Genomic DNA, 60,948 nt, shown 5'->3' with positions numbered 1-60,948 from the left:
GTCTAATATTATTAGAAATGTGTCTATTTTTCATAAAGCCAGACTGCGACTCATCAATAATTGAATCAATGACTATTTTAAGTCGTTTGGCAAATATCAAAGCGATAATTTTATAATCATTATTGAGCAGACATATAGGTCTCTAATTTTCAGTGAGAAGCAATCTTTTTGACCTTGAGTGAGGGTAGGAGGGAGAGCATTATTACTTATACTTTCTGAGAAAACCTGTAACAAGAATGGGGCTAGCTGCTTTGAGAAGGATTTATGAAATTCTGCAGTTATGCCATCGGCATTTAAGTCGTCAGACGTTTGTACTTGTTCTACCAGGCGTTTATTTTGAAAGTGCAACCGGAACAGTGCAGCATTGGCACATCGACCGGTGGAGAGAGGAGAGCGAGTCTGGACGGAGACGATGAGAGCATATGAAAAACTGTCAGTAACATTACTTCGAAAAATATCAACCATGTCTACTGCTTTTTACATCTGCCTTCTCTTCTTGTGGCTCCAAACCAACGCAGGTAAGTTATTTTGCTGGCTAGCATGCTAACGTTCGTCCGGTTGTTTTCCAAATTGTTAAGGGTAACGTTAACGTTAGCTATTTTGTCCACTGACTGTGGTAGTGGTAACGTTAGCTAACGCTAAAGTGAAGTTCTCCCAAGATACAAACCATAACTACACCTAGCGAAGCTACAGGCCTAACGTTAACTGTCAGCCTCCCTAGCAGTGTACTGTCATTTGAATTAAAGAACCCCCCCGTGTCTTAAGTAAGTTGGTGGCGTATTAACCTGTTTTCTGTCTGTCGAAGTCAAGTATCGCACGCATTTATTACTGTTAGCTAATCGCGCAGTAATATGTGTGTAACTGCTGCACGTTAATACAACTGCAAGCTCTGTTCGGTTTGCTTACATTTAGCTGAAACGCAAACTCTGGTTAGCCTGACATGTACAGAACATAGACGTGCAATGTTGAGGTTCTTTATTGGCTAATATGGTCAGAAAAACCGAAAGTATCGTTATTGAACAATGACCTTCTCAGTGTGTGCTTCATGTCAGTAACGTTATAGAAGTAACATGCTTGAAAATAGAGATAAAGGTTTAGAATAGCTTCGACAATTTGAGGGATGAAAGAATGTTCACTCAAACAGTGCAGTTTGAAAACAGTCATTAATGTCATTATATAGGTCATGGACAGTGGAAAATGAATGTATTGTTGAAACTTCAAGAATGCAGATAAAGGTTATCTGTGGCTTCATATGTGCTCAAGTTAGAATTGACAACATTCATTCAAATCTTATTAGCATGATTGTATAAGAAAATGTTAAAGCTACATTGTATTTGACTTTGTAAACAGTGTAATAAGAATTGTTTAGGTCAGGTTGTCTTGGTTCAACATCACTTCCTGATCATTTTTAGCATTGTTTTCACTTGTGCCATTGCTCTCTCTCTCTCTCTCTCTCTCTCAAATTCAAATTCAAATTCACTTTATTGGCATGAATGTTAGAAGAACTATGTTGACAAAGCATCAAGAATCAATTAAACAAAACAAAAAATACAATTCGTAAATGAAATGAAACTTAAAATAAAATAAAATAAATAATAAAATACAATAAAAAGAATAATATGTATGTGTGTGTGTGTGTGTGTGTGTGTAAGGATTAATAAGATTGGGTATTATTGGGCAATTACAAGTTGTCATATACAATGAAAAACATATATACACATAAAGTTCATATTAAATGATATAATAATAATAATAATAATAATAATAATAAAATAAAAAACAACAATATTATATTATAGCAATAATGGTTCTGATCAGCATTTGCGTGTTTCTCTGGTATCATGGCAGAGTGTTACATATTGTGCAGCTAATTTTATAAATTGTGGATCTTCTCCCAGACATACTTTTAATAGTTCATCACATTTTTTTCCCTGATATGATGGATCTGCTGCAGTTATCTGCTGTAGGAAAGCCTCTCTCTCAGTTTGGTACAGGGGGCAGGAGAGGAGAAAATGGGCCTCAGTTTCTATTTCTCCTGAGGAACAGTGTTTAAATACTCTTAATTCTCTGGGCTTCCATTCTTTCTTATGCCGACCTTTTTCAACCTGTAGTTGATGGTCAGTGAGTCTGTACATTGTCAATGTGCGTCTCTGTTTGGGGTTTTTTATGCTGACCAGATACTGTGCTGGAGAATATTCTCTATCCAGTAAGCCATAGCATTCTAATTTATTGATGGATTTGATTTGATTCTTCCAATTGTCAATGTAAGTAATTTTATTCTCTTTGTCGATGCCAGGTGAGTTTTGGAGAGATTTTGGAGGTCTTGGATTTTGAGGTGGCAGGTTTCTCTGGTGTTTCTCAGAGGGTCTGTCTCTGGACAGATGCTGTTACTGAGAAAGGCTCTGTGATGATAAGAATCAGGATCAGCTTGTGCTAAGTGAACCTGGAACTTAATTGACCTTTTGATCATGTGTAGAGAGAGAGGGAAGTGTCCCAGCTCTGCTCTACATGCATGGTTTGGACAGTTTCTGTGGACCTTGAGGATTTCCTTGCAGAATTGAAGATTAAATTTCTCTGTGGGTGTTGTGTCCCATGAGGTGTGCCTCTGGGTAATTAGAGGGCCCCATACTTCACTTCCATACATAAGTATGGGTTTGATTACACTGTTAAATAGTTTCAGCCAAATTGAAATTGGAGGATTGAATTTATATAGTGAACTTTTGATGCTATAGTAGGCCCTGCGTGCCTTTTCTGTGAGGGAATTTATTGCTTTGTCAAAGCTGCCGGATGCACTGATGATGATGCCTAGATAATTATATTCCATTGTATGCTGAAGTGTGGTCCCTCTTACACTGAAAACATGCTTTGATTCCTGTAACCTGGCCTTTTTTTGGAATACCATGACTTTGGTTTTGTCAAGATTGATCTCTACCGCCCAGTTTTGACAGAAGGTCTCCAGCAGAGAGAGGTTCTGCTGTAGACCATGTTCTGTTGGGGACAGTAGAACCAGGTCATCTGCATACATGAGGAATTTAATTTCTTTGCTTTGTAGATCTAATCCTGGGCTTGGGGACTGTTCAAGAAGAGTGGCCAATTTATTGATATAAATGTTGAACAGAGTAGGAGACAGGTTGCACCCCTGATGCACCCCTTTTCCTTGTTTGAAGAACTCTATTCTTTTGTTTCCAATTTTAACACAGCACTGGTTGTCAGAATATTTGGATTTGATTAGATCATATATTTTACCCCCAATTCCATATTGTAGAAGTTGTAAAAATAACCCGTTGTGCCAAATTGTGTCAAAAGCCTTTTTTAGATCTATAAAACATGCAAATATCTTACCTTTGTGTTTTTTGTGAACATGTTTTTGGATGAGTGTATGGAGAGTGTAGATGTGGTCAGATGTTTGATGTTTGGGTAAAAAGCCAATTTGGCTTTTAGACAGAATATGATGATCAGTGAGATATGTGATTAATCTGGTGTTAAGGATGCTACAGAAGAGTTTACTCAGGTTGCTGTTAACACAGATGCCCCTGTAATTGTTGGGGTTGTACTTGTCTCCATTTTTAAATATAGGAGAAACGAGACCTTTATTCCAAACACTGGGGTAATATCCAGTTGCTAACACCAGGTTGAAGTGTTTTTGCACGGCAAGTTGGAGTTTTAAATTACTGTGTTTCAGCATCTCTGAGTTACGCCGGATTTCCACTGGATGCGTGTCCGTTGCGGAACGGCAGCGCTGGTTATCCGCTGCGTGCTCCGCCGTCCGTCAATACCCACCGGCTGCGTTTGCTGTGTGGTGCGGTGCAGCTCTGCCGAAAGACATCTCGGTGCACTGCCATGATTAATATCTCCTCGTCCATGGTGTTCACGGGGTGAAATGACGTCTGAAAACCTCTGACCTGTTGACTTCAGGCCTGCCTATGCCCATTATGTAGTTTTTAAGGTGTAGTGCAGGGAAATATGATCCGCCGTGAACACTATGTATTTTATTTTGAAAATTAACCGGATGTTTTATTGTGTTTCTGTGCACGAGTTCCTGCCCCGCACGATCTGCTCTGTGCTGAATTGCTGCGTTGTGCTCCGGCGTCCGGCAAAAATAGAAGTCCTGCGTATCTGTTGCGGAGGGCTCCGGAGTGTTTTTTCAGTTTGTCTATTGTTACAATTTGGTTGGGATTCAGACCGTGACACTCTGGATTTTTATAGAGGTCATCAAAGTGATCTTTCCAGATTTTGCCATTTTGAATTGGGTTGGTCTCTGTACGTGGGTTTCTCTCTCTCTCTCTCTCTCTCAAATTCAATTCAATTCAAACAGCTTTATTGGCATGAACAGAAATATGTTGTTGCCAAAGCATTTTACAGAATATTTACATACAAACTTACAATATTACAATTCAGTACAATACAATATAATTTATACTGTTATCTCAGGTTGTGGCAGGCAGATACATATTTAGCTGCCAGAGGAGTTGCTGTCCCTTCACCCAGCAGAACTGAAAGTTTCTCCTCTGGTGTTAACATATGAAAGTCTGTTATTTTCTTAACTATTTCCCCAAAGTGGAAGTTTCTCATTGAAGAAAACTTGTCGCAGTGGAGGAGGAAGTGCATCTCTGATCTCTCCTGTGGAGCAGTGACCACATACACGCTCCTCTCTGGGCAGCCACATCTGTCTGTGTCTTCCTGTCTCTACAGGTAGTTGGTGGTCACTGAGCCTGTATTTGGTCAGGATCCGTCTCTGCTTCGTATCTCTGACAGAGTGGAGATATTCTGCCAATTTATATTCTCTGTTCAGAGTCAAATAACAATTTGTCAAATAAACCAAAAACCACATTACCTACACTCACAAAATCAATCAACCACAATAATTCAATAATAGTTTTATTTTGTTGTGTCTTGTCTATTAACTAACTCACCCCACTATCTATCTTTTTCATAACCTTTAACTACAATTAAACTATCAATCCATTCCTATATACAAAATTCCAATATAACTCAATCATACCCCCCATAACAATTAAAATCCACAACTTCCTAACATTTCCTTACCCTAACACACTTCTTCAAACAATTTCTGAATATTAGCAGTAATGGGAAGCGTCCCAGTATGATTCTCTGCAGCTTTATTTCGCAGAATTCAGTCTGCACGCCTTAGAATTTTTCCCATGACCATCTCAATCCATGAGTGTACCACACCTAACTTCAACAATTCATACCCAATCCATTGAGTGTACCACAGACCATCCCATCCAAAGGCTATCAAAATCATAGTCAAATATTTTTGACCATATTCTAACTGGAATGTCCAATGTGAATAATTTGTTTTTGTGTAATGCATACATTGCCCTGCAAGCTTTTTCTTTGAGTGCATTTACTGCCATGTTGAAACTTCCTGATGCAGATATGGTCAGACCAAGGTAAGTATAATTTTTTGTGTGTTCAATTACTGTATTGTTTAAAGTAAAATGGTATTTGTTTCCAAGACATCTGGGCTTTTTTTTGAAATATCATAACTTGGGTTTTCTTAAAATTTACATCCAAGGCCCAGTTATGGCAGTATTGTTCCAGGATGGTCAGGTTATGTTGAAGACCATCACTGGTTGGGGACAAGATAATCAGGTCATCTTCATCCGGATTTTCTCAATTGTGGGATCAATAACGGTGTATCTTATCTTATCTTATCTTATCTTATCTTATCTTATCTTGTCTTATCTTATCTTAGAGCAAATATCTAATCTCTGTGTCAAAGAGTGTGAGGCCTGGAGCTGTTGAGCGGTTCAACTGGTCTGCAAGTTCATTTATATACAGGTTGAATAATGTGGGACTTGATTGTGAATTTTCACAGCACATTTGTTGTGTTTGTACATGCATTTAATGACATCATATGTTTTACCACCTAGTCCACTTTGAAGGATTTTGTAGAAAAGTCCTTCATGCCAAATGGAATCAAAAGCTTTTTTGAAATCAATGAAACAAGCAAATATTTTCCCTCCCTTTTTTTGGTGTACATGTTTATTAATTAAGGTGTGTAAGGTATATATATCTATGATCAGAGGTTCAGTAATTTGGAAGAAAGGCAATTTGACATTTACTAAGTATGTCTTTTTCTTGAATAAAGGCTAGTATCCTGGAATTCAGGATACTACAGAATATTTTCCCAAGGTTGCTGCTCACACAGATCCCTCTGTAGTAATTAGGGTCTAATTTATTTCCATTTTTATAGATTGGGGTGATCAGCCCCTGGTTCCAGACATCAGGAAAGCAGCCAGTGGTCAGAACCATGTTGAACAGTTTAACAACTGCAGTTTGCAATTCAGGGGTACTGTTCTTCAACATTTCATTTTGATGCAATCCGTGCCACAAGCTTTTTTTTTTGATTTAAGAGTTTTCAGTTTGTCTGTTAACTCTTTTTGTGTAATTGGGTAATCTAATGGATTTTGGTTATTCTTGATAGCTGATTCAAGGTTGCCTAACTTTGTTTTAATTTCCATTTGATTTAGACTTAGATCTTCAGGTGAGATATTTTTATAGAGGTCATTAGGGTCTGGGCAGCTAAGCTGCCAGGACACTATTCAGGGTCCGACATTAATGGTTGCCCGAATGCCCGGGGCAAGTAAAAATAGCCGGCGGGCCAGCAGACCCTGCGCAGACATGCTCGATCGGGCAAGCAACACCGACTCGGACACACACACACACACACATACCGGACAGCCTCTCAGTCCTTACCCGCTAATGTTAGCTCATGTACAACACAGGTACCACACAGAAACTTTTACAAAGGGTCATAATGTGCTTCTAGTGACTGTCAAATCGCCAGCGAAAGTTGTTTTAAATGCAGACACGGAGAGCATGCTGCCTGCTCTCATGGGACAAAGATCCTCTGAGAAGAAAGATGGTTCACTCTGCTCTGCCGCCAGGAACAAACTGGGAGGCAAAGATCCACTCTGAGGAAGAGGGTTCACTTAGCTGCAGGGTTCACCAAAACATTTTTTTGTTTTTTTTGTTTTTTTTCTTTTAATAAATTGAACACACATTAAAGAACATACAAGATCCTGTAGAGAATTAATATATATAATACAATACAATAAACATTGTCAAATTAAATGAAAGAAGAGGATTTTTTTAAAGGCAAATTAAATATTGGGGATTTATGTAAAAATATACATAGAGACATATAAATAATTATATAATTAAAGATATGTAGGCTATGTTAGGTGAATACTCCTGTCAGTGACCCTGGCCACTGGCACTGGCAAAAGAACTGGAGTTGGTCCCTGGACGCTGCACTGCGGCTGCCCACTGCTCCTAGTGTATACAGTAGGATGGGTCAAATGCAGAGGTCAAATTTCGTTTCAATGTATGTAATGTGCTGAGAAAGGACAATAAAGAATCTTCTTCTAATAATAATTTCTTAATAACTAGGAGATAACAAAAGAATAAAGAGATTTCAAAGACTTAAAAAATAAGGGACATGAATCAAAACAACAAGAAACGAGATATATCCCCAGTCATGCACACCCAGTTTTAATTAACTCAATACTGTTTTTCAACACATATATTGTTTTGTCTTCACTCAATGTATTTAACACATATTGTTATTGCGCCATTGGTTTTGGCCTTAGTGCCCCACATTTTGGCCGTGATACCCCAATAAATTTGTATTTATCAAAGGCCAAAGTGGCCTTGCCCTAAACATATCTTAACTCCAGGCCTGTAATCGTATTTACTCTCCTGTTTCTGTCCTCGGAGGGGCCAGTTGCAGTGTGCTGCTTTTTTATGTGCTGCTGCCTCCATTGCCTGAGCGTCTCTGCTGACGTAAGATATGTCATGAGCGAAAATATGCACCACACCGCCAGAAAAAGAAACTCTTAAGCAGGGCAAGTAAGAATTTAGATGGGGCAAATAGATTTGAGAAGGAAAAAACCTTAACGTCGGACCCTGCTATTGTAATCCTAGGTATTCTTCTTCTTTCTTCTTTCTTCTTGCGAGGAAATCATACTTCCCATGGGTGAAAACTCACCAAACTTTGCACAAAGGTCCAGTCTCATGCCAGATATCCTCAGCTGTAAACTCAAGCCAATAGTCCTGATGGTGGCGCTAGGCAAGCGTCTAAAGTTCAAAACTTTGAAAATTCATAACAAATCAACCATACGTGCTACAACTTCACAACTTTTATCAAACTGTAGCCCCAATACTGAAGAAACTTTTGTACATTTAAACCTATTAAAATTATGAATTTCATCACTCTTTTCTTTTCAAAAACTGTAAAACTTCTTAAACCTATCTCCTCCCACAATTTTTGCTCAATTGACACCAAACTTGCTACAGAGCATCTTCACTGTCTTACAAAAATTCCGTTTCTCAGATTTTTGATTTATCAAAAATTGAGCCTACAGTGCATCAAAATGTTTGACTGTAAACAGTACTGTAAACATATACATGCAAATTCTTGCTAAATAAATCTTCAATGTTCATGAAAAAAAGACAAAATTCTAGAGTCATGGTAGATGATGTGTGGCAAATTTCAGAATTTTATCTCAAAAACTGAATTTTTGACAGCATTTTGAATTTTGCTCTAATGTGAACAATTGGAGTCAATGTAAAAATGGCAATTTTAAACATCAGTTTTTCACTTATGGAGCAAATCAATCATTGTTACAAACAAATTACCAACATCTCCATGCTGTCTAGATGCAATATGTGTATTTTCAGATTTTTGTCTTAATAACTGAATTTTTTACAGTGGTTTCAAATCTGCCTTTCCATGCACGGATGGCTGCTTTCCTACACAACAGTGAATGGCTTACTCAATTTGTGAAGCCACTGTTGAGTTGCTACTTGCCAATTAGCTAAAAGAGTGGTAGATGACTGTCTTAGGTTCCAGAGGTTGCGGGTTCGAGCCTCAACTGGTGCAGAATCCACATTGTAATGTAATCATCTTCTTGTGCTCCAGCTTATTGCTTAAAATTGCCTGAGCGTGACTGATCACTGTGCAGCATCTTCAGGTTTTTTTTCTGCTAGAAAATCTGCCTTCTCAGGCTTGAAAATAAACCAAACTTTGCACAAAGATCCAGTGTCAATACTTCAGTGTGAAACCATCTGAGGCTTCTCACTTTGCACATAGCTCAACTAGTTAAACATCAGTTTTTCACTTATGAAGCAAATCAATCATTGTTAAAATAAATTACCAACATCTCCATGCTGTCTAGATGCAATATGTGTATTTTCAGATTTTTGTTTGTTTCGAAATCTGCTTTTCCATGCATGGATGGCTGCTAAACCTGCGCGTCTGGCTTAGTCAGTTTGTGAAGCTACACATGAATTGTCACAGACTAATTAGCTCAGTGAGATAGAAATTGATTCTTAGTCTCAGAGGTTGTGAGTTCAAGCCTCAGCTGATGCAAAAGGCAGATTGTGTTGCTAAATTCCTAAATGTCTTCCAGTTCTTCTGCTTGTTGCTCAGAATTGCCTAAAAATGCCCGGACCCGACCCATCGCTGCGCAGCAGCTATAATTAAAATAGTTTTTCCAGATGTCTCCATCTTGTATTGCTAATTGTTGTGGCTTTACAGTTTCCAAACTGTTCAACATGTCCCAGAACTGACCTTGATCTACTGCATTTTCAATCTCCTGAAGTGTTTCGTTGTTGTAGTGCAGTTTCTTTTTTCTAATGGTCTGTTTGTACTGTTTTAGAGTTTCAAAGTATTCATGTTGTAGTGTTGGGTAGGGTGTCTTTGTTTTCCCAAGCTTTGCATTTAATGCAGCTTTTTGGAAGATATGGTTAATGTCTTTTGTTGCTTTATTAACACCTTCCGAGTTATTTTGGTAATTGGAATTGTTGAATGTGTTGATTGCATCTTTTATTTCATTTGAATTGAATTTTTTTAGGAATTGTTCAGCACTGTTTGGAGCCCATCTGTATGGTTGATTGAAGGCGTACAGCTTACTGGGCTGTTTCCTAACAGTATCTCTACTGTGTTTTGTCAAGTAAATATTAATCTGGCTGTGATCTGAAAGGGGGGTTTGTGTTCTGACAGTGAAAGCACTAAATGAAGAGGGGTCCATGTCTGAGATGGCATAATCAACTACACTTCTCCCAAGAGCTGAGCAGTAGGTGAAGCGCCCCAAACTGTCCCCTCTGATCCTTCCATTTAAAATATACAGGCCTGAGGCTCTGCAGAGATGCACTAACTCTTTCCCATTTTTGTTTATTGTCTTGTCAGGGCTGTTTCTCATGACTGTGGGTAAGGGTGGAGTAGTCCTCAACCCTGGGCTTGAAGTTGGCCTGTAGCTGTTTGATGAAATCCACCATCAGCCCTGTCACTCCTCCCTGTGATTTTAGTGTACTGAAGTGCAGGACCCTGCCAGTTGATATGTCTGACTGGAACAACTCCAGTTTCCTGGTGAACGATTCCAGCTTTTCAACCATGTCCACTATGGTTTTGCCTCTCCCCTGTAGCTGCAGGTTAAGCTGGTTCAGATGGCCAAAAATATCAGTAAAAAATGCTACATTGGACATGGACATTTCATCTTGTAGAAAGGCAAGTTGGTCGTCTGCAGCTCGCATCTTGCTTAATCTCAGGAACGCCTTGACCTCATCTAGTAGTGCACAGAAGCGCTCCAGCGCTTTGCCCTTACTTAACCAGCGCACATCGTTGTGGAGCAGCAGGTCAGCATATGTGGCCTCCTCTGACTCAGCCACAAGTTGTTGGAAAAGACGGTGCTGAGTGCTTGATGTACCCCTGATGAAATTAATGACACGCATCACTTTATCCATAACCCCCTTTAGCTCACCACTGAGCCTGGCGCACAGGACACTCTAGTGAATGAGGCAATGCAATCCGTGCATTTGCGGCGCGATCACCTTCAATCTGCTCACCAAACCTCTGTGCTTTCTGACCATGGCAGGTGCCCCATCTGTCACAGTGAGGTTGATTTTTTTCAAATGACAATGAATGCAGCCTGAACAATTCCTCCAGTTTGGTAAATATGATGTCTCCCCTCTAATGGAATTAGAGACAGCAACTCCTCTTGAACTCCTTCCCATCAAAATATCTCACATAGACACACATCTGGCTTACATCTGTGTTGTCAGTGCTCTCATCAGTGGCCAGAGAAAAGTAATTGGCCTGACTCAGACCACTGATAATAACTCCGTGCACAGCATCCGATAGTGCGTCTATGCGCCGGGTAGCAGACCTCATAGAGAGAGGCACCTGTTTCACTGAAGCGATCACTCCATCCATTGACTTATCAGTAGCCAGCTCCTCCAGAACTGCCACCATTACCTCTTTAAACATCTCTGCATCAGTGAATGGTTTGTTGTGCCAGGCGAGCACCCATGCTGCTTTCAGGGACGCACTTGTCACTTTTTGTTGCGCTGTGAGGCCTCGTACCAGGATCCTACTGCTGTGCGCATAACCTGCTGCCAGTGCTTCAAGTTTCTGCTTTCGTGCGTCTGTCTGGAGGGATAGCCAACTTTGAAGTTGCCATGCTTTGTGTCGTGGTGCCGTCTTATATTGTATTCCTTGCAAACTGCAACAACTTCGTTGCAGATTAGACAGACTGGTTTGGCGTTAATAAAATCAGGTAGGATGAACGCATACTTTTCTTTCCATTCTTCTTTGTACGTCCTACCTTTGCTGTCAACTTTTCTTTTCATTGCTTTTGACAGTGACATTTTGTCTTGATAGCTAGCAATGTTTTGCTAATGTCTCACAACGCAACCTCCCGCACAGGTTAGGATGTAACGCGAGAATACGTCGGATATCCAATCCTGAGAGTAAATGTTCATAAAATAATTATTACAGTACGTTAGTTAGGCTCAAAGAAGTAGTCATTTTCAAAATGGAAATGATACACATTTATTGTTAACTGTCATCAGCAGGTTACTATTATAAGCTGCTTTATAACGCAGCCACAGAGTGGAACAGGAGACAAAGCAGTAATAACACACTAATAACAGTCTGTAGCAAATTCAAGTTACTTTATTTTAAACATAACTTTCTTAAATTACTTTTTTGTACAACATATAATAGTATAGATTAGGGGAAAAGAGTTTTGTTTGGTATAAAAAAAAGGTTTCGCCCAAGATGTGATGTTTTGGCCCGCCATTCAGTTGCTTGGAAAAAATTCGGTCCACGGCCAAACTTACTTGCCGACCCCTGCTGTAGAGGGATTCAAAAAACATTTTATTATTGCAGCCTATCAGGGCTAAAAAAATTGGTCCGAAAACAACAAAAGAAGGTTTCTAATGTCAATAATACCCAATTTATTGAGTTATAGTCCTGTCCTTATTTACAAACAAATCTGTTTTTGAACGTGTGTAGCCTGTTATATAGAGATGTATTAATATATTTTTGTTCAGTCACAAAAAAGGCTATACATGGGATTTATATCTTGTTATCTGCAGGAACAGATAAGCAGGCACTATTCATATGACATATATATGAACACGACAGCAGCAATAGTTGAATGTTTCCACGGCAACGAGTAAAACAGTCTTGAGGGCTGTCTGTCAGCCACTTGCAGTCTATGGAACGCCGAATGGACCAAAACGTCTAATTCGACGTCCGTCTTAAGACATCAAATTTATACCTCTTAAGACGACAGAAAATGCCGTGTTAAAACGTCAATTCAATTGGGTGCTACCACTTCGTCTATTTCTGAGGGGGTGACCCTTCTGAGGGCGTAAATACAAGAATCTTTGCAAGAGAGAAAACAATTCCCCACTCAACCTAGCTTGTAGCCTTTGAATTGAGGTTAATAAGAAATAATATTAGGCTACTGAAATGTTATAATAGACTAGGCCTACTTATCAGCATTTAGGCTACAGTGACAGTGACAGCTCAAGCTGCCAGCATAATCCTCCAATTCTCTTCTCCTAATTTTAAAACTGGACGCAATAGACAAGACTGAAAACGGAGACACCAGAGTTCAAAATTACCGACACACCAACCTCATAGAAATGGACTGTCCCAAATACTAATCATAAGACACATCACAGGTACGTAGGCAAAATGTATCCTCTACCAAGAGACCACATGACCACAACAAAGGCATATGTACAGCCCAACGCAGCCGCTACGTCAAAAGGAGGTGGAGCATGGAAGCCTTACGTCAAAAGGGGGTGGGTATGTTGATGCCAACCAATAGCAACGGACCAAACATCTTAAGACGTTAAAAATTGACGTTTTAACACAATTTGACGTCTTAAGGCGGACGTCGAATTAGACGTTTTGGTCCATTCGGCATTTCATAGCAGTCTTTGCCCTCGCAGACTTTACGTGATGATGGAAATACGTCACATTACGTATAACTGAAGTCCACGAGGCCTCAGCCTGCAGGTCCAGAGGGTGGACATTTGAATTCAGCCTCCGACCTGACTGCAGCTTGTTGTTACCGCCTCCTGCTGCAGCTGCCTGCACTTGTCCACTTTCCAGGCGAGGCGCAGTTCATCTCGAACAAGCCTACTGATGAGTGTAGATGACGTGATCTAATCACTGTCTGGGACTCTTCCCCTCTCACACACATTAGCCTACACCGGCGGACTCACTCCTTCGTTTTACAACATGGAAAAAAAAAAAAAAAAAAAAAAAAACTCAAAAATGTATGGCTTGCACACGAGCGAGTAGTTGTAAAAAAAAAATACTTGCCTCAATACCTCAACTTTTTCTTTTCTTTTTAAGTTTTTATTCAGAAACATCATGTGACTTAACTTAATGAGCTGGCTTTTCAGCGGCATTTGTTTTCTTTTGTTTTTAGTGGTACTCTGATGTAATAGCTCCGCCAAAAATTAAAGTGAAACTTAGTTTCCACCCTGTATTGTTTCCTTGTACTGCACTAAGATGGTTTCATTTGTTAATAATGCTTACTCCTTTAAGTAACACAGTGTTTCCTACAGAATTCGAATCTATGTGTTGAGTGTAAATTCTGAGGTTTTTGCTTGTCTGTGAAGGCAACACAGGCAGAACTCCTCAGAAAATAGAAAATTAAAATGTGGCGGCAGATGTTATAATTTTGGCGCGCTAGCCCAATTAACAAATGCATGGGAAATCCTGGAAACAGGTTGACAATTCTGTGTGATATCAGGCAAGTGCGGTGGGGTCTCTCCCTCTCCTCTTGCACCATGTGCAGGTCACTTGCTAAGTGGGAATTTAGTTCTAGTGAGTCTCTATGGTTATGTTGATGCAATTGCTTTGAAACTTCTCTGGATAGGAACTTTTCACTGCATAAGAAAGTGGTGCATTATAGTCGTATAAGCACCGAAGCTCTTATGCCATTCAAATGTTTAGCTGAGGATTTTGTGTATGCCTGAAAGAGTGTGATAAATAAACCTTCACTGAAAAGAGCAACATTGATCACATCGGGGGTTTTTTTGTTTTCATAAAAAGTTCTATTTGAAAATTACTTTATTATTATTATTATTATTATTATTATTATTATTATTGTTAATAGCAATGTCCCTAAAAATGGAAAAATTTTGTGTGCCACACCTTGATAACCTGAGGTCCAGTGACACTCAGTGCAATGGAATCTATATCTGTGACGGCAAAGGAGCTTTTGAGAACATTCTAATTGAGGTCAATTGATGGTAGATTTTGAAGGTTGAATTAATAACAATAATTTGGAACAGGAAAAAGCTGATAGCCGATTAATCGACCGATATCACTTCCACACACCCCGTAGGAAAAATTTGACAGTGTTGAAAGTTAACAGTCCTTGACTTTATTAAAACTGGATAATTGTTGAACTGAACATCCAAGGCAAGTAATACATTCCTAAATAGATAAATAAATCTTGTTCCCTGAATACCAAATTAAAGGTGCCGTATGTAAGAATGTGGCCAAAACGGTTATTGCACTCAAACTCAAAATACCCACACACACACACACACACACACACAGATGTGAGGTTGCTGGACAGTGGCAGTGGAGACTGATTTGTTCGCCGCGTCCTTGATCTTCAAAAAAATCAGTCTGGTTGATGACCCACCTGCACATATGCTACAATGTATGATCAAAAATGAATAACAGTTGAAAGTATTCGAAATGTCCATCCCCGTCTAGCTATGATGCTAGTTAGCCAACTCTGGCTAAAGCTTACCTGTCGAGGAGAAGAGTAGCCACTTCAACATCCGATTTCAAATTCTTCTCCGCTTTCAACTGTCTTTACCGTTCAAAAGCATCTCCTATATGCAGTAGACCCTCGCTTTGCCTCGAGTTTTGTCTTGGTGTTTTGGGAATCATAACGAGGTCGTTTGGGTTTAGTCACACCGTCAGCCATTGTAGCTCAGTTGTAACTGTAACTGATGCTGAGACTCTACTGACTGCGTGACTGGTAGACGGCGATGGGTGGTGCAACAGGCCAAAACACAAATTGAAAACATAAACATGATTTGCAGATTGTAATTTTTTTTTTTAAATGCGAATATTCTGGCTGTACTATTGTTGTCGGTGAGATCAGTATGTTATATGAACATTATTCCTTAGTCTCTGTGACATATTAGATACATTTAGATTTCTTACATATAGCTCCTTTTAAAGTAATAAATACCTAAACAAATGTATAAATTTGTAACCAAACTGAAAATTTCACCAACTGTCAAAAATCTGGGCAGAACTGATTTTTTTTGTTTTTTGAGCTATTAATTTTCCTCAGAGAATCTCAGGTACTCAGTGACATTACCTTGACTTAGTGTATGGAGCCTCCATGCATAACGGTGACCAGGGATGGACAGATTTCTGTCACATGTATTTGTCCCGATCACATTTTTTTTGCATCCGATCCAATACCGAGTCCTTTATTTTGAAACCGAGTCCAATACCGTGTCCGATCCGATACTTTGCAAAGCGTTAAGAAAAAAAAAATAAAAAAAGATTGCATCCAAGTTGTCTCATAAGGTTTGTTTTTTTATTTAAATAATATCCAAAAAGCTTATCAGTGGTTCAGCAGCACAAAATGTAAACAAATTCAGTATCTTCTTGTCTTCAACAAACAAAATAGGCCTATATCTTTTGTAGCGGTTTGACACATGAAACAAATACTTTTCTTTTACTCAGCCAAACCCCACAAAGAAACCATAAAACCGATAAAACAGGTCCCTTAACACTAAAATTAAATTGTTTTTGCCTGGTTTCTGTAGAACAAAAGAATTATACTCAATTTTCAAAAATACAAATACAACTGTAATCAGTTTCAAGAAAGTATATATTTTTTTCACCAAAGAAAAGAAATGTCCCGTTCCGTTCAGTCAGTTCAATCCAGTTCAAACAAAAAAATCCCCTCCGGGATTTCCAAATAACATAACACAGTTCAATTCAGTTCAATCCACACAGTTGGCTAAACAAAAGAAAGCTCCACCCCAGGTTTTCTCGTAAACAAGGAAGTAAAGAAAATCCACTGTTCGCTCTGACTCACTTCGGTTTCAAAACAATAAATCAACCCGGCCCGAAGGTTCCAGATAAGGAATAATGAAACAAAAAGTAACCCCCAGCTTTTGCCAACTCACAGGACCGTGGGTGAATGCTGTAACGCTCTGGCGTTGTTTCAGGCGTGGAGGCTCCGTAGGATCCCTTGATATCCGTGGCGGGGAATCTGAGGTGAGGCCGGTGGCCGGATGGATGATATTCCACAGGGAAGCACACCTATTTCCCGGACTTTGAGCAGTGTAAAGTGCCGTGGTAGGCCGAATACGCAGAGGACTTCTGGCTCATTTCTCACTTGCCGGCGTCTCTCACCATACTGCCAGGAGTGGCATAATGTAGGGGTCGGTCTACCTGGGCTCAGCTGATTGAGGCATCCCACTGGCCGATAGCACCGGTGGGTGTGTCTGGAGGTGAGCAAGCCATCAGCTGATAACCACTGTCTTATAAAAAAATATATATTTATAAAATATACAGGATCGCCACACTTTATACATTGGAAAGCGGAGGCAACAATGAACAACATTGATGTAAAACCTGGCCATTTTTGTTGATTTGATTCCTCCGATCTTTTATTACCAATTCTGATTTTGTAAAAATAACGTGATCAGCGCCGATACCCAGTCTGAGGATCTTCTGTATTGTTGTTTAAAAGGGCAGAAAAAAATGAAAATGTCATTTGTAATGAGCTACTTTAGAGTGGAGTAATTTGTAGGGGTGGGAATCACCAGAGACCCCACGGTACAATATCATCACTATACATAAGTCATGATGCAATATTATTGCAATTTAAACATGTTGTGATATGCTGAGTATTGCAATAAAATATATTCCGATTTATTACCCTTTTCAACTGCAAATTATCTCCCCAAAGGAAAAGTGGCTGCAGTTACTCATTCACAGACTCACAGACTTTCACTCTGGCGTGGTAGCACTATTGCACTTTCCTCGCTGTTACTGTTGTTGTTGAGACACAGTCACACAGCAGAAGGGAGCTACTTTCTCTGGAGCTGAACCCGCTGATCATTAACACAACCCTCCTCTCCTCAGCTCCAGTTGGGGATATGGCCCTGCGTGACTGGTGGAGGTTGTGCCGTCAGCCACTGATGGAACCAAGTTACACCAACATATAAATTGTAAAAAGTCCTGTTGCCGCAGATTAATCAGCCAAACAGATTTATCAGTGGACATCTGCATTCTAATGCTGTTGCTCACAGTCTAGGACAGATCAGTGAGGGGCAGCCGTCAGGGTTTTTAGTAACCTTTTGTTTTCAACACTAACCACAGGTTTTTCTAATGCTACCACCAATTATAAAACTTGGTATTAGACTCACTTAGGCTACGTATGTATTTTTCCAATACATCCATGGTTTTTCTACATAGGCACAAATCACTCAACATTCAGTGTCACAGCAGTCCTTTGAAACTACAGAGGGCTGCCATAGCCATATCACTGCTGCTGTAGGCTGCCTTATTCACCAGCCAATATAGTCTGACTACCTGAGTTGCCTACATGCCATGACAGTGTTGTCATGAGGTGCAGACAGAGATGTGGGAATGTTGCCCTGGACATCCTAAGACATACTCAACTTGCTTTTCTGGGGGGCCACTTTTGCAAACTTAATGAACAGTAATTCTTGATATATCAATAATTAGCCCAGACCTTTGCCATAGGGTCACAGGGATCCTCCTCTGGCATTTTTTTCATGAACAAGCTCTATTTTGCTGCTTTTTCTTACTGTAATCTGGCACCTTATTTACATTAAAAGTTCAAAAAAGATTTCCAGTGCGAATTTATTTATTTTCATCCTGAATTAGAAAATGGACGGCGGGCCACCTGGCAACCTTTTGCGGGCCACATTTTGCCCATGAGCCACAAGTTGAGTATCACTGTCCTAAGGTTCGGAGGTTCCTCCGTGAAACCCTCTACATCACAACCCCTCTCGCAGTCGCACCCACGACTCCCTCTCCACAGGGCTACCAGCAGTAGCTGCTGATAGAGCTAGTGGACTGAAAGCCTATCTCTACAACAGCCTATTATCCCAATAACAAATGCACATATTGCTCCAAAGGGCCACTTCTCTTAACATATACTACACACTCTCCCAACAGAAGCAGCTAACTGTTATGCAGAATGATGCTGTAGGCATAAAAAAAATCAGACCTGGTTGGTTCCGATATTAATGAGTCAGACAACTGAGGATACCTGTGTAAATGTAGCTTTGTGCTGTTGAAGGCATTTTGCCTCATTCAGACATGTTATTTATTGTCCAGAGTTACTTCCGTGTTGTAGTTGTTATGGGGCTGATTCTGAGTCATGTCAAGGCTGAGGAATAAACCATTAATGTTTGATTTAGGGTGGAATGAAATATGTGTGGTTTTGATCATACTGTGGCTGAGAATTTGGTATGAGATAGACAGATAAAAAAGAATTTCACAAGAAAAAGAGTGAAAGGAACTGGGTCTGTAAGGAAAATATGTAAACTCATTTGTCAAAAATCCGCAGTAGTTCATAAGAGACCTAACAAGCTTAGACACACACAACCTCCTCCCCAAAACTCCCTTTTTTCCTTCCTCAAATATTTCCTGTTTTTGTCATACCGGAACAGTACTGGCCCAGTCATGCAGGAGACAAAAAAAAAAAAAAAAAAAAAAAGTTTTCTCCTTTTGGGCCCACAAGTGTTACTGGGTTGCTTTTGAGTTATAATGTTCCTGCAGTACAGATGGTGAAATACAATTCTTCTCTATGCGCAGGTGTCTTAAAGGGCAACAATTACTCATAGTGATTCTTTGTGTCTTTGATTTATTCCTCTTTCTTGAGGTCACAGTGTTGTGTACACCAGATCTAGCTGAACTTTCCAGAATGGTTCTTCCCTTAAGTCTCAGACCAAATTAGCATACTTTATGTTGTTCTCCTTTTGGTTTTCTTATGGACCTTACTAATATTCTGTGTTTGTCTGTTTTCTCTGGGTATTGTGTGCACTCACTAGATTCTTAGCATCAAAGGATAGGTATTCCAGCTGGCAACATTTGTATTTTTAAATTACTGTTTCCAAATGGTTTTCTAAAAAACAAAAGACAAATTAAAACAAGTTATACCCAAGATCAGGAAATGCAACTTTAAAACACAGACCTCTGTTGCTTTAAAAAAACATAAAATGTGTTTAATTCACTCCAGTCTTCTAAGTACACAGTTAGTTAAACTAAAACCTAACTTAACTGTAAGTCCCACTAACTGGCATTTATGAACAGTACATAAACATTTGATAAATGGTTAATAGGGCTGCAACTAACGATTATTTTCATTGTCGACTAATCTGTCGATTATTTCTTCGATTAGTCGACTGATCATTTTATTGAAGAATGTGTTAAAATGTTGAAAAATGTGGGTCTGTCTCTCCCAGACCCCAAAATTATGTCATCTAATGTCTTGTTTCGTACTCACGCCAAAGGGTTTTAGTTCACCATCATGGGAGAGTGTGTAAAGCTTCCAATATCTGAACATAAGAAGCTGCAATAAGAGTATTTGGGGTACTTTTACAGTACTTTTGTATGAAAAATGACTCAAACCGATTATTCCACTACTAAAATAGTCACCGATTATTTGTATAGTCGATTGGTCATCTATTAGTCGACTAATTGTTGCAGCCCTAATGGTTAATACCATTTATAAGTGTAAGGGTCACCATCGTAAACACCTGTTGTTTTTCTCAGACTCAGGCTAAATTTTTCCAGTCTCACTTCCAGTGTTGTGTGGTTTGTGGCAACAGTGTGATCTCAGGTTTTTCTGTCAGAGGGTCACACTGACAACAATGCTGTGTTTGCATTTTGTGCATCTCCTGAAGCCACTAATTTATTAACTTCAACATACAGACTTGTAAAAGGATACGTCTGATGATATTCTACATTTTTTACTATTGTCAGCCATGTGCAGACCCAAACCACCAATGATTAACAAATTCATACTAATAAGTATAATATGTCTATCAAAAACCTGATATATCTTATCTCTCTGAGCCATAAAACTGGAGGTTATGAATATAACCAATGTTCCCTGAGGGAGGGAAACGAGGTACAACACATTAGTATGGGGATTGCGTCCTCGCGAGACCAACCTGAAGAAACTTTTTCAACACGCCTGTCAAGGCCAATGAGACTGTCGCAGGCAGGGGAAGTCCCGCCTTCCCTTGGGGTTATAAAATACCCTGCACAGTCTCATTTCCTCAATCTAAACTGCACTTCACCGAGCCTAATGAGAAAGGCGGTGAGGGGCTAACTTGTGTTGTACCTCGTTTCCCTACCTCAGGGAACATTGGTTATATTCATAACCTCCAGTTCCCTTTTGGTCGGTACACTCGGTACAACACATTAGTATGGGGACCTATCATCACGCCCCGAGACGCCCTTCAGCTCGACTGAGAAGATCCAGCTCAGCAGCGACCATTATGTCAGTTACATCACCTCCCTGCTGAGAGCACAGACTGAGTGACATCCTTTGCTGTCACATCCAGACAATAAAATTGTCTGCGTGCACGACGGGTGAACAGAGAGAGCATGTAAATCCCCTCTGCGTTTTGCTGAACACAAGGCCAATAAGAGTGCAGTCTTATATGAAAGCATGTCAATGCCGATAGACTGCAGTGGCTCAAAAGGCGTGTCACACAGCGCGTCCAAAACCAACTTGAGGTCCCACTGAGGGACCACGGTTTTGCGCATCGGCCTCTTTCGAAGCACACCTTTCATGAAATGCATCACCAGGCGATGAGAGCCAGGGGACTTCCCTTGAAATCCCACATGACAGGCAGAAATGGCTGAAAGATCCACTTTTATCGTGGAGGAGGAAAGCCCTTTCTCTAACAATTCCTGAAGAAAAGATAAAATCTCCACCACAGAGCTCTGAAAAGGAGAGATGTGTCTCTCCACACACCCAGCCTCAAAAGCACGCCACTTGAGCATATACAGTCCCTGTGTGGATGGCGCCCTGGCACTTTGGATCGTATTGATCACATTATCTGGTAAACCTGCAGCCGTCAGGTTCTCCCTCTCAGGGGCCAGACCCACAGACCCCAAATGTCCGGCCGCGGGTGCCATATCTGTCCCTGGGCCTGGGACAGCAGGTCTCTGCGCACGGGGATGCACCAGGGCTCCCCATTCAACAGCGCCACGATCTCTGCAAACCACACCTTCCTGGGCCAGCGAGGAGCTATCAGGATCATAGTTAATCCCTCTAGGCACACACGCTCCAGTGTGGTCTGAATCAGAGCCACCGGAGGAAACGCATACAGGAGCGTCCGCGGCCACTGATGGGCTAGCGCATCTAACCCGAGAGGCACGTTCCTGTCCCGTAGCAAGACATGGGACAATGTGTGTTTTCTCTTGAGGCGAAGAGATCTACAGAGGCCCTGCCGAACCATTCCCAGATCTGTTCCACTATTTCCGGGTGGAGTCTCCACTCTCTCGCCAAGGGAAAGCCCCTGGAGAGGAGGTCCGCTCTGCTGTTCAACACTCCCGGGATGTGTGTCGCTCTGAGAGACAACAGGTGCCTGTTGCTCCATGAAAGCAGACTGTGGGAGAGAGAGAGCAGTGGGAGAGAGCATGTCCCTCCCTGTTTGTTTATGTGCGCAATTACGCACGCATTGTCGCTGCGCACCAGAACATGGTGGCCGGCCAGCAGACCTGCCCTGTAAAAATGCCTCAGTGACAGAAATACAGCGTATATATATTGATGTGCCATGTCCTTTCCTCGTCCATCCGGCACCCGTTCACGTGAAGTTTCCTGCAAATGCCTCCCCAGCCCCATTTTGAGGCGTCTGTGGTGACCAGAACACGCGAGAGGACCCGTCCAAGAAGCACTCCTTTGCTCAGATGCGCGGAGTTTGTCCACGGGAGCAGAGCGTCCATGCATGCGGGTGTGATCCGCACCCTCTCGCCGCTCCGGTGGGCAGGGAATAATTGTTTTGCATGCACCCAGCGCTGGAATTTCCTCATCAATAGGAGGCCCAGAGGCACAGCTGGAATCATTGAGGCCATAAATCCCAGCAGTTGCTGACACTGATGGAGACGGACAATGTGATGCAGTTGAACAACGATTGAAAGCGGAAATTCTCCGGGATGACAACCTGGCTCGATTGTCTGCGTGAGTCCAAATCCAGGCCCAGGAAACAGACTTTCTGACTGGGAGTGAGAGAGCTCTTTTCTCGGTTTATTACAAAACCCAGCACTTGCAGGTGCGCCATTAATCTGGCTGTGTGGACATTTGCCTGATGAGCTGTGTCCGCCAGAACTAATAGATCGTCCAGATAGTCGAGGACCCATTTGCCCTGACTCCTGATAGGCGCTAGCACTGCTTCCAGGCATTTGGTAAAGATGCGCGGCGCGAGAGACAAGCCAAATGGCAGAACTTGGTATTCGTACACAGTGCCTTCGTAAGCAAAACGCAGAAACTGTCTGTGTTTCGGCAATATTGCTATGTGAAAATATGCGTCCTTTAGGTCCACTGTAGTACACCAATCCCCTGGTCGGACAGATTGCATCACCTGACGTAAGGTGAGCATCCTGAATTTGAATTTCCTCAGGTGTCTGTTTAATTTCCTCAGATCCAAGATCGGACGGAGGCCCCCGTCCTTTTTTGGAATGACGAAGTAGCGGCTGTAAAATCCGCACTGAGTCTCTTTCATGGAGACAGCCCTTATTGCTTGTTTCGCCAAAAGTGTGCGAATTTCCTCTGTCAGTATTGGGGCCGAGGACGGATGTATGGCTGATACCACAATGCCTCTGAATAGCGGAGGACGCTTTAAGAATTGGAGTCTGTAGCCGTGAACTACAGTTCCCATAATCCACTTCGACGCTGCGCATGCGCTCCAGGGGGCCTGCCTTGTGGCCAGCTTGCCGAGCATAATCATTTGTGGTATGATAGCGCCCTCTGCTGGTACACCCGCACACCTGCCGAGCTGAGTTTGAGAGAGTGATTGAGTGTGCGGACGAGGTGTTGTCTCCTCATTTATTTCCACCATATGAAGTTTTTGAGTGGGCCGAAAACAGCCCTTTATTAACACATGGGAGCTCTGAACATTGTGAACACAAAAACATGTCACTGTTTCTTTGGTAACTGCACAAGGACAACATTTTCCTTTTGTGGCATAAACGACAAGTGATGATGTCAGCCCCGGTGACTCGGGATTTGTGAGTGCAGGGGGCTGTATGTGTGTACTTGGGTGCAACTGTATGCTTAACTGGGGTTTTTTCAACACCGGAGCAAACTGTAAGTGAGGCATCTCTCGGTTTAGCCCTGTGGGTCGAGAGTCCATAAATTGCAGGGAGACAACGGGCGCACCCTGCCCGTTCGTCTCCCCCGCCATCCCGGGAGAGCTAGGCGGAAGACTGCTTCCTCCCTCTCCCTGTGTGAGACGACTTTGGGGCTGCTACCTGCTTCGGAACAAAACGTTGTTTAGTCCAAGCTGATTGTTTCGGCTGGGACTGGGGACGTGGCTCCGGTGTAGCTGATGGCCGTTGATGAGAGTAATCCTCCGGGGAGGGTCTCTTCTGAGCAGGGCGCCGAGTGAGGGAGTGTGACTGGGGACGAGGGCGTCTCTGGTCACTGCGAGGCTGTGGATGCGGCTAGGCGTACGCGCGCCTGGGCATGCTCATTCGCAGAGCCTCCTCCTGCTTCTTCCTTTGGTCACAGCGAGTCTGAATTTTATCCAGAGCCTGTCCGAACAGTCTGGTGGGTTCAGCCGCCTGGTGGAGAAATTCAGAGCGCTGTGTCTCGGGGAGCTTGGTTAGCGTTAGCCACAGATGACGCTGAGCTACCACTGTCTCGGCCATGCCCTTCCCCAGGGCCACGGCTGCCGTGCTGGAGAGACGGAGAATGAAGGAGGCGGTTCTGCGCACCTCATCCAGCGGTCCGGCTGCATTCTCCTTCTTTACCAGAGCTTCATGCAACTCCCGTAACATCTCAGCCTGGTATGCCTGCACCATAGAAGCCGTATTCAGCGCACGAGTGGTTAGCCCCTGGGCGCGGTATATTTTCTCTAGCTGGGAGGTGGAGAATCTGCACTGCCGGCTGGGGAGAGTGGGCTTGCTGGCCGCCGAATTGGGCTTCGGCGCCAGGTGCACTGCCAGCGTTTCATCCATAGGAGGGTTGTTGGCTAGTCTGGCGGACTCCATTCCCTCCAAGTCCAGGAATTGGGAAAAAGGCCTTGGGGGACGCTGAGGTCCGCGAAAGCTCAAGTGTAAAATCGGGGAAGACTGGTAGTTTGTGTCTCACCATTGCCGGCTGCTGGGGGAGAAAATAGTTACTGGTGAGTCGGGTCTGCTGCTGGCGGGAAGGCGGAGCCAGCTATGGTACCTAATCAAAGCCGGGGTGGTGCCGTCCAGTTCTGCTGGCAAATCTCCCGATCCAAGGACCTGGCTGTGATCAGCATCCTCTTCACCCTCTCCCTCCGTGAAGCCGCCCGAAGCAGCTAGAGAGAGTTCATCATCGGAGGCCACACACAGCAGCGCGTTATCCAGCGTGACGGTGAAATCAACCGCGTCCTCCTCCATGCCCACGTAGTCGGTGGTAGGGAGTATCTCGTCCATTTGGTCCCCCCAGGCCTGTCCCGCACTGCACCACAGCCACACTGTTAAATAACATATTAGGACATTATCATGAACACACAGTCTCAACCCACACACACACACCGTCCTGCCTGAAATACTCACTGGAGCAGCACATGTATAATAATCCAACACCAACAAACCTCAAAAAATGCACAATTTCCTCTTGTTTGAGTAATGTTTGCTGACAACTGCAGTGACCAGCTGTTTCAGGAAATTATTGAACCTTTTTAAAAAATGAAACTTGAAATTTATGAGTTGTTTTTAAAGATTTCTGTCTTCAGGAAGAACCAGTGGGCTTGGGGTTGAGTGCCACAGTCAGAAAGTCAGTCAGAAAGTATTGAGAGACTAAAAGTTCATTTATACTTACGCTTTGAATCAACGCCGTAGCTGTGGCGTAGGCTCCACGTCGACATAAAGCCTTCGCCGTAACCTGACGTGCACCTCCCCAGAATTACGCGTGGCAGTGATGCAGACCTTCTGTCTGTGTCTGTATACTGTGTAGAGGCAAAAATCGGCGCCTGGAAGTGGGCCTGTAGGCTCCCGAACTTGTCCTCCACTTGACTTTTATGTTTCCCTTTGCTGTAGATCTGATATCTTGGAGTCAGCTAAGTAATACTCAAAGAAACACTGAAGACAGGCAGAGTCCGATGCACTCGAGTTTAATGTGTTCACAAGCTTTAACACATACAACTCAGCGAGTCACGCTCCGGAGCAGGACTAAAGTTTCACTTTCTGAGGTGCTCCTTTTATGGTGGTGGAGATTCAGGAGAATCTCCACCTTCTTTCTTTAGCCCTTCCAAACCTATTGGTGGTCGGCCTTTTTGCCTTTGTCCAGACTTGCCCGAACATGCCCAGGCATGTTTTAATGGTGTATCATTTTCCATCGGCCTATGAATCCCCAGATTCTCCCACCATTAGGTTAGAACTCAGGGTTACACTATTTTTAAAAAACATATAGAACTCAGTGACTATTTCTATAAGTCCCTTGTGTCTTTATGCAATATAATCTTTTAATGTGCATCAGGTAATACAAACACTTGGGTGTATGTGTGATAGGTTATGTGTGTTCTTTTTAGCATGGATACAATGTGAACTTATATTATGAATACTTTGTTATGTATGACAATGTTTTAACACATATAGATGCATTTCACTCAGTGTTATAAGAACTTATGCATAAAACATGGCTATATCATGGTTATATGACTTTTTCTTGATCAATTTATGCAGTATATCACTTTTACTGGATTAGGGATTAATTCTTACACTACATTCGGATTAATTCTTACACTACAACTGACACCTTTTCCTTCAGTGGAAATGAAGCTTGTATTTACTTGTATTTCACAGAAAAGAATAAATTGTGAAGACAATAAACCCTCCACTAAAATAGCATTTTAAGTCTTGTGTGTAATTTATCCTTCAGGGATTTATACTTAGGGATTTATCATGGCTTCATATCGCTAGGCTAATTTATACAATGTAAAATGCCATAGGCTGGCGCTAATAACGTTAGCATTTTGAATTTCTTTGGATACATGTTTAGTATGACTGTTATTTTGACGGTGAATCTTGTGAGTTATAATAGAGCCAAATTGAGTGCCGTTACCTTTGTTAAATGTTACTGTTGTCCCTGGCTTTATATGAGTAGAGCAGTGTTGGGCAAGCTACTTGGAAAGTGTAGTGAGCTAAGCTACTAGTTACTCTAATATTAAATGAAGCTTCACTACATCAAAGCTATTACCCTCAGAAATGTAGCAAGCTAAGCTACAGCAAAATGAAAGTAACTAATGCAACTACGTCCAAGCTTTTTACTAAATTGAACCAACTTCGTGCCAAGTCAGTGTTATCTTACTGATCAATAAAACTGTCAGTCAAACAGTTAGGCAGGTAAAAAAGTTAAGTTCAATTGTTTATTGAACAGTGAGCTGCACTAACTCCCAACAAGACTCAAACCACAACAGCAAGAATGAAGACCTGCTTCAAACAGTCACAACATGGTCAAAAACGTACATGTGTGTATGTATGTGTATGTACACTGCAAAAACTCAAAATCTTACCAAGAATATTTATTTCTAGTCAAAACAAATCTCATTACAATTGAAATGAGACTCATCACCTAAAAAGTAACTATTTTGTAGACAATTTTCACTTGAAATAAGTACAAAAAAAATCTGTCCATGGAGTGAGCAAGTTTGTTTTTTTTTGGCTTGCAATAAGAAAAAAAAAACTTGCTCCATGGGCAGATTTTCATACTTATTTCAAGTGAAAATTTGCTTGAAACAAGTATTTTTTAAGTGTAAAGAGATTTGTTTTGACTAGAAATGAGGCTAGTAAACACATTTTAGTAAACACATTTTATAGTGAGCAGCATACACATGTCCCCTACAAATCCCAACCGTGTTTACAAAGTTTGAATGAACAAGACGGACGCAAAGGAAACGGAGGCTGCGCACTGATCCTTTTGCCTCTGTCTGCAGGAACGAATAAAAATCCCATTCATTATGGGGTCAAATGGATTATGTGCATAATTAACCACAAAACAAGCAAATACTTCATCTTAATGACATATAACACTCATTATGCTTCAGCTGAATCCTCTAAGCAAATGACCATGTTGAATTGAAATTAGTTTATCACGTTAAATGTCCGAAATTTTATGAAATTGCTCCAATGCGTCAAACCAAACTTTGCGCGTAATCACACAGCCTGATATGCCCTGCAAACACAGTGGGACTGCTGTACAGACCATTGGTCTTTCTTACCCTAACCCTGGTTATTTTCTGAAAGCACAGAGCAAAGAAATGTCTTTCTTTTCTCCCCCGGTCTGCTGTCAGCAGAGAGCAGCAGCTGCAGCGGGGATTTCAGCACCACGGACGGCGCGCGTAAAAAGACTTGACAAGCGTCTCCTTTTAAATGTGTTTGCTGCTAGAGAAATTATACATAATAAATTAAGACAGTGACATATTTTCAATAAAAAAAACAATGAGTTGAACGTTAATTTCAAGCTTTTGTAGTACGAGTTTCAGAATTGTGTGAGTGCGGCCGGAGAGCGGGTGGCAGTGTTTGATGCAGGAAACTCGATATGGACTTGAAAATCAATTTCGGAGTGGGGGTCGTTCGGAATGGCAGTGTTTGGGAATGGAGGGCTGTCCCCCGTCAGGTTCATGCGGAAGTGACTCTGTGTGGTAGCGGTGACAGTTTTATTTCAGTCCATAACAGAAATCCCCGCCTCGTTTGAGCTTCAGAAATGATTTTGGAAATGTAGCTTGTGTGGACGCTACTGCGCTAAGTGATCAGTAAAAGAGCTTAACTACTGAGAAGTTACTTGATTCAGAAAACAGCGACGCTACCACCAAGCTACTGAGAAATGTAGTTAAACTACAAATGTCCGCTACTGTAGTGACGCTACTGCCCAACACTGGAGTAGAGGGAAAGATCGCGGGCCACTAGGCTAATCTGTACAGTGTAAAATATCATAGGCTTGTGCTAATAACGTTAGCATGCTATATTCGTTTGGAAAACGTGTTTAGTACTAGACAGTTGTTTTGTCGGTGAGTCTTGTGAGTTGGAATGGAGCCAAATTGTGTGCCGTTACCTTTGTTAAATGTCGCTGTTGTCCCTGGTTTTATATGAGAAGAGGAAAAGTTTGCTAGTTGCTAGGCTAATTTATACAATGTAAAATGCCATAGGCTTGTGCTAATAACATTAGCATGTTGTATTGGTGGGGAAAATGCATCCAGATAAAGACAAGTGTTTGTCGGTGAGTGCTGTGAGTTAGGGCCGTAATAGACTTGCCGCTTGATCGAACGTACATGTACACAATGTGTTGTGTCTGTGTATATACTTGCTGCAGCACTGTGTGGGTGTTGTAAACAAACATGGATGCCCTTGATATGCTTGATGAGGAAGAAGAACTATGTCACTATGTAACGGCGTGGAAACATCATAGAGATGTGGGTAGTTCTGCACCAGGTCTGTCAGCCTCTCTTCAAAAGTTTCCGCCATTGCTCCGACAGTGACTCCATCTGTTCTGATCTCATCAAACGAACGCAAATCAAGGGCAGCCATGATGCGGTTGCATTGTTTGCAGCAAGTATATTACTGGCCTTATAGTGAAGCCAATTTGTGCATTTGTGTTTGAAATTGTTTCTATTAAGTCATATTTAATGTGTGTTTTGGGTGTGTTTTGAATCAACTAAACTTAACAGCACTTAACAGAAACCTCCACCGCCGACTAGTGTTTTGGAGGTGTAACTGCAGAGTGACACAGACACACCACCGCACAAGTAAAAATGCTCACAACGACGTAGGCGACGTGCGTAGGGTCTACGCACAACCATAAATCTTGCTTAACACATTTATTGTGGTTTTGGACTTTTCATGAGATTTTGTTGACAACAAGAAAAATGTAGATAAATGCCAGTCTTGGACATAGTAACCTTTTCAAATACTAATTTTATCTTTAGTCAGTGGATGTTTATCTTGGTAATTCAAACAAAACATACAGCTTTCACTAGCTCACATATTTGGTTATTAATGATTGTAGATAGTCAGAAAAATGAATGACTTCTCCTCATAAACATGAATTGTATCATGTCATTATGAAAATGACAACCTTTCGTTTAAAGGGATACTTCAGATTTGTGAGGTTATACGGTGTACTTATCCATAGACAGTATCACATACAGTTGGTGTCCAAACTGGGCACAAACCCAGTTTGGAGGAACAGGCTACATGGAAGCTAAGCAATATACTGCTGTGAAGGTGTCTGCAACAACATGTATTTTAGCCACCTAAAAAGGGTCCTACCTAAAAAATTCTATATCATTTTAAGTGTATAGTTTATACTATATTGAACGTATTCTCATTGCTTCACCTTAATGTTTGACAGCAATTTCCAACTGGAAAATGAAACTCTTATACCGTTCTCTTCAAAGCCAGACTCCACAGAGAAAAACTGATTTAACATCACAAAACGTAGGAGCTGCTGGTCTACTGCTGCTTCGATCAGTTAATTAGTTTGTGTTACTGTGTGACTTACTGGTGTTTAAAAGGGTTAGCTCAAATTCACTAAAGTCGCACAATAATACAAATTAACTAACTGATTGAAGTAGCAGTACATGAGCAGCTTCCTTAGTCAGCAAGCTAAAGTTACTGTTTTTCTCAATAGATTCTGGTGGCTTTGATGACAGCTTAGATGAGGAACTGAAGCCGTTAACGGCATCCCAGTCGAAACAGGCTGTTTGTCAAAAAGCTAAAGCAGTGAAAATACTCTCAATATAGCATACACACCAAGTGACAGAGACTTTGTTTATGTGGGATTTTTTTCAGTGGGCTAAAATATGTTTCACTGCTGCCAGTGGGTAAAATATGTTTCACTGCTGCCCCCATCCACAGCAGTGGGAAGCTTAGCTTCCATGTCCGACACCAGCCTGCTTCTCCAAACAGGAGAATGACAACTAACATCTACTCTGGGTGACTTTCTTCGATAAGTACCCCATACCACCCCACTGTAAAAAAAATCCAAACCATCCCTAGATGTAATAAAACCCAAATTCTGAGTAATGACTAAATAGTCACACTTGTACCTTTACATTGTGATATTAATGAAGTGAAAAAATATTCTCTAAGCTATTAATTGTTTGGTTTGAGTAACGTTACAGTTGGGTCAAATAATAATCAGAAGATTAATCCAAGGACAAGAATTGTTGATTGCAGCCTATATAAATCTCAGTAATTATTAAGCATTACTCTATTTAATTATTAAATATTGTTGTCACAACATCTGCAGCTTTGTCATGTGGGTTTCTCCCTTGTTTGTTTCAGTGGGAGCAGAGCTGGCCCCACCAGAGAATGTGACCATTATCACCTTGAACACCAATTATACACTGAGCTGGGATTGGGACCAGAGTTCTGCAAAGAATCACGCTGTCAACTTCACCACACAATATGTTGCGTAAGTCCCACTCACACAGATTGATCATATATAAGAAGGAGAAAGCAGCCACACTTAAGCTGAGCAACAACTTTGTTACGACAAGATGAAGATTGAATGTGGGTTTAAGTGATTTACCTGTAAATCTCTAGCTGAACATATTGTCCTATAACATTACTAATCCTGGATAAGCATTCAGGTCTGGTTGCAAAACAAACAGGAGGGTCTAAATGGGCGTAGTTACGTTCTGGAAAGGTTTTTGCAGCGTTAGCCATGTGGTTCAAGGGAGAGCAGTGTTGGCTGGTCCACGACTTTGGTCCACAGTGAAATATTTCAACAACTGTGAGATGGAATGCCATAAATGTGGTTCAGACATGTTCCCCACAGGAGAAATTGTAATAACATTTGGAATGATAATGTTAAACACTTTAAGCTCTCAGCCTGCAACAAAAAAAGTATGTAAAACTGCCATATACATCAGTAAACACTGTAATGCTCCCAACATAAAAAAACATATAATTTTATTTGAAAAAAATGTGTATATATATATATACATATATATATATATATATATGTATATATATATATGTGTGTGTGTGTGTGTGTGTGTGTGTAAGGGTTAATCCACTAGGTGTGTTCCAAAGGGTTTTAATGCACGACGTGGGGGCGAAGAATTACCCAACGCACAGCGGAGGGTAATTGCCTCCGCGAAGTGCATTAAAACCGTTTGGAACACACCTACTAGTGGATTAACCCGCTTACACCATGGTCATTTGCCAAGAATAAAAGAATAAAAGGATTCGACAACTTTTGGTGAAAATTTTGTATTCAAAATTGAAAGTTTTTAAAGCTAGAGCTTACCATTGTCATGACAAGGAATAAACTAGTCCCTTTTACAACCACGCCAGTTACAGTAGTCACAGTAGGACGGGATGAGGCTCAGTCGCCTCAAAGCCAAAAGTAGCCTATTAAAAATTTAAATTAAGCTTGATTTAAGTCAAAATTATTCCACAGTGTGGTTATTGTTTATAAAATGATCGGACCAAGTAGTGAGTCGTGACCCAGTGTGCAGATAGGCCATCAGATTACCAGGCAATGATAGATATTTGCTAAATTGATTAGGTTAAATAAGAGACACAGCTACTAAATAGGTGATCATTTATTGGTTCATTAATTCATCAATTTAATTGGCTCATTTCTATTTCAAATAAAGCAGATAACAAAATGTAACAAGCAATAGATATCAATTTAATTGGTTCATTTCTATTTCAAATAAAGTAGGCTATAAAAGATAACAAAATGTAATGTAAGTGTAATGTAACCCTTCGACAAGCAATAAATAAGTAGTCTATTAACAATTTGGAACAGGTTTAGCCTTCAGCCACCAATAAATAAATAAATAAATAAATAGGCTTAATAGGCTAACAATTTGAAACAATTCGTGCCTTCAACCAGCACACACAAAATAAACTAGGCTATTAGTAACAATTTAGAATAATCAGACAAAAAAATAGGCTTCATTTCGATTTTTCATGCAGTGAAGCTATGAGCAAATTATCAACAATTAGTCAAGCATTTAAATGAAATTCCATGTTCCTGTTAATGGTGCAATTTATGAACGAAATAGGCACGTTTGGTTTATTGGTGGGCTGACGAACTGATTGGTGATGCGTCACGGTGCTTGTGGAGGTATGACAGGACAAGATCTGGCTCCATGTCTTCCTCTCCGATACGAACAGGACCCAGTAGGATTTGAGGCTGGTCTCACACCGGTGGCCTGTCACAGACATAATCTGGCGACCCTCTAGCCCCGCGTCGGAGAGCCGACTCACAGCAGTGCTCCGCAGGCTGTGGTTTGTGTAGATCCGGGAGAGGGGTGTGGAGAGACTCACCTGAAAAAAAGAAAAAAGAAATTAACTTGAATAAATAATTTGGGGAAGAGAAATTATTGATGATTTTATCAGCTTTAGTGTGTGCCCAAATATCTCACCTCTTCACAGATCATTTTGAGCATATTCCCGAGGTAATTCACCCCCATCGGCTCCTGGAGTAGAATTACGCTGCGTGTCCAGGATGCGCCTCGGGTGGAGATAGAAGGCCTTGGCGTTGTCTGGACATCTGGAGATGTAGCTCTTAAAACTTTGAACTGGACACAAGGGATTCCCAGGCAGGGCAAACATGAAACCTCTCAGATTTTCCTTGTTCGAGGCGGTGGGATCTTTATGATTTTTGGTCTCTGGATTGTGCGCCAGGCTAATATATTCCACACCATCCTCATCATGCCTTCTCGGCCCCTCCGTGCAAAGCAAAGCTGGATATCAAACCAGACCTTCCTCACCAAGCCAGCAGGAGTGTCGGGAGACAGGATGGCTGAATTTCGGATCATCTGCAGGTCAGACTCGGTTATCTGAGGATGATGGACACTGGTGTCTTTGCTGCTCTTCCTATACCGTTTCAGCATTGCTTTAAAAACAGCATTGCTGGATTTGAACTCTGTATCACTTATTATGTTGAAATGTGATATGTGGCGGTTAATACCAGCTCTGATACTCATTAAGCTAGCCACACTGTACTCACTGCCAGGCTTAACGGACTGAACCGAGGCATAAGACTTGCGTAAAATGTCATTAAGCATGACTGCCAAGTATGTATTCAAATCCATGTTCTTTTGTTTTTGGCAGAGAAAGTCCGTCAGTATCTTAACTGCCCATTTTGTTGTCTTTTTTGTATTTATCTCATCTTTCTCCTCTTCTATCATTTGAAGCTCTTCAGGTTGACAGTTTGACAGCTGCGCTCGTTAATGTTTCTATGGTTACAGGCCGGTTAGCGGATGAATTTAGACAGTTATAAAGTTTAGCCGAACTACATGTGCATTAAAGGGTTTTAACGCATACCTGCTGACCAATCAGAAAAGAGTATTCACCCAGACCACGGTATAAATATATATGTATATATATACTTTTATTAATCACCAAAGGGGAAATTCAGTGTTTTCACTCCGTTAGAATGAGGGGCCCCAAGCCGTTGGGGGGTTCGGTGCCTTGCTCAAGGGAACCTCTCCAGCTACCAGTCCACGCTCCATATTTTGATCCGGGCGGGGACTTGAACCGGCGTCCCTCTGGTTCCCAATCCCAAGCCAAGTCCCTATGGACTGAGCTACTGCCGCCCATAAATTACTCTGACAGAACCCTTTGTCCAAATCTTATATTGACTTCACAATGACCTCAAGGATCTCTACACTTAGCCATCTTACAGTTTGATTTTTTTCACAGTGAACCTCACAGAAACAGTAGTGTAGCTTTAAACTCTCAGTCTTGATTTTCTTTGGCTGTTGGTTTACTTCAGTTTGGCTAAGTGGCTGGTAAGAAATAAAACATCTTTTGAGCCTTAGTGGTTTGAAGTAATGTATTGACATTGCTCAGCTTTCTCATGAGAAATGTAATGCTGTTTGTTAGGAGTCAAAATGTAATCAAGACCAACTATAGGAAACAATTTAAAGTATTTACTTGCAAAAGAAGAGTTTCTCATGCTTGGGGAGTTTAGCATAACAAGATAAAGTCACTGTACTGCAGTGTGGATGATGAGTGTTGGATGATGATGATAATAAATGATGGCGATGTGATTGATTGCAACTTCAAAAATTTGTTCAGATGTGATTAGGGCTGGGCGGTATATCGGTATTTTACAATATACCGATATATTTTCAAGCAAGATATAGATTTAGACAAAACCGTTTGTATCGATATAGGGTCAAGTTGCGCCACATAACACACACCAGTGTGCATCTCTCCTCTCTCACACTCTCCGCACAGCTCCGCCCCTCTCACTCACTCACAGGTTCTCCATCAACACTCAGAGAAACACAGAGCTGCTCCTCTGTTTAACGTCTGTTCATTAGTCTACAGTGCATCATCAGTCTATATGTTGCACAAGCTACGCTAAATCAGTCTGTGAGATGAATGAAGTTACCGCAGTCGCACACATATAATACTGTGGGCCTTTTCCTCTGTAACTTTTAGCCGCGTCCAGTCAAGCGCCGATTTGTTGTTTTGTTTTGTGTGTAACGTGTTTCCATTATCAGTTTAGATGCCCAGTGCCACGCCGAGCTGCGCACCTACTCCTTCTCCGGAATAAATCCAAAAGCCGGGCCACCCCCGCTGTCAAGCGGGTAGCAGTGGCATCTAGTCAACCGCAGTGAACCCCGCTTCTCCCCGCTCCTCCCCCTCTAACAAGCCGTGTTTTGGAAGACTCTACTCACCTCCGTCTGCAGAAGACCAGAGAGAAAAGTGTTTTTAAAAGTCTCTGTGTGTTCAGCTCTTAGTACGTCTGTAGCTTCTAACTGAATCTGAATGAGTTTAGTTTCTCTCCTGCATCCTGTTTTTACTTTACATATCTGCTTTATTTTATTAATTCATGTTTGCTATCAGCCATATTAGAAGTTGTGTGAAGTTGCTGCTCAAAAAACTCCATATTTCCTTATTTTGCTGCTTCACAATAAAAGTTTTTACATAACAAAATAATGGGGGACTTTTATTTTTAAGACCTTATATGAATTAAAATATGTTTATTACAGAATTAGCTAAACTGTATGAGTGGCTTTTCTTCAATTAAGACAAGTGTAATAATACGGCAGGGAGGAAGAGTAAAAGCAGAAACAGTGAGATGTTGATGAAGAGCTGCAGACAACAGGCTCCAACTGCACCTCTGCAAACAGCTCACCTCCAACAGGTAAACTTCTTTTACCTGTCCTGCTGTGGAAAAACACATGCAGCAAAAATAACAAGGGACTTAAGTTGTGGATCAGCTTGCAACTGAACATGTAGCCCACTTCGTAGAAAATACCGGGATATATATCATGTATCGCCATTCAGCCTGAAAATACCGGGCTATCAATTTTGGTCCATATCGCCCAGCCCTAGATGTGATGAACAAATGAGAAGTCTTTCTTTTGTGCGGTGTTTCAGACATAAATACAGATTTATACTAGCCTAGTTTTTTACAAAGCAAGGAGTTAGCACCCCAGGCTAACTCAAACAGTTCCAAATATTTTAAATTGCTTCATATTTCCTTTATTTTTTTTAAATTAAGTATATGACAACCAGTATTTTCAGTTACGATGATTAATGCCTTACATGTTTTGTTTCTCGCCCCTTCAGGAAGTACAAACTTAAGTCTAAGAAAAAGAATCCGATCTGGTCTACAGTGTGTGAGGAGACATCACATAGGTCATGTGACCTCACAAAGTTAAACCTGTACTACCTGGGCATCTATGTGCTTCGTGTACGAGCTAATGTGAACGGACGTCTCTCCGACTGGACGCTGAAGGAGTTCTGCCCTGATAAAGATGGTGAGAGAGAGGGATGAGATGAAGACAAGTGGAGGTAGAGCAGAACACTGGGATTAGGGAGAGAATCAGTCCTTCTAAATGTTCAGGCAGATACATAAAGTTCACCGGAAAGACATTTTACACATGAGCCTATGGCAGCATGTGATCTTAGGTGGTGGTTCCTTCTCTCCTTTCTTCCCTTCTTTCCTTCCTTTCTTTCAGATTGGTTTGGAGTGAGTTTTGTTTAAGCCATTAGAGAGTTAAACAAAACTCACTCCAAACCAATCTGAAAGAAAGGAAGGAAAGAAGGGAAGACAGGAGAGAAGGAAAAAAAAAAAGAAATAATGACTTTTTTTTTTATTTCTTTGGTATTGTTTTTAAATTCATATTTTGGGTATTATAATGGTTTTACATGCCCTTTTTAATCCTGCACTTTGAACTGACGCACTGATGACACTTTACCTTTTTATTGTTACTATGTTATTGTGTCCTGACCTGTTTGTCTGTTTTGTGTGGGCTTGTGTGGATGAAGCCAACTCATCACTTAAACTGTGAACCAAATCTACCTTCGGGTACAAATAAAGTTACCTTACCTTACCTTATAACCATTAGAATCAAGACAAACACACTTTGATAGACGGTGCATAGAAGAGCAACTGAACAAAGAGTGTACAACCACAAAATGATGTTGATGGTGCTGTGAGTGATATGGTGACCTAGCATTATTGCAGCTAAATTACTACAAGAATTTGGTCTGCTCTTGTGGACAAAATCACTCAAGTGAAATAGCGACAGAGGCACGTTATAAGATGTGTTCTTTGTGTAACTTTTGAGACCCATTTCCATAAAAATTACCAACAACTGGCTTTGTGCTGCCTCATTTAAATGAAACTGCCTCCTGTGCACTGTGTGCTGCACTGGGCACCAAAATGCCACACAGACAAATGCAAAGCTCATGTCAAGTTCAGGAAGCAGTCCATCATTGTATTGCTTGCACTGAATAATGTCTTCTGTGAAAATGTTACAGACTCAAGAGAAAGGGGCCGGCTCTATCAGATCTATCATAGAGCACATGATAGTCATTTTAAAAAAGAACAGAGGGACCTTAATGAACCTCATCTGAATGGGTGAAACTAGGCATTATTTATAATATATATTGGAGGGGGAAGAGATGCTCACACTGCCTATTGTTTCAAAATGTTCTGAAATTTACAGTTTAGCTGTTAAGTTTCTAAAAAATTCACCAGGAGGGAATTTTCCCGGACTTGCCCTGAGGGTTGGGTCACAAAAGGTCTAGATTGAAAATGGTCCCCCTATTGTTAAAAGGGTGATTATGGCCCTGGAGTGAAACAATATTAGGTAAGAGCCTGTGCTGTTTTGATTAGGGCTGCAACTAACTATTGTTTTGCATATAAATGAACATCAATTATTTTCTCAATGAATTGTTTTATTTATAAAATGTGCCACGGGTCCCAGCTGTTGTCCTCAAAACTCTTGTTATGTCTGACCGGCCCAAATATATTTAGTTAACTGTCTTGTATGAAAAAGAAAAGCAGCAAATCTTTGTATTTGAGAAATATTATTATTTCATATTGTGCTATTGAAGCTAACAAAATAAAAGGCTACAAACAGACCATAATCTATCCATGCCTCACTGCTGCTCCTGCTAGCTGCTGTGGGTCCTCCAAGCAAAGTGGATCTTTCTCCTGCTGGAAGTGACCTGGACATTTTCATCACTGACCCTTTGACCAGTACCAACAGTTCAATGAAGGATCATCATCCTGAGCTGTACTACCACATCCTTTACTGGGAACGCTCTGGAGACAGACAGGTAGGAAATTGCTTTGTGTTGTTGTATGTATTGTATGTATTATTGTATGTATTGCCACTGTATTAGTTTGAAATAACTTTTATACTCCATGAAGAATATGAATCAGAATGTCCTCAGACTGCAGCATGTGGGCTTGAACAGCCTTTTTGTATCAGATCTCCTTTAACATCAATTCCCTTGATGGGAACGCATTTTTTCATATGATACCTCTCACAGATTCTTTGTTTTAAAGCAGCAAGAGAGATCCACACAGACATGTTACAGCAGGATAAGTGATCCAACAGTTCACACATCCCATTTTCTCTTCAGTCCCTAAAGACACCAGGGGAAACCCTTGAGACTGCAGCAGCTTCATAACCAGTCATACAGTCACAATGGGCCCTGGTAACAGAGCACCTGATTTCTGTTCTACATGTTCGTGTTGGTTTATTGGTTTTAATGTACCCTATATGCCGAGATGAGGTGTTTCCTGTCTGTGCTACAAGGCAAGGTAAATATCACATGAGAAAGAGTACAGCAGCCAGCAGGTATGTCTTAAAACTGGTTTGACGGGGAAAGTGCAGGTTACTAGGAAACATCCTGAAATAGCCCAGAGCTGACGCACAGCTGACAAGTATGTCAAATGATTTGGATAACAGCCACAGAATGAACAAAAGAGTAAAGAAATGGTAATTATGCACAGCCTAGAAAATGAATGTCATTACATGTGCGTGTGTTTTGAAATTGCATGTACTGCAGAAAGATAATACAGTATATTATTATGACAAATAATCTTTTTTCTTGTTTGAGGACTGTTTCATTCCCTCTTCTTGTTTTTGCATAGGGTTGACACAGTACGCTTTCTCGCCATTTTTTGCATTCTATGTTATAATAAAGTTTCTACTGGGCTTTTTATAAAGATAAATGTAGTACATTTTAAAATAAGAATGCTACTTTGAAAAAAAAATACATTCATAGTAGAAATACACAGGTAACAAAAGAGTGAATAAAGTGATGCTGAATATTGAAATTGCACAAATAAGTACAATTTTAAATATAACTTTCTTATTGTTCACAAATCCCAAGCCTTAGCATTCGCTTTTTAAACTACAGTAGCCTACAGAGTTAAGAAAAACATCCTGCTAACATTACAATGAATGGTTATGAAAATGAAACTGACTACATGCGCATACAGTGCATGTAGAGCTGTCAGCCTCTGACTTCAGCTACAACAGGGAATTCAACCCCAGTAAATGAGCTAAGCTGCCCAATATAATGTTAGTGTTACCAGTTAGCTAACGATTCACTATTTGATGTTAACAGTAACATCACAGTTAACTAACTGCAGCCAATATTTGCATTTACAGCGAGTGATCTAACGATCATGTTAAGGTTACAGTAAGTATAGACCGAATCACAGTGACATCACGCTCACAGCAAGAATTATTACTTTTACTATATTTTACCTTAAAAAAAAAAAAAAAAACTAAAAAAAAATCTGTATGAGCATAAGTCTACGCTATATTTGAATATTTTCACTACTTTAAGTTACACACTTACCAAGTGACGCTGCGGTGGACCAGCCACTTAGTGTTGTGCCTAGTAAAATGACTGTTTTTGTTAGTGGAATGTGGTGACTTTGATGTAACAGCTTGAGTTCCCCGTTGGAAAAGGCTGTCTGACAGCAGGGTAAGGCAGTTAAAATATTGTAAATAAATGGAAATAAACATTGTGATTTGGTCTATCAGGAGTCAAAACTCTGCCGCAGCTCAAATCATGTTATTAGCATTAAGCACTTACCTCCTCTTCGTTATCCACTATGGGACATTAGGCTGCAATGAGATTTCTCGAGGTTTATCTTTGGCCACATGCTGTTCCTCTCCCCATGACAGGTGCATTTTTTCCAGTAGACAAACCAGTCAGCAGGGCCATTTCTTGGAGGCTCGTTGCAAAATCTTGTTTTGCCCCCCTATTTAAATCACTTGCGAATACACACTAAATTTGCATCAAATTCATATGAAACCAAATGCAACTTTGCAAGACTTTTAGTCTTAATTCAGTTCACCTTAGCTACATTGTTAACATTATATATAAATAAATATATATATATATACGTGTATATATATATTGAAATATTAATGTAAAAAATATATATAATGATGTGGTTGAATGACATCTGTGCTAAAAGATTTCCTTTGACTGTAGTGTGCTGACTCCCTAATTTCTTCACCTCCCCCATGTGTCCTTCAGCCCTTAAGGACCCAGATGTTGACTAGCAGTGCCAACATGGTGACTTTACCAAACTTGAAGGCCTGGACTTGGTACTGTGTGAGCATTCAGTCATGCTATGACTTCTACAACAAGAGCAGCAGCTTCACCTCACCCCACTGCATGCAGACTGAAGGTAACACTTTTTAAATTGACACATTAATATCACACAATAATGCCTCAAGAATCTGCCTGTTGCTTCCCTCTGGGAATAGTTTATGAAGAGGCGAGCAGAGTCTTTACAGAGCCGTAAAGTAAATACTTACACAGGGTGTTAACTCTTTACCACTCTTGTAATGGGGGGGGGGGCTTCAGTTTACAACTGTTTGATACACGTCTTCAGACCAGCTGGCTAAATAACACCTCATTTCTCTTATAGTCTGTCCATTTATCCCAGCATTGCAAATGTGTCCTTGCTTTAGTCCTCAGGTGAAAGGTCAGTTTTTCCATGGAATATAGTTCCTCTACATGTCCATCCACTCTCCTGGAGTTGGTGGGTCACGTGTCAGCCAGTTCCTTGTAATGGCATTTTTGCATGCCAGTATGAGGATTTTGAACAGATAAATGTCCTTCTTATGAATAATATCCTCAGGTATTAATCCCAAGTACACAATCCGCGGGTCCCTTGGGATCTAGTAACCTAAAAGTATAGGGATTATTATATAAAATCAGAATAATTCTATCCCAGAATATTTGTAGTTTTATACATGACCAGAATATTTGTGAGTGATCGGCATTCGCCTGCCCAGAGTCTACAGCAGTGCTGTTGTTCACCTGATTGTTTGTATTTTGTTTATGGTGTGATAAAAAAAAACAAATTATATTCTTCCACCCAAATTCTCTCCATCTTTTAGAGCTGGTGGATGTTTGCTGCATACTGTAGCTGGACTGCCACTCATCTCCCGACAGATAAAGATTCAGTTCTGCCTCCCATTTCAATTTCACATACAAAGTACACCCTCCATTACATTTTTGAAAACTCTAAACAATTTGGAGACTATTTTGGAGGGAGCACGTTTGTATGCACCTGTCAATACTTCAATCACATCGCTAATTTCTCTTGAATTTCCTTTTTTAATTTCTGTATTATAAAAGTGTCTTAGTTGAAAATATCTGAAGTTCTCATTTTCTAAGTTGAATTTGGTTTTGAGTTTTTCAAATGTTTTAAAAATGTTTCCCTCTACAAGTGTACATATAGCTGTTATTCATTTTTCTCTCCACCTTGTGAATGTGTTATCTGTCTTTCCAGATCTAAACCTGGAGGTCTGAGAAGGCACTAGAGTTAACTTGTAATTCATCTTCACAAAAGTCAGCAGTTATAAGCATTTTTTAATTTTATGTCTAGGCTAAATAATTGCATTTGTGAGGTGAATGTTTAGTGTATTGTAAATACTTTCCACACTATCCCCCAGAGACGAACATTAACAGATCAGAGCAGCGATCAGCAGTAATGTGAAGAAACAAGAACAGCTGACCAACACACATTGCAGCATTAAACAATTAAAACAACTCCAGGGTTTAAAGTACTCCGGCGTGGCGCCGGATTTCTGGCTTGACAGACATTTCTAGTATTTTTTTTTATTATTTTTTGTGGCAACAGCTTGGCATAAATTAGCATTTAACAAATTGTCTTCTGATTTTCAGCCAAGCACATGGGTAGTTCCACCAATAGTATAGTGTTATCAAACTCAGCTGGCCAATAAGAGCTGAGTGGGGAGGGTCTAAAAACAACAAGCGCGCGCACACACACACACTACTTCCAATCACATGTTGTTTAGGTGTCCGTTACAGCCTGATATCCAAATGAGTGTGGGTGAATGTGCAACAGAAATAGACAATTGAACTGCGTTTGAATGATTAGCTTGTGTTAGCTTCACCGCCAGCTATCGGACACTGAGAGAAAACAGCATGCCAGGGCTCCAGACTGCGCCTAATTGGTCGCATTTTGCGACCTTTTTTTGGAGGTCGTGCGACATAGTTTTTTTAACTAGGCGCACCAGTGCGACTTACAAATCCACCCCTCTCCCCCTTTTTCTTTCTTTCTTTTTTTTTTATAATTGCATTTCATGGAGGAGCGGAAGCGAGTGTCTCTGTGTGTGTGTATGTGTGTGTGTGTGTGCCTGTCATGTGTGTCTGGATGCGCACTGCGAGGTGGGGGGGCGCCAGTAACCATAGCAACGTGCAGCAGTTTTAGTACGTGTGCACTGTGCGCGGGGTTAGACAGAGAGGGGTCACAGAGCCGGTGTCGAGTAGAAAGTGCTGTGTCGTTTGACCATAAAGTGACGCTATGAAACGAACTATAGATTCGTTTTTCACAAGAAAAAATAATCCAGAAACTCCTGTCGGTCCTGTGCCAGTTTCCCAAACTTCCGACGACGATAGTTCAGAGGACGAGTCAGCAGGTGATGTCACAGCACCGAAAAAGCCAAAGCCCTATCATTTCCGACAAGAATGGCTCACTGAATTTACGTGGTTGAGATATTGTAAAGAAAAGAAAGTGATATCCTGCATGTACTGCTCTCAGTGCGGTCCGAAATTTGCGGGGAAAATTAAATTCGCCGACTCCACCACACAGTTCAAACATGAAACGCTGGTTGAGCACAACAACAGCATCAGGCATAAATTATGCAGGGACAGATGCAATGATGGAGCAAAAGCGCCGCTGCACACATCATTTAAGAGTAGGGCTGCCACGATTAGTCGACTAATCGGTTTGAGTCATTTTTCATAGAAAAGTACTGTAAAAGTACCCCAAAATACTCTTACTGCAGCTTCTTACGTTCAAATATTGGCAGCTTTACACACTCTCCCATGACAGTGAACTAAAACCCTTCGGCGTGAGTATGAAACAAGACATTAGATGACGTAATTTTGGGGTTTGGGCGAGACAGACTGACATTTTTCAACATTTTAACACATTTTTCAATGAAATGATTAGTCGACTAATTGAAGAAATAATCAACAGATTAGTCGACAATGAAAATAATCGTTAGTTGCAGCCCCATTTAAGAGGCAGGGTTGTCTGTGTTTATTGCTGAATTATCAGTAATGCAGTTAATATAGACAAAATTATGAATATGTTGTGTTGATATAGATAGTGCTCCTAAATTTTGTGCTGGTGCTCCTAAAATTTTCAGTAAGGAGCACTGGTGCTCCTAATGGAAAAAGTTAGTCTGGAGCCCTGCATGCCATGCAGTGTTTCCCCTGTATGAAATATGAACGCTGCTGCTGATGTTTTTTTTTCCCGTCTTAGCGCTTAAACCGGTATTATTTGGCGCTACCGACGCTCCATATCCAGGTCAATTCACACACTTGTGGGTAAAGTATATAAGAAGGGAGGAGAGGGCACCGTCTTATGTCTTCATAAACTAAAGTTATATTATTTTGCGCGATGGACGCTTCATATAACATAACAATGTACTATTTATCATGTTATGCCATTGTGTCATTTCTGTCTCTACGTGGTCACGCGTTAACAATTCTCCTCTGCTCTCTGTATCGCGGGGGTCAGCCCTATGTTCCCACAGCCCAATGGTCCCACAGCCCTATGTTCCCACAGCCCTATGTTCCCACATTTGTAAGATTTTTCTTAAAATTAGGCCCTATGTTCGCACAGCCCTATGTTCCCACATTTCTAAGATTTTTCTTAAAATTAGGCCCTATGTTCCCACAGTTCCCATATTTCTAAGATTTTTCTCAAAATTAAACCCTATGTTCCCACATTTCTAGGACATTTTTCAAAATTAGGTCTTGTGTTCCTACATTTCCCTTCAATTTAAGCCCTATCCTCCCACAAGGGTTAGGGTTCGGGGGGACAATAGGTTGGGTGTAATCGGCTACCAAATTGGGAGAAAGGGGGGATAAAATCCAATACAAATTTATGAAAAAGGAAATGTGGGAACATAGAGCTGTGGGAACACAGGGCTGTGGGAACACAGGGCTGTGGGAACATAGGCACGCTCCCGTATCGCGCACGGCGGAGTTCCGCCACACACACACACACACACACACACAGGTGAGCACGCTACCTGACCCGAGCCCGGCGCAGTTTGTTACCTGACATAGTTATTGTTATGGACAGTGTGTAAATAACCATCAACAGACTGCTGTTACGCACAGACGAATACGCTGCTCGCACAGCAGCGCAGCATGGCACTGTTGGAGCGGAGTCAGTGTTGCGTTCAGGCGTTGTCACGTAAATAACTACCGGCACTTAAATAGGTCATAGCACAAAACAGCAGCATGTAAAGTGACTTTTTACTTTTATTATGTTCAATAAAATTGTATTTTCCTAAATCTTGAGACACCTCATATGTAAGCTAGACAGACATTTCACCTGCTCATTACTGTGCACAAATGTACTCTATGTACTTAGTCCTAAAGAGCCTTCCTGGTGCCAGTAGATAGGCCTACATAGAAACATCCCAACAGGCTGTGCTTTGCAAGCGTACCAAAAAGTTTCATGCATTTGAAAAAAAAAATTCATGCGTGTGCTTCACCTACGCTGCTACAGCTCCATCCTAGGGGAAACACTGCTATCTGCATTTTGTGCAACAGGTGGATGCAGTAGTCTACTGGTAGAGTAGAGAGAGAGAGAGCTTAGCGTTGAAGTAGAGTAGAGCAGGGCAGAGAGATGGAGGCAAAATATATTAAACCCAGTGTTAATACAGCAGAACTGGAGAGAGGGGTGAAAAATAAATGGAGGTGCCAGCCATCTTTGACAAAATTATAGACGGACCTCTTCCGAGGATGATTGACAAAGATTGGTTTCAGGGTTCAGGCTCAGGAAAATTTTTCACTTTGAGAAAATAACTCACTGCTCAGCCTGTTTTACCTCAAAAAACCCTGACCCTGCTCAGTGTCCTTGCTTTCTGGAAGCAGAGCAGGAGACTTTAAGTTGCTTTAAATTAATTCATTCATTAATTAATACAGTCATGTTTCAAATAAAAAGACTGCAGAACATTTATTATTCACCAGTACATGAACTGCATAGTGTCACTGCTAAAATATTACAGGACATAAATACTGGACACTACGCTGGCATAAATATGCCAGAATGGGTTGGTGTGAGCAACCACAGGTGGATATAATCCAACTGCCACCCCCTGGTTTAAAAGTTAGGGTATGGAAGAATTTTGGCTTCTATGAAGTTGAGTAGAAAAAGGACCTGGACAAGAGCCACACTGTCAACAAGTAAATTCATCTGTGTAACTAATTATTAGTTATCAATTATTAGTCATTACAAATACAGTATGTAATGTTAAAAGTAGTATGTAACTAGTAGAGCTCACAGTCATGTCTCCATTAGGGATGTCCCGATCACATTTTTTTTGCATCCGATCCGATACAAAGTCCTTTATTTTGAAACCGAGTCCAATACCGAGTCCGATCCGATACTTTGCAAAGCATTAAGAAAGAAAAAAAAAAGTTGTCTCATAAGGTTTGTTTTTTATTTAAATAATATCCAAAAAGCTTATCGGTGGTTCAGCAGCACAAAATGTAAACAAATTCAATATGTTCTTCTTGTCTTCAACAAACAAAAAGGCCTATATCTTTTGCAGCGGTTTGACACATGAAACAAATATTTTTATTTTACTCAGTCAAACCCCACAAAGAAACCATAAAACCGATAAAACAGGTCCCTTAACACCAAAATTAAATTGTTTTTACCTGGTTTCTGTAGAACAAAAGAATTATACTCAATTTTCAAAAATACAAATACAACTGTAATTAGTTTAAAGAAAGTTTATATTTTTTTCACCAAAGAAAAGAAATGTCCCGTTCCGTTAAGTCAGTTCAGTCCAGTTCAAACAAAAAAATCCCCTCCGGGATTTCCAAATAACATATCACAGTTCAATTCAGTTCAATCCACACAGTTGGCTAAACAAAAGAAAACTCCACCCCAGGTTTTCTCGTAAACAAGGAAGTAAAGAAAATCCACTGTTCGCTCTGACTCAGTTCAGTTTCAAAACAATAAATCAACCCGGCCCGAAGGTTCCAAATAAGGAATAATGAAACGAAAAGTAACCCCCGGCTTTTGCCAACTCACAGGACCGTGGGTGAATGCCGTAACGCTCTGGCGTTGTTTCAGGCGTGGAGCCTCCGTAGGATCCCTTGATATCCGTGGCGGGGAATCTGAGGTGAGGCCGGTGGCCGGACGGATGATATTCCACAGGGAAGCGCACCTATTTCGCAGACTTTGAGCGGTGTAAAATGCCGTGGTAGGCCGAATACGCAGGGGACTTCTGGCTCATTTCTCACTTGCCGGCGTCTCTCGCCATACTACCAGGAGCGGCATAATGTAGGGGCCGGTCCACCTGGGCTCAGCTGATCAAGCCATCCCACTGGCCGATAGCACCAGTGGGTGTGTCTGGAGGTGAGCAAGCCATCAGCTGATAACCACTGTCTTATAAAAAAAATATATTTATAAAATTGGAAAGCGGAGGCAACAATGAACAACATAGGTGAAAAACCTGGCCATTTTTGTTGTTTTGATTCCTCCGACCTTTTATTATCAATTCCGATTTTGTAAAAATAACATGATCTGTGCCAATACGGGATCCGAGGATCGAATCGGGACATCCCTAGTCTCCATGTTTGTATATACTCAGGACATAAGTGTATGTAGCTGATAACAGATGCAACGTCACTCAAATATGATGTAATCTGTGTATTTGTGTCACTTTAACAGGTGTCATTCCATGGTGGCAGATCTTGGGGTACTTCCTGGTCTCTCTGGTTAGCTGCTTCGTGGTCATGCTGCTCTTACTCTGTGGCTTCTTTTGGTTCGTAAAGACCCTCAAGGCCATGTTGTACCCCTCCATCCAGCTCCCTCCACACTTCCAGGTATGCAGCCACAGCTTTGGCATTTTTTTTGGTGTTGGTCAAAGAAGATATGGCTAACCTATGGATATAGCAGCTGACTGGCCATTCCATTGCTTACGAGAGAACAAATCATTGGCATTTCAGCATTTTATCTCACTGAAGTTTATATATTCAGTTTCACCAGGATGTCTCATGTCAATCTTTCCTTACTCCTCTTCCTCCATCTCACCCTGCACCTCCTTCCAGTATCTTCATGACTCACCTGGCTCTGACATTCCTCACCTCCTCACACCGGATTCAGACTCAGACCTGTTGTGCGACAAGGTGACCGTCTGTCCAGAGCCACTGGTCCTGGAAATCCATGAGCCCCCCCCTGAGGTCCTGCCAGCACCCCCTTTAGGCCTAGAGCCAGACAGCAGGTCAGTTGATCTCTGACATGACATCAGCTCACATGTTTTGTTCATGTTTACATGTTTTCATATTTATATGGCCTTCAGTGACTCAGCCAGTACTTCATAGTGTTCACATATCATCATAATGTGTGGTGTAATGTATTTTTGTTTTGTTTTTTTGTCAGTAAGTGAATGAACACATGTACCCTCTCCTTTATGTCTCCAGTGGCAGACACAGTCGTCAGGACAGCAGCGGCAGTGGAGACTCAGGAGTGTACTCCACAGGGGGCAGCTCCAGCCTGCGGCAGCCCAACAGCAATCAATCCTCCGCAGGGGCTGAAGACTGTGAGCAGGGTCACTTTGACTTGCAGCAGGTGAAGATGCAGGACATGGCTCCAAGGCTCAAGACTCAACTTCTGATCACAGACGAGGGCATTGTAGACATGTGTGTCTGAAGGCATGCTAAAAACACATCTGTTGAGAAGAGCGAAGATGATATTGTGGAAAATGTGCAGTGTGCCTTTTCTCCAGCTGTCACTGTGAAACTCAGAGGGGAAAGCATCAGGTCTGTACAAAAAAAAAACAAAAGTGTAAAAGACAAGGATTATTAGAATACACAAGATGATGAGTGACAGACTCACACAGGGATCAGAACTGATCTGCTGTGATGTCATTTGCAAGAAGGGATGTGGTCTTCACTGTTGATTTATCTTTCCTCAAAGTAGCTTTTGAAAATGCCGATCCTCATGTGATCTCCTAGGAAGTACTGTACTGATACTGTAGTGATTTGAATATGTTATATGTTCCCTTTACCTTGTCTCTAAAGCCACTGTCTGAACATCCATACTGTGAGAGGTCAACAGGTTGCGCTAATTTGACTAAATGTGGCTGAGAGGATCAGAGTCTATTTGTGTAGCAGTCTGCATTAAAGGAATACTGACCATTTCTTAAAAATGACCATCTCTACATCAGTTACTCACCGTGTGTCACCTTGAATTGATGAAGAAAACTGTCTTTTTTCTTGCATTCATCCATGGGGAACGAAGAATCCAAAAAGAGCAAATATTGTTGATGAATTGAAGTCACTGGGGTCCACATTTAACAATAGCAAAACTATATCAAAACATCTGCTTACAAACTCTCACAACTTGTACAGTATAATTGAAGTCTCATTTATCCAGCTGTATGCTCAGTTCCTTCCATATGCATTGCATTACCCTGCCTTCAGCCCTTGCTCTCCAGGATTGAAAGTGTAAACGTTGATAAGTTTCTGTCCCAGTCAGAATGGGTTGAAGGCAAGACACAAAACTGAAATGAAAAAAAAAAAGTTTTCTTGACAAATTTAAGGTAACATTACATCAATAATTGAAATGTAAATTGTAATTTTGTGGGTAAAGTATTCCTTTAATCTAGTCTTTAAGAGTTGAATCAGCTTCATGTCCTGTCGCTGTAATGAGTCAGCAGAAGTAGCTTAAAGGTGCTAATTAGGGAGCATTAATAAACACAAGCAGATAAATTCAAATAGAGTGCCCCAGTAATGAGTTCTAAAACCCGTAAATGAGTCAGCATTTTTGCACTCTCGGTTCCCCTGTTTCAAAGTCAATACATTTTTTGAATGGGTTTTTGGTTAGATGGCTGAAATAAGGTCTGTGGTTAACACAAGCTTTAGAGACTTTCACATTTTGTTTTGTGACATAAGTCAGTAAATACCCCACTGTGAATTCTGAAGCCTTTGTTTATCTTTTAAAAGGTGGTTGCTAACAATACAGAATGTTATCATGCTGCTTACGGCTTCACAGCCCTGTAGTGGTAGGGATGCTAAGTCATGCAACTGTAGTTTAGTTTGTTTATAGCCCAGCCTTAGCCGTTTTTTTTAGCAATTCCTTTGAGGCTTTAAAAATCATGAAAGTGGTGTTCATTTGTGAAGATTATCTTGCTGTCTCATGAATCATCATGTTTGTTTGCCACAGAGCTTTTTTCTGCAGTAATCCAAAATCCAATGGAAAAATCCCATAGACTTTTTGATGAGGGAACCAGGGCAATGCTAAATTCCACGTCAGCCTACAGAAAAACATCCTCCCTGGAACACTCTGTAGAGTGACCTCAGAGTGATGATTGACACCAGCAGTGGATATAGATGCAGCCATTGTCATTGCAATGATGTGCACCTACTGGAGAGTGCAGTGAGATTTAACAAATGATAATGACATTAGTTGGAAACAGGACCAGTAAATCCTTCATGAAGGTTAGAATGTTCTGATTTTGTTCAAACTGTTTGATTGACTCAGCTGTATGATCATTCTGGATGCTGATGTTGGTGGCGCTGTTGACCTGCATTATGTTTGTGAAAGGTGTTAGTTACTGAACCTATCCTCATTGGTATAAAAGGGGTGGACAAAACACCTTTAGGATAATACATTACAGTTCAATAGCACTATTGGCAGTGCTGGTCATTGCCGCCTTAGCGTAAGACCTATTGACATTGTGATACTTATTTGTTCTGTTGTTCTGTTTTGCCAAAATGTCTGTGTTGATCAGATGAACTGGAGAAATCCACTTTAAATAGAGTAGTTTGACCTGAACAGGAGTCTCTGTTGATATCCAACAATCCATCCAGCTACATGTTGAATTTCTCCACATAAAAAGAAACATTGTCCACCTTGTAACATACTTACTGTAAGTAATATCTCAGTGTAAAAAAAAAAAAAAAGAAAAAAGAATGAGCTACTAATTTATCTCTGTCCTTCAGTTTTCCTGCTTTTCCATCTCATTAGCAATCTGACTAAATAGCCAGAATAACCTAGTGATGACTATTATGAAAGAAGAGGTTTCATTCTGTGTGAATGTCTTTTATTCAACCATTATGATTCTTTAAGAATCTTGGTGCCATAATGGTTTTATTTGTTTTTTATGACATTTTATTTGTATTAAATATATTTTCCTCACGTTTATCATTTGAGCGATATTATTTCCACCTCTGTTGATCTTTCATGTTTGTTTTGAGGGACTTATTCCTCTATGTTTCCCTCACACATTTCTCTGACTTCACATTTAGCAAAGACAGACATAAGCTTAGCAAACAGATTTTGTAAATAGATAAAGAAGCGAGAGAGGTGTATGTGCTCTGTGTACTTGTACAATTAACATCTTTCATCTACCATCTGCTTTCTAACAACAAATTGCCTTTTCCTGATTCTGCAATGCTAGGATGTATAGGTAAAATTTTAGGCAGTTTTGTAATTGAAGACACAAAACAGAAACAAATCAAACTGATCTGCTTGTAGAATGTGTTGGAAAAATGTCAACAAAACAAATATGAATTCAAGGCAAGATATTAAGTAGTTTTTCCCTTAAAAGGACCCAAAAAAGTGCAGTCGCAAATGTCATAACCTTCCAGGTCTTTCAGTGCTTGTAAAAAAAAACTGTCCTTGTGACCTTGTCATTTATACCCCTTTTCCACCAAAATTAGTGCTTGCACATAGGTTTTTAAACATGAGTAAGCCTGCTAAGAATAGGCCATGGATTCCTTTCCCCTTTGCCAGACCAGTGTGTGTATATGGGGCTCTGCAGCAGACAAGTATGTTTTCTATGCCTGTGTGGATTTTTTTTAAGTGTCATGTTGGACGTCACGGACAGGCCAGAAAACAGGTTAGTAGAAAGCAGTATGGAGGCCAGTAAAAACTTAATGGTGGTTACTTCTTTCTATATATGCCTTACTCATTCAGTCTGTCCTAAAGCTGGTACAGACTAATTATGTAGTGTTTGAGTGCTACTTGAGTGGAGATGCATACTAATTTGTGATAACATGTTATTGCATCTTGCCAGTAAAGGGGCTAAAATTAGCGGGTTCACCAGGGTGTTGGGTTTCCATCACTGCCCATCAGAGCTGATTGGAGCCGAATTGAGCCAGAGCCAATAATACCTGTGACGACCGCAGAGTCATTTGACGTGGGAGTAAATGCTAATTGTAACCTTTCCCTTTACATCCAGATAACAGGTGTTAACAGTTTTTTTTTTTGTGAGGTGGAAAAGGGACTTAAATTTCCTTAAGTTTGATCCAGTTTGACTTCCTCATTGTTGCAGAATTTCCATTCTACACTGTCTCTACATCTCGCCCATCACTGTCCATTCTAACTTGAAATTGTATATAAGCATATTGTTAAGCAGTGTACTGGTAAAGTACGTGTACGTAAACCAGTGGTGATGTCAGTGTACATCTCTGGTCTCACATCCACCAACTATTGAATCCCCTACACCCATGTTAATGGACAATCATGAAAAAATGAAATAAATGGCTTCTAACACCAAACCTTGGTGTCAAAATAAGTGACTTTACTTTGCATGGATTCTCATAAATACACACGCTGAGCTCTAGACTGTGCTTAAAGCTGACGCATTGGTCCTAGGGTTCAAGCAACCTATTTAAAGAAGCAGTCAACCCCAAATCAATACTGTAGTACTCTTGTCTCGTCTCCAGACTTTGTTTTTCCTGTTATGTTGGACTTGTCACAGTCTGGTGTTTTTACCCAGACTTGTGTTGTTCTCATGTTCTACCAATTTTTTTTAAGTGTGTTGTAGAAACAGTGCATCAATAGCTTAGCTATACAGTTTAATGGACAAATGTGTGAAAAAGGCTTTCATTGTCTCATTACTAACTATTTTTTTTTCTATTTTTTTTCCTTTTTATTGACAATCTCAGTAAATAATACATCATTTAGGCAGATTTGATTTGTTTTATGTTCCCATCACATTTCAAACCTTTCTATATTCCAAGGACCGCTCTCTTCCCAGACCCAGCCTACTGCAAGAGAACCAGAACCAGGTTACCAGCATGCTTTTATGGTTTGACTGTGATTACCTGATTCTGTCCAGCTGTCTGATCGCCAGCTGAGACACTCCCCCTCCCTCCTCCAGCAGCCGGCAACTCAGCCACACCCCGCTGCCACATCAACATATTTATATAAACACACGGCCATATATTGTAATACCTACAGATAATTACAGTTCCCCTCAGTTCTACAGATGTTTTCTTGCATCTGTTGAGCTCATAGTTTTGCTTTTACAGACAGTACTCAAAACAATGGAATACTTTGCACATCTATTTCCAAACAGGTGCATAGGCGAGGGACGAGAAGAATAAAACTTGTAAAAAAGACTCCACCAGACTCACACCATCTAACGTGCAAAAATCATGATTTTAATGCTGCAACGTTTTGGTGGCTAGACCTTCTTCAGGCAAACAACCAGTAACAACTGTTTTGGTTGAGTCTCAGCACTCTCTGTGCTTTTCAGCTGTAGCAGGCAGCTGTTTTCAAAGAAAAAGCTCTTTAAAGCCACTGTATGCTACCTGCTCAGCCAGCCTGGTCTCATTCCCAGGTCATCAAATACCCAAGCTTTATCAGATGGTATCTCTTAGTAACGCACAGGACCACTTATGTGACACACAACTGAAACACACTGTAACATCTGGTTAATGTTGTGAAACAGTTGTGGTTAGGTTTATTTAACAAAACCATTTGATAAGTGTCAGAAAAAGGATCATGTTTTGGGTCATGGATGTCTAACAATACCTGGATACAGTGTTGGAGGCAGTGCCCCAGTTATTCCTTTGAAAGTTGCTCAGTGGCACATCAAGCCAAAAAGTTCAGCTGCTGCATAAACTAGTTATCAGAATGATCAGTGTAGGATCAAAATGTATCCTTACCATATATAGACATGTCATGTCCTGCTGTTTAAAGAGCATTCTGCTTTCTTCTGATGTGTCAGTTTTGAATTTGACCTGCAGTGCCCCATGTCCTTGAGTGCATTTATGTGTGTATGAGAAACATGCTTTGTTGCTGTTCTCAAGATGCTTATCAGCTATGCCAAGGTTTTTTCAAAATATGTTACTGTCATTGTTCTTTGTCAGCCATCATCTTGCACCTAAGTGTAGGAGCTCTTACCTTCAACTGAAATAGATTTACTCTGTCACACTCATTTAAAAATATCCCAGAAAAAATGATTGTTATATGAGCATTATTTATGAATATTTCTCAAATTTATTTTGAAATAGCTCTCAGGAACCCCAACCTTTCAATACCAAAATATTTCTCCTCTGTTTTTAAGGTCAGTATTGATCTTTCACAACCATTATCTCCCAGAAAAACATTTAAAAATATCCCAGAAAAAAATGACTGTTCTGTGAGCATTATTTATGAATATTTCTCAATTTTATTTTGAAATAGCTCTCAGGAATTTCTAGCTATCAATGCCAATCTACTTCTCATTTGTTTTTAAGGTATGTATAGAGCTTTCACAACCTTTTTTTTTGGAATAGCATTTAAAACTTCCAAGAAAGAATTAGTGTTCAGTGAGCATCATTTAATAACATTTCTTGATTTTCCAAAAGTGTAAATTCATTAGGGAATGCATGGTTGGCGACCACCCACAATGCCTTCACAGACCAGGAAACAGCGGATCACTGGTTGAAGGGCCTTCTTTATGAGTGGAAAAAAAAAGAAAAAAAAGACCATTGACGGAAGATATCAACCAGTTTTATGCATTGTTTTGTTTTTAAATTAACTTTTTAACATAAGTAACCTGCCTCTATGCAACTCTGTCCATGGTGCTGAATAAAAAATGTTATTTGATGTCCAGCAATGTGTCTGCTCAATTATTCATTCCTGTATTGTTCCTTTGTAACAATTCCCCTTGTAATAAAATTAACCAAAGGAAAAGTTACAACGCTAATCTAAAGGTTACGGGTGGATCAGGTGCGAGGTGTTTGAGATACGAAAAGAGATTAACTAATTTTGCTTTATCACCCAAAACAAACTCAAATTCTCACACTTGCTGTGTTAAAATATTCCGAATAAACGAAGATTAACGAATGAGTCACAATAAGTTGAATCAATAATCAAACTTTAGTGAAAGAAAATAAATCATGTCCGCGTCCGGACGGAGATAACACTTAAACAAGAAAGGGCGTGGGCGCCGGTTCCACATTATCACAAAACACACTCTTCACAGAATAACCCGAATTACACCCCCCCCCCCCCCCCCAGCAGTCAATCAAAGTCCCAGAAGCCGGCAAAGAAGAAAACATGTATGTTAAAGGGGAGTCTGTTGGAGCGTAATGAAGCGCCACAGTTCACAAAAACAAACAAAGAACCACGCAACCTCACCACTCGTCCCGCTTGGCAGCAAAGTTGTGTCTTGAGGTAATCCACAAGGAACAAGAACAATCCGCTGTATTTGGTTTGATCCTTTAGAGACGGGAAACTCCTCGCACACCTCCAAACGCTGACTGCTCAGTTTCCCCCCGTCATGCATCACTTCCCCCTTATATCAAGTTTTGGCATCAACATAATAACAATATTTCAGTCCATACCATACCCGTGTACATATAAATGGCATCTGATAAATTCACCATACAGCATTAATAAATGTGACAGCGGAACATGAAAAATTATAAATTTTTCCCGTCACTAAATGCCTTGTGTAAGGTAGAACTAGGCGACCTTTACACCTTTATTTAAACTGTATAAACAGAAGCATCCACTTATTTCAAGATATATGTAATAAACGATGTAATTAAGGACTCAGTAGTAAACATTTATTCATATCCAGTAACTGCTAAGTAGGAGTAGTTGTTTCGCACTTGTGCGATACAAAACTGCGGGGTGTATTTGGTTAATATTCATTTGAAAATTTTCAGCATTTGAGGCTTACACACCAATCCGTTGCAACATTTTTGCATTGTAGTGTGCCACTTTTACATCAAACGGAGGGGAAAATCCTGTTTCTCTCCTGCAGTCCCTACTGCACTGGGCTTTGTAACTTTGGCCCTGTCCAAATACCCGCACTTGCGCCCTGAGGTCTTCCCTGAAGTGCACTTGCCAAAAGTGCAGTTAGGGGCGTAAGTGCGCAAGGGATCGACGCTGTTTAAAAAGGAGAATTGGGACAGTTGCGGAAACGTCACTTCCGTTTGGGTCCAGCTGGTCCGTCTCCTAGGAGACGAAACATGACGATAGAGGAAATAACGTTGTTCACAGCACTGCTGCTGCAAATGATAAATAGATACAATCAGTGAATGATGAGGAGGATTAGGAGCCGCAGGAGAAGGCGGCATCTACATCAGATCCAAGTATTGATGCTGATGCCCAACCAACAGGTAAATTTTTTAAATTAAATTTTTTAAATTAAATTTTACTCTTGAATTTACCCGTTAATAATGTGTATATTAGCTCTAACTTTTTTTACTCTACTGTTAACGTAGCCTAGATTACCGTTATTACTATTAAAACGTTTTTTGCTTGGATAAATTGTGGTAAATTGTGATCAATCAATCAATCAATCAATCAATTTTATTTATAAAGCCCAATATCACAAATCACAATTTGCCTCACAGGGCTTTATAGCATACGGCATCCCTCTGTCCTTATGACCCTCACAGCGGATAAGGAAAAACTCCCCAAAAAAAAACCCTTTAACAGGGAAAAAAAAACAACGGTAGAAACCTCAGGAAGAGCAACTGAGGAGGGATCCCTCTTCCAGGACGGACAGACGTGCAATAGATGTCGTACAGAACAGATCAGCATAATAAATTAACAGTAATCCGCATGACACAATGAGACAGAGAGAGAGACAGAGAGAGAGAGAGACAGAGAGAGAGAGAGAGATGCAGGTAATAACAGTAGCTTACAACAACATTATTGAAAGTAATAATATTATAGTTATAGTTCTGGCTACTGTGGTACAATATGTTGAAAGTATGTATTATTATCTGGCAGTATACATGTGTGACAATAGTCATATGTGTATAATAACAGTAGAAGTATGACTAATGACTAATGATGGCAGCAGCAGCAGGAGGCATCTGGCAGGACCACGGCAGCAGCACAACCACACACGTCACGCTGTCCAGGCACCGCTGCGATATGAGTTAATCTGAGAGACAGTGGAGCACAAAGGCTCCGGAGAAGAAGCCGAGTTAGTGACATCCAGAATGGCCGAGTTAGCAAGATGCAGTAATAGAATACGAGAGAGAGAGAGAGAGAGAGAGAGAAGGAGAGAAGGTGCCCGGTGTATTATGGGGGGGGGCTCCTCCGGCAGACTAGGCCTAAATCAGCCTAACTAGGGGCTGGTACAGGGCAAGCCTGAGCCAGCCCTAACTATAAGCTTTATCAAAGAGGAAAGTCTTAAGTCTAGTCTTAAATGTGGAGACGGTGTCTGCCTCCTGGACCGTAACAGGAAGATGATTCCACAGGAGAGGAGCCTGATAGCTGAAGGCTCTAGCTCCTGATCTACTTTTGGAGACTTTAGGGACCACGAGTAACCCTGCGTTCTCAGAGCGCAGTGTTCTGGTGGGATAATATGGCACTATGAGCTCACTAAGATATGATGGAGCTTGACCATTTAGAGCTTTATAAGTTAACAGTAGGATTTTAAATTCAATTCTGGATTTTACAGGGAGCCAGTGCAGAGAAGCTAAAACAGGAGAAATATGATCTCGTTTCTTAGTTCCTGTTAGTACACGTGCTGCTGCATTCTGAATTAGCTGGAGAGTTATAAAATAAACTATAAAGACATACGGTAATAAAATAATAATAATTAAAGACACAATCAAAAGTGATGTGGACTATGATACAAACCTCAGGTCAACTGTAAACTGTATATTATTTCATTATTAACGCCCTGTCATGTATTATTAAGTCCACACCGCGTGTTGTTTGATGTTATGTTCCTCTAACGGTTGTTGTCAGTCGGAGTTAACGGCTCGCGGATACGTCAGTTACCATTTGAAGATGGTGAGTTGTACCGACCAGCTGTGCAGTGTTACGGCGTCACGACATTACAGAGGATTCTGGGTAAAATCCTTCAGCGAAGTGAGGTCTGATGCGCACTTTCGGAAGGGGTGCATTAAGGGCACAGGTTTGCACCCCTCGATAACAACAGAAGACAATTTGGACACCCTACGCACTTGCGCCCCTTAGCGGGAGCGCGCAATTAAGGGGCACAAGGGCGAAAGTGCGGGTATTTGGACAGGGCCAATGTCCCGCCTACAGCCCCCTCTGATTGGTTACACAGCACAAGTGATAGCCAATCAACACTGACGCCTGTGCATACTTTCACATCATGTCACAGCAGAGCACAGACGGGAGAGGCTCCAGTGAGCCAGCGGTAATTTTGAAGGTAAGGTAACAGAAACCAGACAGAAACGAAAGTTGCAATAAAAATCCTCTATGCTGAAGTTTTAAAGTCACCACCACATTATATGATCCATTTCAGTGATGACATGCTTGCCCAGAGGCAAAATTTCGACATAACTGCCTGTTTAATTCACATCAACCGCGATACAATTTTGCAAAAAATCTAAATGATTTAGCTTCTAAAAATAAATAGCACCAAGGCAAAAAAGAGATGTTGGAGCTATAAGTCAAAAAGTCTGGTAACCACTGAAAGTTTAATCTTTATTTATAAACTCATTATGCTATAAACGTTTAATCTGAAAAGTAACTACTAAAGCTATTAATGTAGTGACCAAGGTTAATGCCGCTCTCTTTATCTCTTAATCAGGCTGGATCAGATGCTTTTGGTTTATATATAATTTAACGTATTTATTAAAGGCATTTCAAGTGAGATTTGTGTTGGAGTTTGTGTTGAGTTGAAGTATCAGTCAAATAATCAACAATTAGATATTTATTCAAAATCATGCAGCCCTAATTAAAATCCTACTACCAGCTAAATTTACTTAGGGTATTAAAAAAAAGTTTTGATTATAAACATGTTCCTTTACAACACATACATTTCTATTTCTTCATTTTGTGACCGCAACACCAAGCCCCCCACTCTGAAAAAGATTTCAGATTTCAGGCACACAAATCTTCCTTGCTCCACATTTCAGGCACAAAATTTTTTCTTGCTTTAACCCCTATTCATGTCAGTGGGAAGATCCTTTTAAAACGAAGAATATTAACTAATGGAGTAATACTTATTTTAATACATTTGCAAAGAATGTTAGCACTCCCCCCAAAAAATACAAGGAAATTGTTTATCCTTTCAGAGGAATTATACAGTGAAATTTTCTTAAAAAATTCAACATGATATAGTTACCAAGATTTGTTGCACTCCATTAAGTAATTGGTATACATATATATACAGTACAGGCCAAAAGTTTGGACACACCTTCTCATTCAATGCGTTTTCTTTATTTTCATGAGTATTTACATTGTAGATTCTCACTGAAGGCATCAAAACTATGAATGAACACGTGGAGTTATGTACTTAACAAAAAAAGGTGAAATAACTGAAAACATGTTTTATATTCTAGTTTCTTCAAAATAGCCACCCTTTGCTCTGATTACTGCTTTGCACACTCTTGGCATTCTCTCCATGAGCTTCAAGAGGTAGTCACCTGAAATGGTTTCCACTTCACAGGTGTGCCTTATCAGGGTTAATTAGTGGAATTTCTTGCTTTATCAATGGGGTTGGGACCATCAGTTGTGTTGTGCAGAAGTCAGGTTAATACACAGCCGACAGCCCTATTGGACAACTGTTAAAATTCATATTATGGCAAGAACCAATCAGCTAACTAAAGAAAAACGAGTGGCCATCATTACTTTAAGAAATGAAGGTCAGTCAGTCCGGAAAATTGCAAAAACTTTAAATGTGTCCCCAAGTGGAGTCGCAAAAACCATCAAGCGCTACAACGAAACTGGCACACATGAGGACCGACCCAGGAAAGGAAGACCAAGAGTCACCTCTGTTTCTGAGGATAAGTTCATCCGAGTCACCAGCCTCAGAAATGGCAAGTTAACAGCAGCTCAGATCAGAGACCAGATGAATGCCACACAGAGTTCTAGCAGCAGACCCATCTCTAGAACAACTGTTAAGAGGAGACTGCGCGAATCAGGCCTTCATGGTCAAATAGCTGCTAGGAAACCACTGCTAAGGAGAGGCAACAAGCAGAAGAGATTTGTTTGGGCCAAGAAACACAAGGAATGGACATTAGACTAGTGGAAATCTGTGCTTTGGTCTGATGAGTCCAAATTTGAGATCTTTGGTTCCAACCGCCGTGTCTTTGCGAGACGCAGAAAAGGTGAACGGATGGATTCCACATGCCTGGTTCCCACTGTGAAGCATGGAGGAGGAGGAGGTGTGATGGTGTGGGGGTGTTTTGCTGGTGACACTGTTGGGGATTTATTCAAAATTGAAGGCACACTGAACCAGCATGGCTACCACAGCATCCTGCAGCGACATGCCATCCCATCCGGTTTGCGTTTAGTTGGACGATCATTTATTTTTCAACAGGACAATGACCCCAAACACACCTCCAGGCTGTGTAAGGGCTATTTGACCAAGAAGGAGAGTGATGGAGTGCTGCGGCAGATGACCTGGCCTCCACAGTCACTGGACCTGAACCCAATCGAGATGGTTAGGGGTGAGCTGGACCGCAGAGTGAAGGCAAAGGGGCCAACAAGTGCTAAACACCTCTTGGAACTCCTTCAAGACTGTTGGAAAACCATTTCAGGTGACTACCTCTTGAAGCTCATGGAGAGAATGCCAAGAGTGTGCAAAGCAGTAATCAGAGCAAAGGGTGGCTATTTTGAAGAAACTAGAATATAAAACATGTTTTCAGTTATTTCACCTTTTTTTGTTAAGTACATAACTCCACATGTGTTCATTCATAGTTTTGATGCCTTCAGTGAGAATCTACAATGTAAATAGTCATGAAAATAAAGAAAACGCATTGAATGAGAAGGTGTGTCCAAACTTTTGGCCTGTACTGTACATATACACTGTTTCAGACTCCATTACTGATCGTAAAGCAGTAGAGACTTGAAACCAACATACGACTTTCTGTTCCAGACTGTTTCAGACTCCATTACTTCCATTAGGTCCTGAACGGAAAGCAATAGAGACTTAAAACCAACTTTTATGGAGGGGTTCATGTACCCTAAGTTTCGTGAAGTTACGACCTTCCATTCCGGATTGTTTCCGCGTTCATTACTTTCGGCAACTCATGAATGGTAAGAAATAGTATGTTTCCTTACTGCATTCATTATTATTTTTGTATTTTTTATTTTTAAGATTATCTTACAAAACCAGAAAATAAATTTACTAATTACTTCCATTAAGTCCTGAACGGAAAGCAATAGAGACTTGAAACCAACCTACGACCTTCTGTTCCGGACTGTTCCAGACTCCATTATTTTTTCATTATGGGGCGTACAAGAAAAGGTGGTAGAATACCCAAGGAGGATCTGTGGTTAAGGGCTGGTGGTGAACAGCGTGTAATTAGGGAATTATTAGATGTGAAAATAACTGAAAGGGAAACATCTTGGAACTCTGAAGTATGGGCAGAGCTTTCCATTCGTTTATTTGTGA

General features: G+C 40.8%; 2 protein-coding genes across 2 annotated transcripts; one reads left to right on the top strand and one right to left on the bottom strand.

Moving 5' to 3' along the window:
• Positions 1-364: 364 nt before the first annotated feature.
• LOC117251232 (interferon alpha/beta receptor 1b) lies at positions 365-50,531 on the top strand. The gene is made up of 8 exons (XM_033617332.2): positions 365-518; positions 30,851-30,980; positions 36,116-36,306; positions 37,956-38,116; positions 40,346-40,499; positions 47,055-47,209; positions 47,435-47,607; positions 47,807-50,531. The coding sequence occupies exons 1-8, from the start codon at positions 413-415 to the stop codon at positions 48,033-48,035; spliced, it is 1,299 nt and encodes a 432-aa protein (XP_033473223.1). The 5' UTR covers positions 365-412; the 3' UTR covers positions 48,036-50,531.
• On the bottom strand, positions 10,216-11,248 carry LOC144466891 (protein FAM200A-like). The gene has a single exon (XM_078174816.1). It carries the CDS (start codon positions 10,771-10,773, stop codon positions 10,216-10,218), a length of 558 nt encoding a protein of 185 aa, XP_078030942.1. The 5' UTR covers positions 10,774-11,248.
• Positions 50,532-60,948: the final 10,417 nt, after the last annotated feature.

This window comes from Epinephelus lanceolatus, chromosome 14, assembly GCF_041903045.1.
Source record: "Epinephelus lanceolatus isolate andai-2023 chromosome 14, ASM4190304v1, whole genome shotgun sequence".
Lineage (NCBI taxonomy): Eukaryota > Metazoa > Chordata > Actinopteri > Perciformes > Serranidae > Epinephelus > Epinephelus lanceolatus.
The sequence above is the reverse complement of the archived record's forward strand: the minus strand, read 5'-3'. Positions and strand labels throughout refer to the sequence as shown.

Bases quoted from the DNA above. Each gene is read 5' to 3' on its own strand.
- LOC144466891 (XM_078174816.1), bottom strand. From the start codon at position 10,773: ATGGATAAAGTGATGCGTGTCATTAATTTCATCAGGGGTACATCAAGC.
- LOC117251232 (XM_033617332.2), top strand. From the start codon at position 413: ATGAGAGCATATGAAAAACTGTCAGTAACATTACTTCGAAAAATATCA. The intron at 38,117-40,345 runs GTAGGAAATTGC...TGTGTCCTTCAG, and splicing joins AACGCTCTGGAGACAGACAG to CCCTTAAGGACCCAGATGTT. The intron at 40,500-47,054 runs GTAACACTTTTT...TCACTTTAACAG, and splicing joins CCACTGCATGCAGACTGAAG to GTGTCATTCCATGGTGGCAG.